General features: G+C 37.1%; 3 protein-coding genes across 11 annotated transcripts in view; 2 read left to right on the forward strand and 1 right to left on the reverse strand.

Moving 5' to 3' along the window:
* Positions 1 to 5,104: 5,104 nt before the first annotated feature.
* Positions 5,105 to 8,805, reverse strand: LOC128863881 (3-ketoacyl-CoA thiolase, mitochondrial). Its single transcript, XM_054103284.1, has 6 exons — positions 8,664 to 8,805; positions 7,915 to 8,081; positions 5,884 to 6,456; positions 5,623 to 5,823; positions 5,410 to 5,564; positions 5,105 to 5,342 (listed from the first exon to the last, which is right to left on the reverse strand). Exons 1-6 carry the CDS (start codon positions 8,680 to 8,682, stop codon positions 5,261 to 5,263), a joined length of 1,197 nt encoding a protein of 398 aa, XP_053959259.1. The 5' UTR covers positions 8,683 to 8,805; the 3' UTR covers positions 5,105 to 5,260.
* A 7,003-nt stretch (positions 8,806 to 15,808) lies between these two features.
* LOC128863713 (SWI/SNF-related matrix-associated actin-dependent regulator of chromatin subfamily A containing DEAD/H box 1 homolog) lies at positions 15,809 to 20,152 on the forward strand. Its single transcript, XM_054103010.1, has 8 exons — positions 15,809 to 16,121; positions 16,253 to 16,416; positions 16,471 to 17,072; positions 17,219 to 17,551; positions 17,612 to 17,879; positions 18,726 to 18,872; positions 18,944 to 19,243; positions 19,298 to 20,152. The coding sequence occupies exons 1-8, from the start codon at positions 15,983 to 15,985 to the stop codon at positions 19,919 to 19,921; spliced, it is 2,577 nt and encodes an 858-aa protein (XP_053958985.1). The 5' UTR covers positions 15,809 to 15,982; the 3' UTR covers positions 19,922 to 20,152.
* Positions 20,153 to 33,066: 12,914 nt separating this feature from the next.
* LOC128865411 (uncharacterized) overlaps positions 33,067 to 72,089 on the forward strand; it is a 40,978-nt gene continuing 1,955 nt past the window's right edge. Inside the window, exons 1-10 of one of the 9 annotated variants that reach the window (XM_054105763.1) lie at positions 33,067 to 33,364; positions 33,801 to 34,782; positions 40,253 to 40,386; positions 59,284 to 59,351; positions 59,467 to 59,810; positions 62,964 to 63,066; positions 66,013 to 66,151; positions 66,245 to 66,560; positions 66,667 to 67,179; positions 70,550 to 70,762. In XM_054105763.1, coding sequence (XP_053961738.1) covers positions 59,649 to 59,810; positions 62,964 to 63,066; positions 66,013 to 66,151; positions 66,245 to 66,560; positions 66,667 to 67,179; positions 70,550 to 70,762 — 1,446 coding nt within the window. In that variant the 5' untranslated portion in view covers positions 33,067 to 33,364; positions 33,801 to 34,782; positions 40,253 to 40,386; positions 59,284 to 59,351; positions 59,467 to 59,648. Of the gene's footprint in view, positions 33,365 to 33,407; positions 34,783 to 40,197; positions 40,387 to 59,283; positions 59,352 to 59,466; positions 59,811 to 62,963; positions 63,067 to 66,012; positions 66,152 to 66,213; positions 66,561 to 66,666; positions 67,180 to 70,549; positions 70,763 to 72,089 lie in introns of those variants that run through there. The other 8 variants (XM_054105765.1, XM_054105762.1, XM_054105769.1 and 5 more) reach the window with 8 other exon arrangements.

The following is a 72,089-nucleotide window of genomic DNA, read 5'->3' on the forward strand; positions in this document are numbered from 1 at the left end:
TGATATCACCGATCTTGGTGGCCAATCCACTAGTCCGCAACGAGAGATAAATTGCTTACCGAAACGACGACGCAGTAAATCCATTGTTTCACGAGCTGTAGGTCACGGGTATTACGGGCTGTCAAGTAGCGCCGTCTTGTTGGAACCAAATGTTGTGGAGATCACAGGCTTCAATTTCTATCAAAAAGTCATCACGGCATCAAAAAGTGATTTATCATAGCGCGATAGCGTTCGCCATTAGGCCACACCAAATGTTTGTTTTCAAAAGATGTAATAGCTTCTTGAATGGCTTCGATTTGTTCTTCACCTCAAATACGGCAATTTTATTTACTGACGTAGCCAGTAACTGCAAAACTGGGCTACATCGCTGAACCCTAAAAGTTGGCCTGAGCGCGCGATGAACACTTTTTACAGAGCGTCGATTTTCGTACGATTTTACGATTTGTAAACGTTGTTGAGGCGTTAATCTTTCAATGATCAAAACTGAAAAAAAAAATATGTATGTATTAAGCTTGTCATTAGTAACGCGTGATCTGTCAAAAAAACCCTATTGGAAAAAGTGCCTCCACCCTTTATTAAATGAAATTATAATTTCCTTGTTTTTTGTTTATTATTTAAACTTAGAATGAACTATGTAATTGAATAATACAAAACTGTAAGATTACTTACTTATGAATAGACAAGACATCAATATGACGGAAGGACCGTTTAATATCAGTTTGCATCAATCCTATAAAACTAATTTCCTATTAAAATTTTACAAAGGGTTTTCCAATAAGAGGCGTTATTTTGATATGAAAAATACTATTTTTTAATATAGATGATCGGATTTTATTTTATTATAAAGAGGAAGGTATGCCGTTACTAGTGGAAAATAACATCAGGCAAATGACCACCACGACCATGCTCACAGGACAATATCCTGTTCATGAAATTTTCCATAACCGAATTCCAAAGTGGCTGCCCTATGTTCTCGATAGCCTTACGAATTCCATCTTTGAGGTCTTGAATCGACCCTGGGCTGTTGGTGTAGACCTTCTATTTCACGTGGCCCCAAAGAAAAAAGTCACAAGGTGTTAAATCATAAGATCTCGATGGCCAATTGTGATCACATCTTCGAGAGATAACACGGTCCGGAAACTTTTCCCGTAAAAGGTCAATGGTTTCGTTGCTTGTGTGGCACGTAGCGCCGTCTTGTTGAAAATAAACGTTGTCCCGATCAATACCATCCAATTCCGAACATACAAAATCGTTAATCATCTCTCAATAGCGCAATCCATTCACCTGTAACACCTGTTATTGGAAAACCCTTTAGTATACCCGCCCGTGCAAAATACTCTGGGATTTGCGTCCTCTGCTTTAGTTCAGCATAGCATACCCGCTATAATATTTTTGTGGTGATTTGGATGTGCCGCATGACTTAACGCAACGGGTGAATTTACCTGTAAAATATTCGGACATAGCTCAAAAGTTATGAATTATCGGACTATATTGCTCCGAAATACAATTGGGTGAAGAGACTCCAAACAACCATAGAAGAAGAGGGGTGGAAAAGAGGTATGGAACCTAGCCTCAATACGCTTAATATAAATATTTACAGACAGCTCGAATATGATGGATGGAGTAGGTGCAGGGATTAATTACGCAAAGCTGGACATCAGGCGGTCAATTAAGCTCTCTGACAATTGCAGTATTTTTCTTTGCGGTAGAAAAGGCTGCAGAAATAGCACTAGCAAGGACATCGAGCAACTCCGACATAAATATATACGTTGACAGTCAAGCGACAATAAAGGCAATAAACTCATTTGAAATTTCATCTAAAAACGTTCTTAGGGCCAGGGAAGCCATAGAGAGACTAGTCGCAGACAGACGGCCACATATCTATTGGGTACCCGGACACATGGGCATTGCATGGAACGAAATTGTACATTAGATTGCCAAAAGCGCAGTATATAATGAAAACACATATAGACAGGAGTTGAAATAATCTAACTACTTGTAACACCGCGGAGTGCACAGAATGCAGATAAATACGCCAGTTTCGCACTAGCCCTGTCTAGAAAGGAAAGCAGAGCTATTGTGGGTATGCTGCCAGGCCACAATTTGTTAGCCACGCATACAAGATGGGAATTGCAAACAATGGCAGTTGCAGATTTTGCAATAAACTAGAAGAGACGGAAACTCTTGAACACCAGCTATGTTCTTGCCCTGCATTAGCTAGAACCCGAATGAAATGTTTAGAAGCTCTACATTATGAGAGGTTAAAATGTCTCTCGGGCTTACAGCTTCAGAGCTTACTTAGATTCGCAAAAGGCGCGGACTTATTACAAGAAGCCTACTACAAGGAAACTTAAGGGTCAAGCTCCATCTGGTACCACTAAGGACCAATAGGTCTATGTGACGGCTTTCAGCCAGCCAGGTCAACCTAACCTAACGGTATATATTTAGTTCCAGTTCCATCTAACGCAATAAAGAGTTCGGCTCCTTTTTATGAATTCACGCAAAAACTCAATTTTCTTTCTTTCACAACAGATCTCCGACGACCAGCACAATAGCTTTCTTCCACAACTTCCAGACCTTCTTTAAATCGTTTAAACCACTCAAAGGTTAGGCTCGAGATAAACTCTGTTGTTTTTAAAACAATATTTTATGTAGAAATCTCTCTTCAAAAATAATTTTTCGATGGGTAACTCAAAAGTACTGTCGCATAACACACAAGAATAGAGCTTTTATTGAACCAAATGTCATGACACTACATCCATGACAAATGGAGGACCATATGCCCAAAAGATCGAAAAGATAGCGCCACTGGTTAGTAAGATATGTCGCCGTGAAATTTGGCAACAGACTATGCATATACTAATACTTTTATTATTACTGCTTATAAGCCTGAGTGGTTTTGAGTGATGTATACATCCTTTATTGGGAATTTGCCCAAGCTTCTCTTCCATTTAATGGTGTATGTTTGGATGTCCTTCAAATGAAGAAAATACATTGGGAGCTTTGTATAATACAGGGTGGCTGATGAAAGCCGCTATCAAAAAAAAAAATTGAATAACTTTTTTTCTTTTTAAGTTATCTGTTCCATTTTTGTTTTAATTTGCAGATTCATCTTTAAAATTTATTAAAATGGATAACTGGGACACGCAAACAAGAATTTGGATAGTCCGCCGCTATCACGCACTGGAGTCCGTAGTTTTGGTACAGAGAGAGTACAGGCGGATGTTTGGCGGCGATCCCCCGAGCAGATGGACCATAATGAGACTGGTGAATAATTTTGCTGAGCAAGGAACAGTCGCAAGAAGGCCTTATCATCGAAACCCACCAGTTCGGACGGAGGAAACGATCGCTGCTGTAGCTGCAGCTATACAAAGCAATCCAAGGGTTTCAACAAAAAGCTTATCTGCTCAACTTGGTGTCAGCCGACAGTCTTTGCAAACAATAATGCACAAAGATTTAGACTTATTTCCCTACAAAATTCAAATGGTTAACAAACTGAATGCAGCAGACTTGCCGATTCGCTTGGAATTTTTCCAGAAGATCCTGCAAATGGTGGAAGAAGACCAAAACATGTTAAACTGCCTTTTCATGTCTGATGAGGCCCATTTCGATTTAAACGGCAATGTGAACAAACAAAATTGTCGAATATGGAGTACTTCTAACCCACAGATACTCCACGAGACGGAATTGCATCCTCTTCGCGTGACAGTGTGGTGTGCGGTTTCTTCACGCTGTATTGTCGGGCCTTATTTTTTTGAAGAAAATGGTCACACCGTTACGGTTACTGGAGACCGTTATTTGAAAATGCTGAAAGAATTTTTCTATCCAGAACTACGCCGAAAGAGAATTCCTTTCAACTCTGTGTGGTTTCAACAAGATGGGGCAACGTCTCACATAGCCCAGACTGTTATGACAGAGTTGCGACGAAAATTTCCCAATAAACTGCTTTCAAGAAACTCCGAATTTCGTTGGCCCCCCAGGTCGCCTGACCTTACTGCACCTGACTTTTTCTTGTGGGGTTTATGTAAACAAGAAGTTTATAAAACAAAGCCAACAAATTTGGATGAACTAAAACAATCCATTCGGGCAACAATTGCGGCTATTCCTGTCGCAACTCTCAAAGCAGCAATGAACAACTTTTTACTAAGATGCCGCACTTGTGTCAACGAGCATGGGGGGCATTTAAATTCAATTATTTTTAAAACTAGTTAAGCTACATTTAATAAAATTTAATGACCTTCAACTTGAAAAAAAAAAAAAATGAATTCCATACACTAAAAAAAAAGTTATTTGAGTTTCTTAATGTAGCAAAATTCATCAGCCACCCTGTAGTAGCCATCTTTTTTACGAGATATGTAACTGCGGTTAAACCAAAAAAAACGCACATCGACTACTGTCTCTAATCTAATAACAAATCAATATTTATTGAAGCAAATTACGAACCGAAAAATCCTAGCGGTAAGCACAGTTTTTAATTAATAGAAAAATGTGTATTGATACGTGGCTTGTTTTCACAATTCTGAAATTGAGTTGCTCAATATCAACGGACGGCTCTGCTTTGTTCACATTTCTTTAATATGTATTTACAGTCGATAAAGCAGATTGCAAAAAGCCGATGAAAACTGCATATCAGAACTTGGAAGCATTTCAAGCGCAGATGCATGTGCGAGTAAACTAAAACACGGCTAATATCTGTTGAGCGAGGCGTACCTTGAGAGATTGAAAAGCTTTTAAACGCCATCGGTACCTGTCGCAATAATATCGCCCATGGCACCACCATTGTCGTTAATAGCGCCTTAGGAACAAGTTATTAATTCTTTTTATATTGAAGATTTTGCTTAACATGTGAAAACGAACATCAAAATATCGGTACAAGGTGGCACAAAATTAATCATCCAATTTTATTTTTTTTAATAATTTTTATACAAAAAAAAAAAGATTTTGAGTGATGGAAATATTCTTCTTGACTTTTGCTTTGATTAATTTTGCGCCACCTTTTATATGTATGTATGTTTATGTAAAGCTCTAAACGTACTCTAAATCTAATCCAAGGACACTGCTTTCTTCTGTGGAATAAATGCACGAATAAATAAACGAGTATTAATTTTTTTTTAATAATTCTAATTTAATTTTGATTTCAATATTACGGTTTATAAAAAATAATGCTTAGAGCTACATACATAATTTACTCCAATAAAGGAATAGTAAAAAGGGAAAGAGCTAAATGCAATATTAAAGTCTAATTTTCACAGCTTTATTTTTAAACAGACTCTAACAATAGGGCAATGCCTTGACCACCACCAATACACGCTGAACCAATTGCGTACTTCAATTTCTTTTGCCTGTAAGGAAATTATATTTTAGATATCAAATTCAGAAAATAGTTACCTACAAATTTTAAATACTCACTGCATCTGGTGCGCCAAATGGCCAGTAATTCGTGAGCCACTGGCTCCCAAAGGATGGCCTAAGGCAATAGCGCCTCCATTAACGTTCAACTTCGACATATCCAAACCCAGCGCGTCAGCACAGGCAAGTGTTTGCGCGGCAAACGCTTCGTTAATCTGTTGCAAAAGTAATTCGTTTAATACAATAGAAATAATTCACGTATCCAATGGGTACCTCAATCAAGTCAATGTCCTCCAATTTTTTGCCACTAACTTTCAACACATTTTGAATGGCTGGCACTGGGCCGAATCCCATAATTTCTGGTTTCACTCCAACGAATGAATAGGCGACCAGACGTGCTAATGGTTTGAGATTATACTCCTTGACAGCTTCCTCAGAAGCAACAATAACAGCACCGGCGCCATCACAAATACCCTGTGGATGCAGTTTGTTAGAAAGTATCAGTGAATGTAAACTTAATTGCTACGCGCTTACCGAAGCTGTACCAGCAGTGACAGTGCCATTTTTCTTAAAGAGTGATGGCAGCTTAGCTAATCCCTCGAATGTTGTTTGTGGTCTGGGATGTTCATCAACTACGAAATCAACTTCCTTACCCTTCACCTTCAACTTAATGGGCGCGATTTCCGCATTGAAGGCACCCTCCTTTTGTGCCTTTGCCCAATTTTGTTGTGAACGGAGTGAAAATTCATCGACACGTTCTTTAGAGATTTTGTATTGCTCTGCCAGATTTTCGGCCGTTAAAGCCATGGGTAACTTGCAGTATGTATCAGTAAGTCCTGCCCACAGAGCATCCTCCAAATTGTAGTTGCTGCCCAATGCTGTGCCGAAACGGATATTGCGCGCAATAAATGGCGCCTGGGACATATTTTCCACACCACCTGTGAGTGCAACTTTGGCACTACCAAGGATTATATCTTGTGCGCCATTCACAATAGACTGGAAGCCAGAGCCACAAAGGCGGTTGATGCCAAGGGCAGGTGTTTCAATTGGTATACCACATTGAAGACCAACGTGACGTGGTAGGTAGATGCCATCTGTAGAGGAGGACTGCATAAAATATATTGATTAGTAATAATTTCATTGGTTTAGCTAAAACAGTATTATTTCCTTATTTAAAATAAACAATTTTCCTTAAAACATGATATTTTAATTTGAAATGTTGTTATGTGGCATGCAATAACAAGTTCCTGGTCGTTCATGTTAAATTTTTTCTTATTCAAACACAAATCCTAGCCATATAAATTTTAAATGAATAGGCAAGAAAAATTAAGCTGTTGCTACGTCGTGAAGCGCCGTAGGCGAAGTGTTTATTCATACTATAACTTAACCGTGTAATGCGCATATTCGTATTCTAGCATAATTCAGTAGAGTGCTTTGCATAGAGAATCCCCTTATTATTTCTTATCAACAGAGCTTATTATATACATACAAGGTGAAGTCCAAAATAAACAAAACTGGCGACATAAAAATGTTTTGATGGCGCCATTTTTTTAAAGACTTAGTGCGTTGGAATTTACATCCCTAGCTGACTTATAGTGAAAGCTTGGTGACATTTTATTCAGTGGAAGCGAAGTTATTGCGATTAAAGTGTCAGTATGTTTGTTTCATCGGTACAAAAATGAGTTTCGAACAAGGTATTAGCTCTTTTTAAAATCGGAAAAACGTTTACCGAAACATTTGAATTGATGAAAGAGTTTAATGGCGGTGATTGACTATCTCGTGCCAGAGTTCATGTGTTTACTCGTTTCAGAGATGGTTGTGAGGACCTTAAAATCAGTAATCACCGAAAACTCCATCGAAATTGTTCGTAAATTTATCAAAAATGAACTGAAATCATCCTTGAAATTCATGGAATCGGAGTTGACTATCTCCAAAACATCGATTTATCGCATTTTAACTGATCATTTGTGCTTAAGAAAGGTCTGTGCACGTTTCATTCCGCACAAGTTAACTGAGGACCAAAATTGCTAAGAATTCAACATTCGAAAGACCTCATTAAAGAGCCGAGAAAAGACAGAACTTCCTTTACAACATTGTAACTGGTGATGAAACGTGGTATTTCCAACATCAAAGTGCCGAATGGAGGGCCCCAGACGAGCTACCACCCAAAAAATCGCGTTTGAAGAAGTCACTCATTTATTTTTACGATTCCAAGGGAATCGTCCACAAGGAGTTCGTGCCAACGGGCCAAACCGTCAATGCAATTTTCTATCTTGGCGTTTTGAAGCGTTTGTTGCATCGCGTTCTTCGAATTCGCCCTGAATACCGCGAAGGAGGAAGCTGGCGCTTATTGCATGATTGCGGCGCAAAATTAATCAACTTATTTTGTTTTTGAATATCTTTTTTAATAAATAAAAATTTGCACAAGTGTCCAATGTGATTAATTTTGCGCTACTTTTTATAACCATATTAAATGCAATTACCTACTCTTTAGGTCTCGATATAATCTCACAAATTAGAAGCCAATCGATTCGAAAACGCTGTAATTATTTTAATACTACCTACCGCAATGACATTTCCAATGACCACAGTGTCAACTTGTTCACCGCGCAATCCGGCAGATTCTAGTGCAGCTTTGGCTGCGACCGTCTGCAATTGTGTCTGACTAATGTTCTTCAAAGCACCTCCGAAAGTGCCGAAAGCTGTACGCTTAGCAGCAACTATGTAAATTCCTACAACAGATTAGAAAGTTTTTGTATTAATTTCAATAATTTTTTAAAATACTTTTTTTTTATTAGATATATTATATTTCCTTTATTATATTATTGATTTCAGTAGCTAAAAATAATCATGGGTACAGGATGTTCAAAGTTCAAATCTCGCACAGATAAACAGATTTGTTTTTATGCTATCTTTGCAAGGTTCGCGCTATACATACACATATATGTGTACAAACATCCACATAAAAAATGTTTACGTCACATATGTATGTATGTATATGCACACACACACACACACTTGCTTAAGCCCGTTGACTTACGGGAGAGCTGACTTGTGAATTCTTGAGTCCAAAGTTCAAGCGTTAATTTTATGAAAACAAATGTACCGGCCCCTTTAGTATACGTGCATACGTGTATATACATATATATGTTTATGAATATGCGTGTCTGCACTTGTACATGTTTTTGATTTTAATTGCCACCACCCCCTTCGATGAATAGCACTCTACAAACACTTATCTACTTGATGTGTGTTTGATTTCGAATTAGGGCTAATTCAGCTACGTATGCACATAAATACGATCGTTTTAGTACCTTTAGTAACTGCAGACATTTTTGTAGTTAATTATTATTTAAATTCAAGAATATATAAGTATTATTATTAATAAACTTTTCGCTACTCTCAACTGGCACCACCACTCGTGCTAACACTTTCGAATCTTCTGATTTTGTCATAACAAGAGTAACACCAAGTTGGTCGCCATCGTTCGGCTATAGCAACGAATTAAATTTATAATGCAACAAACGCTAAAAGTGAAGGAAGATAATAAACAATGAAATACTGAAACATACACGGTGATCGGCGGGCGTTTGCCCACTAGGAAATCTCTAAGGGAAATCTGTAGATCTGCTCCTTCGAGTGCATTTCTGCCATGAAAAAGCTCCTCATAAAAAATATCTGCCGTTTGGAGCCGGCTTAAAACTGTAAGTCCTTCCATTAGTGGAACATCGTGGACGCACGAAACAAATAGAAGGAGGAGCTCGGCCAAACACCCAAAAAGAGTGCAAGAGCCAATTATATAAGTTTAATGATTTATTTAATATCAGTCAATATTCTCGTTCAAGTTCTCGGTTGAAATAATCGCATTGGCGTCACACTGACGTGATAAACGGTTCACTAGACAGGGTTAGTTTACTGGGGCGGCAGGCCTTTGTCGGGAAACAACCGAGTGATTCCGGTAACGTATAACCGGTTGCCATGGAACGTCGTACTGACGACTCTCTCATTTGTTGTGTTTCTGTGAAAAAAAGTCGAATAGTCGATCGGTAGTCAACTGATATGATCCATTCCATTTAAATACGAATACTCGGCTGGGTCATGTCGTCCGAATGTATACAATTGTTCCAGCTCAGAAAGTATTCGATGCGGTACCTGTTGTTGGTAGTAGAGGAAGATAAAGGCCTCCTCTGGTTTGGAAAGATCAGATGGAGAAGGAAATGGCTTTACTTGGTGTGTCCAACTGGAGAAAGAAACGACTGGTGCGCTTGGTTAAACTCGGCTAAAATCGCTTCTGCGTTTTTCGCGCCAATTAGGAAGAAAAAGAAGTGCATGATTGAGATGATAATACATAGTTTTTTACGGTAAAATTGATAGCGCAAACTAGTACGGTAGTAGATAAATTTGAGATTTGCACTTCGACCTCATGGCCATTTGTGCCCTCTACTCATCACCGTAATTCAACAAAACCCCGTTCCCTGATTAAACTTAAGACAGAGCTGCATTGGGCTGAGCGTATTTACCTTTCTTCTGGCTGTAATTTGGCGAGATGTTTCAACCTTCTCCGCACTATAGCCAATGAGTTTGTTTTATTTCAAAAATCAACAGCCAGTTCAAATTACATTTTACCAAAATATGCGATGGTTTGGTTCCCTTCTAACATTCGTATAAGAAATTATTTAAAAATTCAACTGCCAAATAAGTTTCGGGCATCAGTTTTAACCACTTTAATTCAGTTGGCGGCTATTGACGTAAAGAGACTGATGACTCATCGCAGGCACTAAATGGTTCAAGGGAAGCTCGACAGATCTCTCTCTTTGGTATAAATATATTATTCCGGTAGCTTCAACAGCTGCTACTTTAATCTAACGTATTTCAATTTTTGTTAGCCAACTCTTTACACTTTATATTGGGGATACAAGTGCAATTTCAGATGATGAAACATATGGCTTTGTGTGCATCGAAGTACAACGCAGCTATTTCAACTAGGCTTAAGATGGTTCAGTGTGTAGAAGTCCATGCATTTGAGGAAAGTTTTTGATTGGCACACGGGTGAAAGGCGGGTTATAAACAGATTCAAAAAGTATCTGAAGGTTATCACCCCAAACATAATAGGCTCATTCAATTGCCACAACGGCCTTAGGGACTACATTTGGAATATCACGCACCTTTATAGGCATAGAGAAGGTGCCTCTATCCGCATACATTCTGAAGGTCCTCGCAGCATATAGTATATGTATGTATGTATATGATTTGGAAAACCGTTGTAAATTAGATGCGATGAACGGGGTATCTCTACAAGAAATATGGAGCATGTAACAATTATTACAGACCAAGAAGCGGCGCTCAAATTTGGAGTAGAATTCATCACCCGCATCATAACCATCGAAAGTTGAAATAAAATAAAACCGAATTTGATGTATTTTTGCGCAAAGCAAAAGGTAAAGAATGTATGTACATATACAGGGTGGGCCAAATAAGACCTACTAATGTTAAAAATAAATAACTTTTGCAATAATCATTTATTTTGGTTAATTGTTTTTATACATTGAATATATTTTATGGAAATTATGTATGAAATATTACATCAAACAAATATCCACCATTTCTCTCGATACAAAGATTGGCTCTTTTTAACGCGTTTTCCATAACACCACATAATGTTTCTGGTTGAAGGCTCAGTATTTCGTCTCGCATATTTCGCTTCAGCTGTCTAATAGTCTCTGGTTTATTAAGGTACACTTTGTCTTTTAAATATCCTCATAAAAAGAAGTCGGGCTCAGCCAAATCTTGTGAACGAGGTGGCCAAGAGAAATCTGAATTTTTGGAAATCAGACGTTCGCCAAAAATTTCACGCAGGAGGTCTATAGTTTGCCTAGCAGTATGCGCAGTTGCTCCATCTTGTTGAAACCACAAATTAGGATACTGCTCCGCCATTGGCCGCAAAAAGTTTTCAATCAATGTTCTGTAAGAAGCTTCTGAAATCGATTCTGGCGTTTCATCCTCATTTTCGAAGAAATATGGACCGATAACTCTAGTGGCCATAACACCGCACCAAACAAAATATTTAGATGGGTGCAACTGATGTTGGTGTTGCCCTTGGATTTTCAGAGCCCCACAACCTACAGTTTTGTTTGTTTACATAACCATTTAACCTTATTTAAAAAATCAATTTGTGTGGCTAATTGTGTAAAACGAATAGCATCTTGTAGTCGTTGTTGGTGGTTCCATAATAAAATTTCAACAATTCAATTATAACCTACAAAAATAGAAAAATAAATATGTCAAAAAATAAATAAGTTATTTGTGCTTAACATTGGTAGGTCTTATTTGGCCCACCCTGTACTTTTACACAACCTTTAAAGGCTGATTTTTCAAAGACCCGCTAACATTGTTTTTAACCGTCGGCCATGCCGAATTGGCTTGTGCATGACTACATTCTAGAGTTCGGGTTCGAAGCTCATTCTGGGCATGAAGCAAATAATAGAAAAGGCTTTTTCTTAGAGCAGTTGCGTCTCGGCAGGTATGGGCAAATATTTGATTGTATTTCTGTCATGAAAACGCTTGTCATAAAAAACCATTTTCCGTTCGGAGACGGCATGAAGCGGTAGGTTTCTCTATTTGTAGAACAACTTCAAGTTGCGCACCTCAAATTGGATGCCTTGAAATAACAATTTCATCAAGGTCTGGTTAGCTGACGTCTCGATCATTGTGAGAAAAATTCACAAAAATTGATTGTGAATACACGAATAATCCCATTCAGCTGAGTTGTGTTTACAAAAACACGGTAATTTTTTGGAAATCGTGAGACTGGAAATCGGCGTAATATAATTTTTGAAGAGCTAATTAATTTAATTAAATGAAAAATTTGCCGTAATAGTTTTTGTCTAATGGCGTAGCATTAGAATTTTCGACAAAAAACCTGTTCATAAAATGTATCTCTAAAATAAAAGCGTTTTTAGTTTACTTCATATAACTTCTTGCTTATGTATACATAACTTGTCAGTGCTGCCAATTACAAAAGACTGTGGTGCCCAACTACCGATGAAAAACAAAACGCGCGTTGGATAGCTCCAATACTTAATAACAAAAGTTATGACTATGTTAAGACTTAAAAATTATGAAACTTATTTAAATAACGAAAATAAAAGTTTCCTCTCTTTTAAAAACCGCATCCAAGATTTACTGCGTTATATTTACTAAAAACAATTACAAACTTGACATTAATCAATTTTTGTTTTATTTTCATTTACGCGTTTCACTTACTACCACTTAATATATTATACTAAAAAAAACCCAAAAACATGTACATCAAAACCTAACGACGGCGTTGTCTTTATAGAAAGCAACAAACATGGAGAGCAACTGTCAAATATTATATGTGATAAAAGTCGATTAAACAACTCACAGAATAGTACAGTCGCTAAACTCGGTACTAGCGGTACCGATACGAAAATTGACGCTAAGGGGGCGTCCATAAATTACGTGAGGTGGTTTTTTCAATTTTCTGACCCTCCCTCTCCCCCTGGTGAGATGTCGTGAGATTTTATTCAACCCCCTCCCCCACCCCCCAATCTCACGTGAGATTTTTCAAAATGTGGGTTTCTTATGTAAACGCGTTGGATTGTTATTGTAAAAAGAAAAAAAATTTTCTTCGTGCTTTTATTTACGACTAGTTAAGACTAGTAATCAATATTGCTGAGAGTTATAAGTGTAATAAAAATTTAACAATAGAAGACTTAAATCGTAAATACTGCGATTAAAAGAAGAATATCTACTCTAATTCAGTCCATGGAGAATCATGCGCGGTTTCAAGAGAGACTATTGGGACCAACATGTCCATATGATTTTCAGTAAAATCATGTGCTCCTTCAACTTCGTTCTAATCTAGCCACTCTAAGCCGTTGACGCTTGCGCACAGTAACTCATTAGCTCGTCTTGTGACAATCCGTGAGGGTCGCACTTTGCGGAACATACGCGCTTGCTTAGCTGGTGCAATGTGAGCTGCTCTGCTGTGCTCTGCAGCTCTTGTGATAGATGCGAAGTAAATACCGCATGTACTGCAGCATATTTTCTCTAAATCATCACGTATACTTGGGCAATAGAGATCAATAGGCGTGCTGATGAAGGCATTCAGCGGTTGAATCGGTACGCGTATTAGAAATGGAGCAAATGATTTTCCGTCATGTTCTTTAAAGTCCGGAATTGTTAAACGTCAACCTGAGTGATAGGGCGTTCGGCTCATAGTAGCGCGAAAACAACCGACGGGCTACACTGTACCGCAAATTCAGATTAAATTGAGCTATTTGGTATAAAACAAATATGGTGGTTTGACAGTAGTAATGTATAACGTCGAAGTATGAATGAAATTATTTTCTTTCGAACGAATTAGTGAATGATCTTAATCATACTACGATTACGCTTGAGATTAAATCTTAAGCATGTACAATTTTTTTGTTTCAATCAGAAAAAAAATTGCGTGATATTTGCCGAGACCCCCCCTCTCTCCAACGTAAGATTAGATGAGATTTGACTCGACCCCCTCCCCCCCTTAAACATCTCACGTAATTTATGGACGCCCCTAATTTGTTGCAGAATTGCGCTACACTCCTATTGCATGTATCAAGACAAATTCATGCAAGAAGTTGTTACTAGAGCAGTTGATTTGTTTTTTCTCTTTCCGATTTGGTAGTTCGAATGACACAGTCAGGGATATGTATCTCTTTTTGTTAAATTACAAAACCAAAATTTAGTTTTTGCAAAACAACTATTAGTGCCCATTTACACAGGGAAACATTTTGTTCGGGGAGAAGGACAGCCGCGGAAGAGAAAGGGAATTTGTCACCCTTACTGGCGATACGTGTTGTGCTGTTTATTCGTATTTCCAATCTTAAAGCAATTTTTGATAGTTGCTTCATTCGTTTTCTTCTTTTGTGGGAGAAAGTTCTGAGTTCTGTGTTGGTTTTAAATCAAACGGAAGAAATCAACGATAACAAACATCAGAGCGCTTGGGTAATGCATAATTATTTTTGCTAGTAAAATAGGTTTAATTTAAAAAAGTTATGCGACATGTTTATGTTGAATTCTAATGTTTCCCCCTATTTCTAAATACTCAAGTTAATTTTAAGTTAATTATTTATATATGAAGTATTTTTAATTTCATTTTTTTTATTTAAGTACAAAAATGTATATATATATATTATATATGTTAAGAAAAATAAAACAACAAATTATTTATTTTTTAACGAGTTTGCATTCTTCGTTGAAATATTTAAGGAACTGTTGACGAACATGTACATGTTAGCGGGTTGTAGAATATATCCGAAACAGAAGATGCTAAATAGTAAACGTCAAAATGTAGCTGAAAACAATTTTGAATTTACAGTGTCTCCCTTCCAGATGTCTCCGTGTGTAAATCGGCACTTGGCGTGTAAAAGTTCGCATTGGTTTTACCTAAAAAACCGCTCTACGTATTTCGAATTTTCGTACGTAGCTATTCAAAATCAGTCATGCAATTTTCGTATAATTCACGAGAACGAACCTGCGATGGATTTAGTGGCAAGGTTGAAAAAGAAAAACAATTAAAAATTGCAAAAGCCGTGAAGCACTCTAGTATCCTGGCGTTTTAAGAATTTTAAAATCTTAATTCGCCCTCTCACTCCAAGTTGGCGCTTAACGAAATACTACTAGTTTACTTCAAACTTTTACAGTATTATTTTATTTTTGAAACCTCTGTCAATCTTAGTCAGCCTAAACTTAACTTAATTAAAAATTTAACTTGACTTAAGAAGTTGGTCAAGATTACCTAACACGTCAATGTTTCGTTGTTATATATTCTATTACGTGTGTTTGACAATTTGTATCCTTAAATGCCATATAAAATAATATCTCGTCGAAAAGAATTTCTGTACAATTGCATTTACTATTAAGAATTATAAAATCCGCAACATGGCAAGGCGATTCACTCCGTGCTCTCAACTTACGTTAGCCCGAAACTTAAAAATCTAAGGGCACTTAATATTTTGCCCAGGCTATTATATGAAAAGCAGTATGTATTTAGTATTTACAACTTAACTTAAGAAGTTTAAAAAGTTGCAGATTTTAGACACATCTATCACGAAAAATAGTGTACTTTTTATGAAATTCGACTATGTGCGACACAAGCGTAAGTATTAGCTTAATAATAATAAAAGTAAAGCAGTAGAGCATAAATAAAATTTGCATTGCACTTTGTTTTTGCTTTTGTTCGCTAGAATGTCAAAATATATAAATAAGGATTGACAGTTCCTCTGAACAACGAAATTTGACAATTTAGCGACCAAATAATAGAAAAAAATCCAGATTACAACCCTACTTGTTTAATGTGCCTTGATATACCTCTTTTATTTTACCAAGTTCCCGCCGTTAATATGTTATGCCAATATGCAACCGTGCAGCTGGTGAAACCAATTCCGCGGTTGCAAAAAAGAAGAAGCACTTATAAGAGCTATAGCGGCAGCGATTGAGTTCTGCTGGAAAGTGGTGTGCTTGGAAAGATTACTTGAAGAGTTGTGAAAATAAAACTAAGAAGTATAATTACCATCAGTTGCGAAAGTTTTAAATGTTAATTGTTAAAAGTATTAGTATAATATAAACTATGGCAACAGTTGGCGAGTTAAAGACTGGGGATCTAACCGAGGCTGGAGTAAAGCCGCCGCCAGCAAAGACCACGAGTCTCGCCAGTGACTTGCGACAGTTTCGTCTAAACAAAGCAGTTCCTGCAGCCAATAAGACAGGTGAGAGCAGCTGTTTCCCTATAGTTCTTAAGTGAGGCATGTTTGGGGAAATCCGCAGCTGCAGCGAGAATTCCAACCAATTTATAATGGTTTCAAATTGTAATGAGTTTTCGCATGCGTTGCGTTTACAGAACGAGTGCCAGGTAAAAAACGTATACAGGTAATGGCGGATAGCGATAGCGATGGTGCTGCCGACAGTCATACCCCCAAAAAAGTGAAATTGGAATTATCTGTTAAAGAAAAGGAGGACCGGTATTTGGCTGCTGTTAAAATAGCACCTAATTACGATGCAATGGTAAGTATTTTGTTAAATAAACCGGAAAGTCAAAATATACTTCTAATTGCTTAGGATATACAAGATGCACTGGTGCGTAACGACTGGAACGTTTCCGAAGCATTGCGCTACCTAAAGGAGCATTTCAAGCCAAAACCTAATTCCTACGCTAACAAAACTTCCTCAGTGAATAATGCCCGCGGAAATGTTAAACCTTCTCAAAATGGCAGCTCTTCTCGTTCAAAAGCACAAGCACAAAACTATTCAGATTGTGAGGACTCGGACGATGAAGTACGTGCATCCACCGACCAAGTGTATGACAGTGAAGAGAGTGATACCGAAACATCAAACGAAATGACAGGACAGCGGAAGAAAGTGTTTGATTTTATGAATAAAGCAACGTTGATGGAATTACAAACGGTAAAGATGCTGTCCGAAAGAAAGGCAAACTTAATTATGGAATTGCGTCCTTTCAAAGATTGGAAAGATTTACTAAAAAAGTTGGAATCCAATAAATCACTCTCGGCAGATTTGTTAAATTTGGCACAAGAATTGATTAATAAACAAAACAATGTGGCTAATATATTAGAGAAATGCAACAAAATGGTAAAACGTTTGGAGGCGGCAATTGAAACTGGCGCAGGCATAGTAGAACAGCCAAAACTACTTAACAAAGAGTACGTAAAAAGTACTTTTTCATATGCATGCATATACATGCATACATACATTATGTATGTATGTACATGCATAAATATAAGTGAAACCATTTTCTTTGAGGGGAGATATATCTTACAGTTTATTTTCCTCTTTCATTTCCAAATAGAATGAAATTAGCTGACTACCAAATGATTGGTCTCAATTGGTTGACGGTGATGCATAATCAGAAAATGAACGGCATCCTCGCAGATGAGATGGGACTAGGAAAAACTATACAAGTTATTGCATTTTTGGCGTATCTGAAGGAGAACAATTTGTCCAAAGGCGCGCATTTAATTGTTGTTCCATCCTCCACGCTGGACAATTGGGAAGCAGAAATAAGCAAGTGGTGTCCAATCTTAAAAGTAGAAAAATATCATGGTAATCAAGATGAACGAAGGCGCATGCGTGTACGCTATGCCAAAGATGGCTTTACAGGCTTCGATGTGTTACTGACAACGTATGTTAAATCTTTTTGGTTCTGTATTTAAGCAAATCTAGCTTACAATTTCAATTTCAGTTACCACATAGTCAGTTCAACGCCAGAGGAATGCAAAATGTTTCGCGTATGTAAGCTACACTATGTTATTTTCGATGAGGCGCACATGTTGAAAAATATGACCACCCAACGCTATGCTAATTTGATAAAAATAAACGCTGAAATGCGCATTTTACTTACTGGTACGCCGTTACAAAATAATCTACTCGAATTAATGTCACTACTTTGCTTTGTGATGCCGTCATTCTTCGCCAAAAGCATTGAGGACATAAAGAGCCTTTTCGCCAAGGTATGTTTTTGAAACCAAAATATCAAAAGGTTGTTTTATAAAAGACTTTATATATTCTAAGTACTCGTGCGTAACATTTCTCTATGACCGTTGTTGTTGTTGTTGTAGCATCATAAACATTCCCCATATATGGACGGGGAATGCTGCTGGAGTGACAGTTCTTGGCCGCATATAAATCCGTGTCGTTCCGGTAACGTAGAACCGACTGCCATGGGAACGTTCTCTATGGCTGTCATGTAGACGAATGGCGACTGCCATTCAGTAGGGCCCAGGTTTGGACACCCTTCTGGTGCATGAAACATTAAATAATTTAAAATGGCTCTTCTAATAACGATCGCTTCTTGGCAGGCAAAGGCAAACCTGAGGGTGTATTTTTGTCATGAAAAAGCCCCTGATGAAAACAATCTGCCGTACGGAGGCGGGATGACACTATAGTTCCTCCGTTTATGTAACAACATCGAGGCACAGGCAATATATGTTTTTTTTTAGCAACTAAGGCGTATGCGATGGATTTGCAATTTTTCTATCCGCCAATCTCTGTCGCTTTAGCAGCTTTTTACAGGGAGTCTTGTGCTTTTATAAATTTATGTATGTTATACATATAGCACACTTGCATACTGTATGTAGGCGAATGGGTTCGTCCGTAACTACCATTCGGAGAACGGAGGTTCGAATCTCCGTGAAACACCAAAATGAAGAAAATGTGTTTTCTAATCGTGGTCGCTCCTCGGCACCCTTTTTAGGTGTTTGGCCGAGTGCCAATTATGGTTTTTTTTTGTCTTATACTGTATGTAGTTTGCTCCGTTTACTTAATTTTTGATTCTTTCTATCCTTTTCCAATTGCAGAAAGGCAAGCCTGAGAGTGCTAATAAAGATGTGTCGCAGTTCCAGGAAACTCAAGTGGAACGCGCCAAACGTATTATGAAGCCATTTGTCCTGAGGCGTCTCAAAAAAGACGTACTTAATAATTTGCCCAAAAAAGAGTCTTTCACTGTAAGTATATCTGAATTATTGGATATAAGAGAAAGTAATCAATACAAGAAAATTGTGTTAATTTATTTTAGATCAAAGTTCCGATGAGTGAAACGCAAAAACAATACTATCACGAGCTGGTTGATTACTATTCAAATAGGAAGGGTGAGATTTGTAGCGGTGATCGTGCAGGTGTAACCATTATGATGGAAATGCGAAAAGCTGCCAATCATCCGCTTTTAATGCGGCACTATTTCAGTGATGAAACGTTGCAAAAACTTTCAGAGCGTTTAGCCTGTGCGCCGACTTTTAAGAAATCAAATCCACAGTATATATTCGAAGAGCTGGCGATAATGTCAGACTTGCAAGTAATGCAATTATGTAGAAAACATGTAAGTAATACGAATTAATTACTTTATTCAATAATTCAATTTAACAACTTCTAGGATTTATATGATATTACCATACCACCAAGTTTAATATGCGACTCTGGAAAATTCCAACATCTCGATACGCTATTGCCCAAATTAAAAGAGGAGGGTCATCGCGTTTTGATATTCAGCCAGTTTACGATGATGTTGGATATTGTGGAGTATTATTTGAAGATAAAAAAACATGGTTATTTCCGTCTGGACGGTTCAACTGCAGTTGACGAACGACAAGATATGATAAATGATTTTAATGCAGACTCAGGCGTTTTTATATTTTTATTGTCAACGAAAGCTGGAGGTGTTGGCATAAATCTGACAGCGGCCGACACGTGCATCATACATGATATTGATTTTAATCCCTACAACGATAAGCAGGCTGAAGATCGTTGTCATCGTATGGGGCAAACACGTGAAGTTACAATATATCGTTTGATCTCTGAAAGCACTATCGAAGAGGGTATGCAGTTGGTAGCAGAAGAAAAGCTGAAATTAGAAAAAGAAATCACTTCAAATGAGAAAGGTGAAGTGCAAGAGCAAAAATGTGTTGTACGGCTACTCACCATGGCTCTGGGTCTAGATAAAGATGAGGAGGAACGTTTAAATAATTCTATGAACAGCTCATTGAGTACTTCCATGTAATATGATGGGGGGAAAATTTAATTCCATACAAAGCAAAAAGCAAAAGTGAATGTGAGGTTTTGTGAACATTTATTGGTGTAATTTTAAAATTTTAAATGTTCGGATTGTACATGAATATGTTGCGCGCAACTACGAATCACATTCCCAAAAAATTCCGGATATACGAAAAAGTGTTATGAATTTATATTGTATGGTAATGCGTAAGATTAAATTTTCCAAAACAAAAATATATATTTCCTTAGACCAACTTATCTGCAATGTGGCTACAATGTGTTGTGAGTATTAATGATTATTGTCAGTAGCAAATACTTTATACTTCATAGTAACCCCAAAATTGCAGTTAAATGTTTTAGGTGACATTTTTAAATCACATATTTATTCAAAACGATTTTTTTTGCTTGTCAGATTAAAAATTACGTCGAAAATATAAAGAATATCAGACTTTCGCTGCAGCAACTTTTTGACGAGCAATTTGTGCTAGGAAGAGGGAAATAAATAAAATGAAATTATGACTTCATAACATAAAAGCTTAACTTATTAAAAGCAGTAGAGACCACATAAATTAAAAAAAAAAGAAATAAAAATAGAACGGAAATATTCGACTCTAAAAATTTTTTAATTGTTATTATTTCTTGGGTGATTTTGTTGTTGTTGTTGCAATAAAACAAACATTCCCACAAAAGCTTGGGAATGCAGCTTTAGTGACAGCCTGCGGACAAATGTTAGATTGGGGAAGGCTAGGTTGGATTGTTGTTACTGTAGCAGCATAAACATTCCCCATACATATACGGGATCGCTTCTGAAGTGACAGTCCTTGGCCGGATATAAATCCAGGTCGTTCCTGTTACGTAGAACCGATTGTCATGGCAGCGACAGGTTAGGTTAGCCAGGTTGCTTGTCTAAGACAAGACACTCGGTTGCCCTAAGGCCTATTGTGATACCTCAAGAATGATAGAAGCATTATTCTTTCCATCATGGTGATACCTGCATTTGATTTCTCTCCCCTAACTAAGTTGCTGTCGATCGTAAAATAGTTTTAAACCATTTGCGCAAAAATTGTTAATGCAAAAATAATAGACTTCCTTCTCCCTAAAATATTTCTCTCGTAACGGGCATCTCTCTTAAGCGGGTTCCATCCATAAGCGGACACTTTACAGTACCGCAAAAATTCTTAGGGGTTTTGAAAATTTTTCTTTTTTGAGCTGGCAACCCTCCCATAATAGGACGCCAACACTTTTTTCCCTCCAAAATTTCAATACTAAAGTGGCAACTCTCCCTGATCAACTTTTCTGAAGATAAACTAGAAAATGAGGTGACGACCATTGAACTTCTTATAAAGTGGCTTATTTAGTAACGAGAAACTAAACGCTTATTTTTTACTAGCTTTAACCCGCGGCCCCGCTCGCGTAGGAGTACTTTTGAGGGATTTAGGATATGTATATAAAAGAATTACAAACAATAATTTCATAGAAAATATTTTTTTATTAATAACCATAATATTACAATACCCGCATCCGTTGCTATGCCTCGTTGAATAAAATCAAAACAACCAATCATAAAAATATGAAGCAAAACTATTTTTATTAATTTTCTCTCTCAAACCGTTTTTGAACTTTGCATTTGGGTCATAGTTGAACAGCTTATGCGGATTATGTAGTCTAGAGTGTGCTATAAATAGTGGGAAATAGGAAAAACTTAGATTTTTTAGATTAAATTTAAGCAATAATTCGATTATTAGTGACGAATGAGGGTGGTAGCGCGGCCTGGGGGCTGTGGGAAGGGAGTTCCATTATAAAAACATGCCTATAACCTTCATTGGGTGAAAATATGAATGTATAAAAATGTTTATGTCATTTGGTGTTGTCGTTTCGTAGTGATGCGCGGACAACGTACAGGCACTCACCTTTATAGTATAGATATCAGGTATTCAGTGACCACATTGTGTTTGTTTTGTCAAATTTTTATACATATAACTGTTCTGGTTTTGGAAATAAAACAGATTAATCATTAAAGATCAGTCACAAATAATTTTAACTTTTTTTTTATAATTTACTCATAAGCGGAGGAGATCCATTAGCGGACAAATTTTTCAGTCCCTTAGATGTTCGCTTGAGAGAGTGTATATCTAATATTTTAAGATTTATGGGGGGTTGGACAAGTCTAAGCACTCAGTTAGGAGACCATTGTACTACACCCGGATAGATTTCAGTATAAAGAATAGAGAGAGAGGAAAGATAAAATGTGGGTGGTAAGACGGAAAAATTAGTTTAAGGTCACTCTTCCACAAATCTCTTCATATGATGATCACAGGCGTTGTGCCCTGTGATTACACACACCAGAGCTCTCAGGTCCTTTCTGCGGAGTTTTAGGAGAAATGTTGCTATTTTCCTGTTTGATTATTTCACAAAACACTTGTTTACTCTGCACGAGTTCAACCCAGACCTACGCCATCTATGGACAGACCTCATAAAGTCGTCAATCCATAGTTGAATAGATGCAGAATTGACGCCTTGAAAGGGTTCAGGGCCTAATGGCATACTTGCAGAGCCTTCATTAGCCAGTTTATCATAACAATGCCCAGGCACCCAAATAAAACTAACTTTGTTGTGTTTTGCAACACTGTTCAGTTTTGTCTTACATTCATCGACTAACTTCGAAGAGCAGCATGAGTTAGAAAGGGATTTCACTGCAGCTTGACTGTCACTACAAATTCCAATACTGTTGTCCGCCTTTTTTTCTCAATTAGCCAGTACGTCACATTCAAGATGGCATAGACTTCTGTAAGGAATGCTGTGGCTATCTGTCCTGTGGCTATCTGTCCTGTGGCATAGCAGTACTTAGTGTCTTCGTCTAAGTACCATCCAGATCCGCTACCATCACTGGTTTCGGATCAGTCGGTGTAGAAGGTGTGCTGATATCCCCTTAATAGGTTCTCTGGACTTAACCATTGATCTCTATCTGGGATCAAACCATCATACTTCCTACCGAACCTAACGAAAGGCACCCGATTGTCCACTGGCATCGAGAACAGTGTGCACCGCTCCGACAACTGGTGGTATATCTGACCACTGTTACTGGCCCAGGCTTTCTTCATTTCCCCAGAATCCGTTCATTGCTTTCGAATTTGGAGATCTAGAGGTTGCAAGTTCAGAATGGCATTGAGGGCATAACCAGATGTCGTACTCATAGCACCTGTAATACCCAAGCACACACTTCTCTGTAGTCTGTTTAGGGATTTAACCATCGCAGCCTTTCCACCATACTACAGAGGCGTATGTAATAAGGGTTCTAATCAGGGTGATGTACAACCAGTGTACTATAGCCGGTCTTATAAGCCATGTCTTCCCAAAGGTTTTCTTACACTGGCAGAAGGCTTTTAATGTTCGAGGATCTAATCCAGGATTACTCCTAAGTATTTAACCTCAGAAAACAGTTGCAGTGGTACCTCTTTCAATGTGGGAGGTAACAGGCCTTCCATATTTCGTTTCCTAGTGAAAAGCACTAAGGTACTTTTTATAGGATTCACCGAAAGACCATGTAATTCGCACCAATGCTCAATCTTATTTAGAGCTAGCTGCATTTTATTGCATATAGCTTCAAGTGATGGTCCTGAGATTAATACGCACACATCGTCCGCGTTGGCTTGATTGTGTCCAATTTCCTGCAGATCATTAAGAAGAGGCCACAACAAAGCACCAAAGTAGGGGAGAGAGTACACTGCCTTGTGGGCAACCCTTCTTAACCTCATCCTTGAGACCTTCATCCATGGTAAACAGTCTTTTGAATAGCATAGAGTGAATCCATCTGACAATAATTTCTTCTACTCCATAACTTCTGCCCCCAAACAAACCAAAAGTGTACTCTCTTGCTTCCAGCCCTCTTTCGAGAGATAGAGTACACTGTAAACGAATTCCGGTCATTCCAATATCCTAGAATCCACCGCCACGAGAACAATAGAATTGTTGGTACAACTTTTACTTAACGTAGACTGGAATTAAATGAAAGGCACGGCGTAACTATTTCTACACCCAAGGCGTATTCAATATTACAACACTAAGAAAAAATATGTAAATAAAAAGTTGGTTAATACAAAACCTTGTTAAATTTATGTATCCCCCTTGTGGTCGCTTTGAAGTTATCAACATTTTGTAACCTCCGTGGCATCGACTGTACAATTTTTTTTTTGGATACCCGTCAGGTATTTTCTTCTGATAATTTAACCTCAAAGTGCCAAAAATCCTGACGTGCTGGAGCATTTTCAAGGTCATATTCGTTTCCAGTACAAAAAAACCTTCAAGAAACACACACAGCTGTTTTAGAAACTGTACCTCGCAGGACTGTGTAATCCTATCGCTGTTTTTTGGGATTCTATGCTGAGTAGTTTTTTTTTTTTGCTTTCTTATTTTTTAGCCGAAATGGTCGCAAATATGCTCAATTGAGTTAATGTCTAGGGATCATGGGCATGGTGTTTTACATTAGCGTCTTCGCTTATGCTGATGTGCATTGTCTTGCTGAAGGAACATCACACATTTATGGTCATTTTCACGACTACCACTCTCATTTTAAACTTGTGGAGCTTGCGATAAAAAGCCATCTGCCTCCAAGCATAAAATTGTAGATCTCCCAAAACGCAAGCCCCAACTTAGTAGAGAAGCTCGCCCAAAGGCCCACCAAAGGATGTACGCGCCAAGTGTACAAGAAAAGTGTTTTCTTTTCAAACTCAAATATCAAAATAAATAAGCTTAATAAAGCGTCATACGTTTACTTTTCCGTTCGTAAAATCATAAGCACTAACATACCTAAAATATGGTTATTCCTCTAGAGTTAAAGTGAGTTTTTCATTCCTGAAAAACGCCCAAATGCTCTACCCCATAGTCGAGGCCCCACTATATTTCACGGTAGTTCGTAAAATTTGTTCATACTCCATATTTTCTTATATTTTCTATAAACTAAATTCATCAGTGAAAAAAATAAAAATCATTATTTTATGCATTTTTGTGCAAAATTTTGGTGTTTAATTCCATTTATTTATTGTGCTGTAATTTTTTTAATAATCTGATTTGCCCAAATGACAGGATTTTTGATTTAGTTGTAGTAGAATTAATAAAACTTGGGGTTGCTTCGTTTTTGCTGAGGTAAATTCCGGTCGTCCCGGTAACGTAAAACTGACTGTAAAGAGAACGTTTTCTTTTAGTTGGTGTAGCAGCATACAAATGCCATCACTGTCGCTGTCGATATCATGACGGGTAGGACCAAAGATATAAAAGAGCCGGCACTACGTTCCGAGATGGATCAGGTTTTCCCCGAATAAGGGTTGGCACCCCAGTAAATTAACTCTATTTAGTGCGATGAATTTGCACAACTCCAATTCGGCCATTTTAGCTTTAAGATTTTCTTTAAACGGATCCACTAGCTGAGGTTGCGAAGACAGTTTTTCGCCTGATATTTTAAGAAGACGAATACCGTACCTCTTCTTGAATCCTTGGAGCCATCCACACTAGCGAAGAAGTTTGCTACATTTTCTTTAAATAATGCATGCAGTGTTTTTGCCTTTTCTTTCAACATTAGAGCACTCGCACGTCGCATTCGGATAAACCAACGATAAAGAGCTCCCTCCATTTTGGACAACTCTGAAGAACGCAGTGTTTTTCTATTTCCAGGTCCACAATACGTGTTGTTTACGCATTTTAAAAGTACTTGCTTTTTCGCTTTAATATTACAAATTGTTGATTTAGCAATATTATATTTCTTTGCTAAATTGGTCACAGATGAGCCTTTTTTTAAAAAGCCGAGAATTTTAACCTTTTTTTAATGTCAAGCACACGGTTTTTTTAGAACTCATTTCCACCAGAAAACATAAGACGAAACACTCTTTGCAAAACCAAAACCGCGACTGAAATATTTTACTCCTTAGATACATGCAATTACGAATAAAATGCCTATTTTATAATTAGTAGATTCCCCAATTTCAGAATTACTTGAGATCATTTTGAGGAAAAGTTGCGAGTTTTTTCTTGTAAGAATTTGCAATTGAAGAGAGCAAAATTACATTTCATTTTGAGGAGAAGTTGCAAGTTTTTACTTGCAAGAACTTGCAATTGAAAAAATAGCTAATCGTAAAGTAAAAATAAACACGAATTCAAATTTGGTTATTAACTAATTTGGCAATATATTATATATACATACATGCATAGATGGAAGCAAAGTAAATATTAAAAAAGCTGTGATTGCCACAACAATGCAATTGCTAAAGGAATGTTCATCTGACAGCGACGATGAAATGAAACAAATTATTGTATACAAAATAAAATCGGGTGATGCTAAGCTCGTTATTTTTGTATTTTATTTACTTTATTACATACAGTGCACTCGCGATAACTCGAACTAATTAAAACAGGCGCTGTTCGATTTATCGAATTTGTTCGACTTATCAATTGAGTGTGCTATGTTAAAAAAACAGTCATCGATATCGATTTTTCGATCGATTGTTGAAAATGGAAGCCAGTAGAAAATTTCTGTAGTATAGTTTCGTTATACGAATTACATTTTGGTCCATTGGCTGGATCAATGGTGTCACATTCGGCGGCATAAACATAGTTAAAATTAAACCATCCTCGGACTTTAATTCGATTTCGTTGGGATGTGATGGGGCATTATCAATTAGAAGAAGAGCCTTCTCAGGTAGTCCCCATCTTTCAAATTTTTTCTTACCTAAATATTAAAGTCATTTAACTTGGTTAAAAAAATTGTTTTAATGAATCTGGATTTTACCTGCGGCACGAACGAATTATGAAACCAGTCTTTGAAAATCGCCGAAGTCATCCAGGCTGACTTGGAATTTTTGTACTCCACCGGACAGTTAAAATTTTTGAAAACACGAGGATTTCTTGCTTTGTCAATAACGAGAAGTTTAAGCTTATGGTTGCCGGTAGCGTTAGTGCAAGCCATAAATTGCCTTATCTTTCTTTTTTATAAGACTTATGGTGGACTTGGCTACCCCATATTCCTTCGCTAGAGAAGTAACACTACGTCCACGTTTAATTTTGTTAAGGACTTCAGCCCTCTCTTTTAATGTTAAACACTTCAACCTTTTACGATCCATTACTCACGTGCACTGATATACTACAAATGACAAATTTAAAGCAATTTGGTCAATGCAAGATGTTGTTCCCAGAAAACTAACGGGATATTAACGCCGAAATATTCATATGGACAATACACTAGTATACATATAATTTATATACATATACTATTACATATGTATCTATGTACAAAATGTACATGTTTGAAAAGAATGTGTGTACAAATAAATTTGTTTTTTTGTTCGAGTTATAGCGCTTTTTTATTGTTCGAGTTACAAAGAAGTCAATAGGGGAAAAAATGTGTTCGAGTTAGCACGTCGTTCGACTTAGCGGCTATTCGAGTTACCGCGAGTGCACTGTATTATTATTCTATTTTTTTAATTTGATACAACTGAAAATTTGTTTAATTTTTGTCATCTTTCGCGCCAAAAATTTAAGGGGTTACATACCTCCAGCAGTGCCAAAAATGCGCTAAAGAAAAACTGTTTTTAGAAAGGATAACAATTTATATGAATATAAATAATTTTATACATTGTTTATTAGTACTTAAACTTTATAAAAAAAAATTATTTTAATTTTTCTGTACGAAAATTAGTATATAAAAAATCACGTGACCCAAAGTACAATGAAAAAAAGTTGCTCCACGGTCTTCACCATTTCTCCTTGAAATGTTGATGGATCTGTAAAAAGTAAAAAACTTCTTGTAAAATAAAGTTGTAGTATGTCGAGCCAGATTTTTGAATTTCGAAAAATTTTGCAATTTACGGCATTTTAAAAAAAGTATGCGTTTTACGTCATAAATGTCATACTTTAATTAAATTTTTTAATAAAAATATCAAATCTATAGAGAAAACACTTTCGAATATTTAAAGAAAAACCGCATCAAAAAATATTAAAAGCTCTATGAGTTATCATGCAGACCGTTTTGAAGTTAATGGGCTGTAGAAGCTGTAATATTGAGAAATATCGAAAAAAATCGATTATTTGAAAATTCTGGACGTACTATATGTAACCCCTTAATCAGCTGTGCGTAAAACTTGCAAATTGTTACTGGTTTTGTGTTCATGTACTTTTTTATATATATTTCTTTCTCTTTAAGAGGGATTTCTCGGAAATTAAGTTACTTTCAAGTTACTGAATAATTTTTACATGAACAAACGCTTTCAGAGCCGCTGAAATATAACAATTGGAGAAGCTATCATTGCTATCTGGTTACCCTAAACAGTATGCGCCTGGAATTTCGAGGAAAAAGTGAAACTATCTTAATCGTTTACATTTATTTATAGTTATATTTAACATTGATTAGTCTTATTTGGACCACCCTCTTGAAGCCAATAATAATTTTGCAATTCAATAAAAGTCTAGTCTAGTCAAGTTCAACAGAAATGCATCATACATCTATATTTTACGTTTATTTCACCACAAAGCCGAACGAACCACAGAGAACCGAACGAAAATTCACAAACACTGAGAGAAATCTTTCCAAAAACTCTACTGTCTTTGTCACCGCTCATGGCTAACCAACTAAATTATCTATGTATAGTACACACATACATATATATACATATTGCATATGTGTTTAGGATAAACACAAAAAGCGGAGTGGCGGAAGAAGAACCACAAAAGTCACAGCTGTTGTGAAGAGTGGCAATGTTTCGGGAAATGAAAATGAAGACGCTACGATAGTGATAAGCGTACGTATATACCATATATACATACATACATACGAAAAAATACTGCGTGATTATCGTGCAATGAATGGACCACCAAACTTTAGCACGCGAGAACTACAAACCTGGGCTCCCATAGCTTATTTGGCAAACTGAGTCAAGGCCTTCATTTAACTGCTAACTGCGACGCATAATAACAGACAGACATACATATTTAATGTTATGGTACACATATTTTGAATAGTGGCGGCATGTCATCTCATTTAGTTACAGACGTGTTTGGATGCAGTGATCTAATTATTGCAAGGTTTGTTCACAGCATCCAGGTCCAATAACAAGGTTGACATTTTCTGTGGAATAAATTTTTAGATAAATAGAAATATATGTACATATGTATGTTTATTGAAAGAATTCACTAATAGTTAAAACAAGGGCCGAAAAATCGCGAGCCTAACACATAGACGTCACTAGTTTTGTTGCATTCAACTCTTTTTTAATTAGTACTGACCTTAAAAAAACAGTTATTAAATTTTCATGATATTCAATTTATTAGTTCGTGAGTTATTTTGGTAAGAGTGACGCTACTTTTGCTATTTTCAAAACAGTGGACCAAAAAGAATTTCGTGTTTTAATTCTTCACTGCTTCTTGATGGGAAAAAATACCGTTCAAGCGAAGAAATGGCTTGAAAAGTGTTACGGGGACTTCGTTCCATCAGAAACAAAAAAAAAAAACGATGGTTTGCTGACTTCAAACGTGGTCGAAGAGACCAATGATGCACAACGCAGTGGACGCTCAATGAGACGGTAACACCCCGCAATCCACAATCCACAAAATCGTTTTGAATGATCAAAAAGTGAAGTTGCGTGAGATAGTTGACATCATAGAGATATTAAAAGAGCGCGTTTGCTTTATATTGCAAGAGCATTTGACTATGAGAAAGTTCTGTACAAGGTGGGTGCTGCGTTTGCTCACTTTTAAGACAACTACATGAATTGAACTTCGAATTGCTCCCACATCCACCGTATTCGCCAGATTTGACTCCCAGCGGCTACTGGCTGTTCGCAGATCTAAAAACCTCGGCAAGAGGTTATTGCTGAAACTGAGGCCTATTTTGAGGCAAAAGATAAATCGTTATACAAAAGAGGTATTGAAATATTAGAGTGGCGCTGGAATGATTGAGTTGTTATTGATGGGAATTACGTTGATGAATAAAGCTAATTTGGAACAAAAAAAAACCTGTGTTCTTTGTTAAGCCCGGTACTTTTCAGATGTTTATTTTATTTCTTTTAGATGTTTATTTCTGGCGTCCAGATATTTAATTTTGGATCGTCATTTCACTTAGCGCTCGTAATGTTAGTATGCCAGCATTATCAGTGATGTTGGCCTCAGCCCACGCGGAAGCTTTATCGAAACTTTCCATAGTTTCGGTATCTTTTAGACGATTTCTGATCTGTATTTCACCTTGATTGTCTTCATTAAATTTTGCATTTTTCTAATAACGGTCGCCCCCCAACAGGCAATGGCAAACCTCTGAGTGTATTTCTGCTATGAAAAAGCTCCACATAAAAACCATTTCCCGTTCGAAGTCGACTTAAAACCCTTCATTTGTGGAACAACATCAATGTTGGGCAATGTTGGCTTTCAGCTTAATTTGAGTCCATGTAAGAGATTCATCGATTTCTGAGTTTCTCAGTAAGCCTATGCCGCTTAGATTCTTTAGGTCGTCCCTGTGACGTCATCCTTGTGCACTCCAGTCAATGGCTATTCTATTTATGCCGTCGCTGGTTTTCGTAGTGTATGGCCAATTCACTTCCATTTCCATTGTCACATTTCATTGTCTATTGGTTGTTGTCTGCTTCGATCAAGGAGTTGTTCGTTTGAGATCCAAGCCAGACAGGAGGAATGGTTCTAAGGCAACGGTACACAAATATTTACAACTTTCGAGTCGCAGGTATGGACACCAACCACGTTTCCCAACGATACAGAAGAATGGATTTAACATTCGAATAAAAAATTTGAAGTTTGGTGTACATCGTCAGCGGTTTGAAAAACCAAATCCTTTTGGGGCATGCAAAGGCTGATTTGAATTATTTGGTTCTGGTTACAATATCATCTAAAAACTATAATAATAATAATAATATCGTGCGCATGAATCGACGGACGGGCAAACATGGCTAAATCGACTTCTCTCATCATTCTGTGCAGCAAAATATGGTGGTTGGGAAATTCCTTTGCTGAACTATGGCGTCGGAAGATATCAAAACAGAAGCTGACAAATTAAGTTTTCGTTTTAGTGATCAAAGTTGCTTCGAAAAATTAGAAATATCGTTAAAAGTATAAATTCGAGCTAAATATTAATGTTCAAGCATACGAGATAAAACGTTTGGAGTGAACTTTTCCTGAAGCATTTTAACCAATTATTGACTTTCATAGTGGGAATTTTTCACAATTTATTTGAAAAATACGTAAAAAGTCTGTTGAAAAATGAGAAGGCTCTACAAATTTAATACTTGGTAAATTTTGCTATGGATATTTCCTCACAAAAACTTTATGCGTCTATTAAAAATACCTAAACAATTAAAAAAGAAATATCAACATAGAATTGGAAAATGCCGTGCGATTTGGCGGAAAACACCTTTCTTTATAAATTCAATAGGGTTGGATAAAGTTGTAAAATCAAGCAATAAAAAATACATAGATATACATATTTACTTAAAGAGCGTACTCGAAGTCTAACCAATTAAAAAGTCCATACATTTAATTTGGAAAATTACTTTTATTCAATTCAAAGTAAAAAATGTGTGAAAATACAAAATTAAGAATCAATCGATTGGAGTGCGACCATCTGCGGTTACAGCAGCCCAAACCATTACCTGTGGCGGGTGCTGCCTCCTGATGGCTAATCGATGACTCAAATTCTCATATGGACGGCCGGTCAAATAATCCACATAGTTTTTGGAGTTTACGAATTGCTCCATTTGAAAAATTTTCTCATCAGAAAACACAATGTTCAGAAATTGACCGCTTTCGGTCAAGCGAAGCAACTCCTTCGCTCTCTCACGTCTGACTTATTGCTGCTTTGATGTGAGATCATGCGCCTTTTGGATCTTGTAAGGCTTGACTTTGAGATTATTTTTCAGTACGCGGCGGATGCTACGGTCAGATATTTGCAGCTCTTTCTCCATTTGATTGGCACTTCTTCACTTTTTGAACCATTTCACGTGACGTTGCAGTCTTTTAATGACCACCTCCATGACGTTTCGCGATGCTACCAGTATCATTGTAACGAGTAAAGGTGCGTCAAAAAAAACGATTTAATTTAAGGGGCTCGAGCTCAGGAACAATCGCTGGTTGTGATTTTCCAGCCAAATATAATGCAATTACACTATTACGGTTGAAATCCATTACTGATCTTCTTTTTTCGCGTTTACTCTCGGCAAAATGCTTCCGCGCACTTGTAAACAATAGTTTGGACTGTCATTTAGCCATTAGCTAACAGATAGCTGATACAGCTGCACGAGTGGTCTGCAGTTGCTTACTCTTCGAGTGCCGGACCCTGTAGTTGCCTCATAAAAAGTAAAAGTGCCACAATGGTTGAAGCTAGAAAATGCACTACTTAGCTTTCTACTAATAAATTTTTTATAACGGTCATTTATATACATATGTATTCGCTTGTAATTCCCCTAAATTGTAAAAGAATCGAATCCAATTAATGAATATGGATACCCTTGGTCTTGGCCAACAACACTTAGCGAATAAGTAATTGCGCTCTCAGACAAAAAAGTTTCAATACCACTGGCTTTTATCACAGTGAGAAGATTCATTCGTATGCATAGACAGTGGTATTACAATGGCATATGTATGAATATATACTTGTATTTGTATGTAAACGCATCGATAAGCAGTTGATTTATCAGTTGGCGCGCGCCAAGAACGTAAAGTGCCTATGGTCAAAACAGAGCTTGGCTGCGTCAAAATCTTAAACAGTTTATGTATGTATTTGTAATATTTTTTTAATATTATATATGGATGTATGCATGCATGTTTATACATATGTATACATGTGGGCTTTTGACTCATTCGAATATAGCAAATCATTTAATAGTATGTATGGGTATGTATGGAGCAATAGTTGTTGGTGTCTTCCATTCATGGCTCACCAAGGCGGTGACGGTAGTGGAACGCTTATGTCATTGTTAGCAGCAGCGAACCACGATCGCATGCGTTCGCTCGATCTGTTTACTCTCATGAGAACTATTATACAGGCATACATACCTTCATACATACATTCATACATTCATAAATACATTCCCCAAGCTTGAGCAAGGGGATTGTGATAGAGCTTGTGCGAGAAGCGGAAACTCTCAGTTGGCAGCAACTACTGTGTAGAGCGAAAATTCTACAGTCAGTCTTTCTCTGATCGCGCCGATGATTTAATTTAAGCTACAAGTTAACGCACTGTTTGTTCTGAAATTCCCACGCGAAGTGAATTTTCTCTTGGATTTTCTAATGCAGTTGAAAGTTATACAAATGATTGCTAATTAAAAATTACATAGGAATATTATAAACGAGTTGGGGGAAAAAATAAACACCAAAAATATTTACAAAAGCGAGTTAACGAAATCATCTACTTATAAATATTAAATAACCAAAACGAATCAATAAATATATGTAAATGTAAAGAATAACGGTTAGTGAAAAAAGTTTGGAAAATACGAAGTTATAAAGTTAGATATGATTGAATATGCAAATCAGTCAACGCCAATATCAAAAAAATAATATATATATGCAGTTTCTAAACTTATTTCTTTAAATACATGCATATGTATGCACATATGTCGATACATTTAAGCAACGCAACGAATAGCAGTGATTCATGCTTGTGCTCGAAATAGTCGATTAGCGAAGAAAAGAAGATACACTGAAGAAATTCGCTTGCGTACATATACCACAACAAAAACAATTAATATACCCACCCATACATATGTATGTATGTATGTATATGCACAAGAGCGCATTTGTATAAAAAAAATTTTAACGACGTCGAGTACGCCTTTATGAATAATATGTACATACATATGTACATTTGTACACATATACTTACATACATATATGAATAATCGTAGCATGTGTCTTCTAGCATAACGCAATCACATTTGCGCTTGGATATCAACGACCCACAAGAATAAAAAATTTCATACATACTCGCAAGCACACCGAGATACATGCATACATACATATCTATTAAATGAAAAGTGTGAAAATCATCATTCACCCAGTGTGATTAGCGTGCAAGAAAAACAAAAGACAAGCAAAAGTTAAACGAAAATAATAATATTTAGCAGGAAAACGAATCTACAGAACGGATTAGCGATACATAGAAATTCACAACCAACGAACGGAAGAAATATCCGTAGAGTATTCGAAAACGATCTGGCGTAGACAAAAAGCAACGAATAACGACGTATACAAAGAGCGGTGCAGCGCAGGAAGAAGGCGGCACCACATCCATACATGCAAACAACTACCAATAGATACAAGACGACGGCCGCACGATATAACTAAATGGGAATTTAGTAGATAGAATCGAGAAACGAGAATCGAGAACCGCAAACTGAAAACTGAACGAAGCAAGAATCTATTTTTGTTTTTTCGTACTACTCAAAGTTGCACATACAAAAATTTCAAAGCACTAATTAAAAGCAAAAACACAAGACAACAAAAAAATAAAAAAAAAAACAAAAAAAACAAAATCAAAACATAAAAAGTAAGAAAAAACCATAAAAATAATAATAAGAAAAAAAAATTCTCGAAAGTGTGTGCGCAGTATTAGAGGAAGTAGAAAACGTTTAAGCAACAAATAATTAAAATATATTCATATATAGAATCAGCGGCATACGCCTTGAGCAGTGAAAACGGCTAAAACGAAATTTTTTAAATAAAAGAAACTACAAATATTCAAACACAAAAAGTCCTAAAACACCAAGTGACACTAACACAAATAAAAATATTGTGATGAAACATATTTCAACGGAATTTCAGAACTATTGCGCTAATTAAATTTTATCCGTACTTCTTCCGGTGCGATTACGATCAAAACGAACGAAAGTAAGTAAGAAAAATAGCACAGCGTCTGACAGCTTAATTGATTCCAAGTTTAGCTGGATACAACTTTTGCGGTGCCAGTTACCCAATCATATCAAGAAAATATTTAAAAAAGACAAACCTTCGATTATTTTTTAAATTAATTGAATAGGAGATTTTACTACCCAAACAAGAACACAGCATTATTTATGTGTCGGGTGTTTTTTAAGAGCTCGGGAGCTTAAAAAATATATATATAGTTGGTGTCAGAAAAAAGGAACCTCCATTATTCATGAAGTATAAAAGATATATATAAAAGATATATATTTTTTTACATGAAAGTATATACAAAACTATGAGTGCCAATTACTCAATAAACCGTGTAGTATTCATCGTTGTCGAGTATAGCCTAGCATCTTCTTCATGATTTGAACCAGCTTTTCTACGTAGCTCGCCGATAAACAAGACTATATTTTGCGAACTTGGCGCACGAGTTGCTTTAAATCATGGACTGGTCTTCCGGCAAGAGGCGTTTTCATAGTTCCCCACAGATTTTCAATGGGGTTGGCGTCTGGGGACTGGGAACGCCAGTCCAATACTGTGACGCCATTTTCTTGTTTTGATGTTTCTCAATGTGTTTTTCTGAGAGCAGTGGCTTTGATGATGTGGGACGGTAGGATACGTTCGCCTCCTTCAGTCGATGTTCGATGGTGTTGATACTCACATCTATTCCCTCTTTAACAAGAACTGATCATGCTTGGCGTAGTCGAAAAGAAGGGTCCCGCTTAAAAAGTTGGACGATCACTTTATCCTGCTTTTTTGTCGTCACTCGCTTCAAGCCCCTCTCGGAAAAGTCATCAACAATTTTGATAATTTCGGCCCTTTCGAGTGCGTGCATAAAAGTTCCGCCTCAAAACGCTTCGCGTACTTCTCACTCATTTTTGTTTGGTTGCGTTTACGGGAAAGTTTCCAACGACACTAACCTGAGCTAGCACTGGCGTCGTAGCCCTTGAGTGGGACTATTATGGAGTAAAAAGCTGAACGAAATATATCTTGAAGTTACAAGAAAAAAACGGTTCTTTTCTTCTGACACAGACTGTATATAATTGGCGCTTACACCCATTTTGGGTGTTTGACCGAACTCCTCCTCCTATTTGTGGCGTGCATCTTGATGTTGACAAAAGTGTTTAAAATGGTAATGGGTAAGACTCCGTCAGAAAATATGAGATTTGCAAGTGGTCTTTCGATTTCTTTGAAACTTTGGGAAATATTAGTTCTAGGTAAGATACATTCGAGCCTAAAAGGATTTTGAAAAATTTTCAAAATTGAGTCATCTACGCCATGTTGAAAATCGGGACCGTGTTTTTTTAAAAATCAATATTTCTTGAAAATCAGAAAATCTAAAAAACTGGCCAAATCAACTAAAAATTGATTCAAAAAAATTTTTTGACTTTTTTTTGGTCAAAATTTCGAAATTTTTTTTTTTAACATAATACTAATTTAAACTACTTATTTGTTTCTATATTGTCTGTAAATTGCATTGAAATCCATCCAACGGTTCAAGAAATATTGATTTTTGAAAAAAACACGGTCCCGATTTTCAACATGGCGTAGATGACTCAATTTTGAAAATTTTTCAAAATCCTTTTAGGCTCGAATGTATCTTACCTAGAACTAATATTTCCCAATGTTTCAAAGAAATCGAAAGACCACTTGCAAATCTCATATTTTCTGACCCTAATACAAAACAGAAATACTTGTACTGTTGGAATTAATTTTATTTTATTATAGTTTGGTAGATAATTTCGTAGCATTTGTTTTTTGAATATGACTGCAGAATGGACTACTATGAAAGTCCAATTTTTGACTAAATCTGGCCGTAGTGGCTTGAATATTGCAATAAATCAATTGTCGAATACGCTGTATGGTAAGTTGCCCCCACTTGTTGGAACCAAATGTCGTTGATGTTTAACTGATTAATTTTTGGAAACAAAAATTCAGTCAGCTTGGCTCGATAGCTCTCGCCATTCATCGTAACGGCAGATCCTTTCCTCTTCGAGAGAAATAAGGATCTTGATCTCGCCAATGCTCTATAAACTTCACGAACAGATTTAGATAAAGAAATCAAAAACCAAAGAATCAAAACTTTATTTAAGATATTTCGGATTGAACGATTTGGATCAAATATACATCGTTTTGTTGTATAATTTGTTGCCAGCTTTATGTTGGTAGTTCATAATGCCTCTTGCATAGATCTCTTGGTCCTTATTGCGAAAAACTCTAGTAGTCGATTTACAAAATCTTCTCTTGATACCAATTAGTGATAAGTAATTTTTTCAATGAGAGATAAAGATGGTAATCGCTGGTGCCAGGTCCGGACTTTATGGTTGATGAAACTTCCTAACCAAGGTTACGGAGTTTTTCGGCGGGCCACTACAAAGGTATGTGGCCTTACGTCGTCCTGATGGAACACAACACCTTTTCTGTTGGTCAATTCTGGCCGCTTCTGGTTAATCACTATCCTGGTGTTAATTGGTGTGGCACTCAAACATCGAGCTTTTTTTTGACTCCAGCTTTGCATAAATGGTTTAAAATTATTCTATGGTCGATCTTTAGCTCTTGCGTGATGCTACGACTACAAACATGCAGGAAATCGTCTATTATTTCTATAATTTTTTCCTCTTTGTTGACTTCCATTGTTAACCTCCTGTAACTGACGACAGAATGGAACAGACAAAAACAGTAAGTAAATTTTCTTAGTGTGAAATGTCACTTTGACAACGAGCATAATCTTTAAATTTTTTGTTCTATACTTGACGAGATATCGATCACTATAGCCACCTACTGAGAAAATAATGGCTTTATTTTTTCCAAAACTAATATTAAAAATTTCATGGCACAAATGTAATTGGAAGTTTGTTATTGCCTGACCAGTAGCAGTCACTATTAGAAAAAACTTAAATACAAGTTGGCGAACAGTTAAGCATCCAATTTTGATTTTGAATAACTTTTTATATATAAAAACAAAAATGATTTCGAGCGTTGAAAATCTTTATTTTGATCTTTACGCGCTCCATTGCTTGTCTGTTTGTATAGGGTTATTCAATAGGTGCGCTTAAACTTTTTTCTGATAGGGAGGGCGAACGACGCGAACGACCCCGTTTTGGGGTTATGTGAAGTCATTGGTCTACAGTAACAAGCCGGCGACAATTTGTGAGCTCAGAGCCAATATTGAACGCGAAATTGCTGGAATTTCGGCCGATTTATGCAAAAGAGTGGTCGAAAATTGGGTTCAACGATTGGACTTCGTAAAACGTGCACGCGGTGGTCATGCAAAAGAAACCGAATGTCGTACTTAAATGTATACGTTCAAACTCGATAATAAAAAAAAAATAAGTTAAAAAAGTCGAACCGCTTGTGTTTTATTCAAAAAAGTTCAAAAGTTGAAGCGCTCTTAATGAAAACCCCTATATATTCCAGCTGTTAGTTTACCAGTGTCAAGTATGATTGACGTGCGACTCCATTTGCAAAAAAATAGATATTTTCCTATAGGTATGATTAATTTTGTGCCACCTTGTGTTTACTTTATACTTAATTAGATGTTTAATGCCCACTGTAAGCATTGCATCGAGGCAATGAAGGACTGCACTCAGAAGATGTTGGATCAATTAAGCTGAGCGCAACTGTTAAAGATAATTCAACATAAAAAATAGACAAAAGATCGGAGTAAGAGAATATAAAAAAAAAATTATAATAAATAAATCATATTGAAAAATGTGAAACTTAAAATACCAGTCAAATGAAGAATAAAAAATTAAAATAACAGAATAAAATATAATATTTCAATAAAATAATAAAAGTACACATAACTCGCAACAGTAAAGCAAATAATAACAGCAGATAAAATGCAAAAGTCCCAGCAAGTGCCACCCAAGGCGAATTCATTAAAGGTGGTGGCACTAGACCAACAACAATGTTTTGTACGTTTGATTGCCAAAACGAAGTAGAAAACAAAGAATGACACGACGAAAAAAAAAAAAATAAGTCAGCTGATTTACCGATGCCACCTTTAATACATTCACCTTGGTGCCGCCTTAAGACTAGTAACAAAAAATGCGAGGTGGACTATTTATATTACGGGTCTTGCCAACCGTAAGTGTTGTTGAGTGGTTGCTGACATTTTCGCTGAAAAATTTGATATATTTGACAATAGCCTTATATTGTATAAAACGCTTTGTCAATTTTGAGTGCGATTTGTATGGCTTACAGTTACTTCAAACTTGTCAGTCAACAAATAATTGAGCGAATCTGGTAAAAAATTTCGTGCTTTAATTTTTTGTTTTTGCAATAATAATAAACGCCTATTGTGTTTCGAACTTAGTTTTCTATTTTTATTGTTCAGATTTGAATTTTTTGATGTTGTATATTTTTTGCCTGAGGATTTTTGCTTATGGACATATTGCATGAAGGCTGAACCAAACCGGTTGCACTTGAAAGTAAGAGACTGTTAACATCATACAGAAAATACTATATTACATGGGCAATTAGTAGTGGAAAGTATATATTGCCCTAAAATCCCACATAATTTGACAATAATTCAAAAGACGCTCATGTCTCCTGATGCATAGACTTCCGCGTATTTTATGTCCTTTTTATTACTCGGCTCACAAAAAAAATAATGACCCTTGTATATGTAACTACAATTCATTTAAATACAATTAGGAAAATTGAAAGAGATAAACTTAAAATAGAAAAACAAAAATGCAAAAAATACAACAACGCACGAGCTACTCATTTCACATGTGGTCGGCTAATAAGAGAACGCCTCTGTGACCGAAAGTCAATAGCGATTACTCAGCGAGTACCAGTTAAAGCACCACTTTTATCATATTTATTCTGAAAAGCAAACTGAAAGCGTTGCCCAGTCGTAACTATAATATTTTTTAGTGTAATGAAAAATTATCTCTCAGGCCGCTCACCGCTTGCCTACCATTATGAAAAAGAGTAAATGCATCACCGCATTGTTTTCGCAGAGATAATTCCTAAATATTTTAATTCCAACCGCAAGAACGCGCAAATGCGCAAGCCGCCCACTTTGCATTCTCCATAGGCTGACTCAACCACTCCATGATGTACAAACCACTTCAGTAACAATAACGATTTACTAAGCATCGATGGCGCTGTGTACGTTAAGGCTATTTATTACACATAAAATACGACAAGTGTAACATTACAAAAATAAATATGCAAGAAAAAATATAAATGAGTGACACTTTTAATTAGTGTCTTCTTGTTTTTGTTGTTATAATTACTGTTGTTGCTGTTATGTGGCATAGTCGCGCTATGTTATAACTATTTACAAATTAAAAGAGATTAAAAAAACGAGTTAAGAATTATCAACGCGCTAAAATAAAGAATTTCATATACATACAAACATAGTTTTACTTGAAATAACAAATCGTATATTTATATGCAAAACCACGTCTTTCTGTAGTCAAAACGATCTGCGAATTATTAATCACATAATTAAAAAGCAGCAAAAATTCTGAACATACTACTACATATACACCAACGATCGACAAAATCGGAGTAAGGAAGAATTTGGTAGACGGTCAATTTGTTATAAAAGTAAGTACCAGCCACAAAACATGGCAATGCGAGTATACATTTAAGTTTATCTATGTATGTAATACGAGGGCGTCTATTCCCATATATTATGTTCTCTTATACGGATCTATCAAGAGTGACGCGTGGATTTCAGTAGTGAATAATTCCTAGGCGTTGCATGTTTTATGTTCTCTTTGTCAAGTAGACAGATGTATAATTTTACACTATTGAAACTTATTTTGAAAATGGTCGATCTCTAAGAACGATATATCGCAAAATTCGTGATTTTTTTTGGTGAAAATAAACGTCCGAAGGAATCGGCAATTCAAAGGTTGGCGAAAGTTTTTTAGTTTTGTCGACTATAGAAAAAGGACTGGCAGACCAAAAACTGGACGTTCTGTTGAGAGTATTGCTGCTGTAGCGCAAAATGTTGCTGAACAACATTCTACATCGATATCTCGACGTCCTCACCAATTCTTCTTCTTCTTAATTGGCGCGATAACCACTTACGCGTTTTGGCCGTTTGGACACACCAAGTGAAGTCCTTCTCCACCTGAGGAGGACTTCCTCTTCATCTACTACCACCAGCTGGTATCGCATCGAATACTTTCAGAGTCGGAGTGTTTGTATCCATTCGGACGACATGACCCAGCCAACGTAGCCGCTGGATCTTTATTCGCTGCGCTATGTCTATGTCGTCGTAAAGCTCATACAGCTCATCGTTCCATCGCCTGCGATATTCGCCGTTGCCAACGTGCAACGGTCCAAGAATCTTGCGCAGAATCTTTCTCTCAAACACTCCAAGCGTCGCTTCATCGGATGTTGTCATCGTTCAAGCTTCTACGCCATACGTTAGGATGGGCATGATGAGAGCCTTGTAGAGTGTTAGTTTTGTTCGTCGAGAGAGGACTTTACTGCTCAGTTGCCTACTTAGTGCAAAGTAGCACTTGTTGGCAAGAGAGATTCTACGCTGGATTTCAAGGCTGACATTGTTATCGGTGTTAATGCTCCTAAGTATACGAAGTCTTTTACAACCTCGAAATCATAGCTGTCAACAGTGACGTAGGTACCGATACGCATGTGCGCCGACTATTTGTTTGAGGACAGGAGGTACTGCTTTTGTCCTTGTTCACCACCAGACCCATTCGCTTTGCCTCTTTATCCAGTTTGGAGAAGGCAGAACTAACAGCGCGGTTGTTAAGGCCGATGATGTCGATATCATCGTCCCAAACCCAGCGCACAACCAGCTATTCTGGAATGTTTCACCTTCTCACGTTAGCTCACTCCCGAACGGGTGTTCGGAAGCTACCCAGAGGATACTTGGGCTAATCCCGGGAGTTGTGAGCTGCTTGAACCATATGCAGAAGAATCGTCCTGGCCACTCCCAAGTGAATGGCGATCAGTAACTTTCCCCACTTGCGTCAACTTGTTCATAAATCGACTATTTGGCCGATTTTAACTCTAGACGTGCTTATGGCGGACATAAAAATGATGTAATTTTTCGCATATAATTGTTAACAACTATATTTTGAATAAAAATAGGCAATCCAAATTTTTACATGTTTTGTTTTAAAACAACATCTAGGCGTGTCTTTTGAAAGAGCCTTTACTTGATTTTTGACTACATTTAAACCATTTTTGAAGCGTTTCTTCTTCCATACCACTTGAGAAATCCCCTAACATAGCTTTTGAATTCCTTGACAACTTCTGCTAATTAAAATTATTGTCCACGTGGCTTAAATTATTTTAATGACCTACAAATATTAAAACGAAAACTAACTGTCGTCCATGGAGTTTTTTATTTTATTTTTTTAATTCGTCAGATAAGACCCATTAATTCTTTGGGATTTATTATTCGAAAAGAAACTTATTATTAAACAAAATTGTCCAAACTTATAAAAACAAATGCTTAAATGAATTCCCTGAATGAGTCGAAATATTCTTAGTAACAAAGAAACTGAACCTCCCATTTTTCCTATTAAAACCCAAATATTTCGACCGTCAAACCCCAATGGATGTACTAAAAATTATTAGTTAACACTGAACTCCTTAAATCTATAAATCGAATATTCGAATCATCTCCTAAAAAATGGCGCAAAATTGAATCAACCTATAGGAAGACAAGCAATGAAGCGCGTGAAGTCAAAATAAAAATTTCCATCACTCAAAACCATTTTTTATTAATTTATTTAATTTAATTAGTAAAAAGGTTATTTAAAAAAAATATTTCATGATTAATTTTGCGCCCCCTTGTATATTAATTACCTCTCTAATAAAATAATTATTTAAAATAAATATTTCCACAAGCATTCGCGTATTTGTACATATAAAGAATTAACAAATCTATAATATGACTGAATTCAGCGTGACAAACTACTGAAACTGAAAATTCAATACGCATTTAGTATCCAAGTTAGCTGCTACATCAAAATTCCATGTACCAGAACCCTTTTTCGGGCTTAGGAAAGGGATTGTACATAAAGGAATTCATCAATGATTGGAAAGACAGAGAATTTCCACACTGAATGGAAAGTGCAGAACAGAGACAGGCAAGGCATTTTATCTTTTCTTGCAAAATAGCGGCGAGTAGCCTCCGAAGCCTGCAAAGAGAGGACTAACGAACTTTCACTGGATTCTACACGGGACAGGTGCATGTCGCGTTTGAGAGTTGGGCGGTGAAACACTAGGGCACAACTTCTCTCGCAGAATGAAAGCTTACTAATCTAGGTGGTGCGACCCTAATTTCATGGGTGATTTGAAAATGCTCAGATTCATTAGAAGCCGTCTTTATTGTATACCTGTAGGCTCACTTAATGGCCCCTATGGTCTAATAAAACTAAGCTAACCCAGCTCTATAGAACATGGTTCCGCTGTTTATCTAAACTTAAATAAAAATTAAAAATTTGTAATTTATTCTGACTAACTCTCCACTGTGGATGCTATAGCTTTCACAAAAACAATTACTATCTAAGAATTATTTGAAAAATATAATTTAAAAATTTGTCTAGAACTATTCTCAATAAACAGGATGCTTACGGACAATATGGACCGAACCGGTCTATGCGTGACTACAAGTCCACCATTTCAACCTATATGGTAAATACTTACAAACAAAGACCTTGTGCATGAGTCTAATGAGTAACTTCATAACTAATCTTAAACCACCTCTTGATATTTAGTGCAGACAACTTATTATCTATGGTTACATTTGTATCAGTCCATTTGGGTCACTCAACGCAGACCTCTTGGCAACTGAAACGCTTTCTCAACTCTATCCCAATTTTCTCATGTAATCTAGATGATGCATATGGTAGATTACAAAGTTTGGCCATCCGAAGCAAACATGTAATAGTAATTTCAGCTGCGACGTCATAGAGGATTTGGTAGCAGAATTGTGTTCGCATACGTATTCTTACGTTCTTCCAGTCAGTCGTTGTTCAGACGGCAACAAAGTAGCAGGAGCGTAAGCTGTATTGATTTTTTCGTCTGTATATCATCAACACAGTTTTATCATAAACAAACTGCCGTCACATCTCCTGTTACGTCAACAAATCAGTTAATGTCTTCAGATTCGCTGAGAACCGGTTAACGGTATGAAGTTGGCCAAGCCTTGTAAATTATCTCCACCGTAACTCCGATGTTCTTCAATTCATTCACGATACTGCAACCGAAAATCTAATCAAATCTAGCCAGAATTATTAAAGTTCGTGGTTCGGATCAATAATTAATAGTAAATATGTATAAGTAGATGTATTAAATATACAAATATACACATATTGGAGGAGGAGCACTACCACTGGGACTACCTTTAGAGAAGTCTATATTTATTCTAATACCCAAGCGGCTATTCGATTTCTTTGGGTGGAGTTGTCACTAATTCCAAATTCATAACGAGATAGCGGAATACTTGGACGTCCATTTGATATGGGTGTCAGGGCATAGTGACATACAAGCGAATTGTAAGGCAGACAAATTAGCGAGAGAAGGTACTACCACTCGGCTCCATCTTCGCATGGAGATGGGCAGGTATACCCATCTCAACCTAAAACCTGCGTGGTCAAGTAACATTGCCACTTCAGTCAACTCGAGATGGGTTGATAATCTGACATGTAAGGCTACAAAACAAATTTAGCCAAAATGGGACGTCAAGGGCTCAAAAGCTCTACATAATCGGTCGAAGGAAAACGTACATTATTTGCTTTGAACAACAGGGCACTGTCTTCTAGGTCGACACGCTCAAAGATTGAACATACACCTCTTATCGACTATTGCAGAAGCTGCAAGAATGAGAAGGGGGAAGAGTCTGTCAGGTTTAGATACTCTGGCGAATCGTTATTGAATGATATTGATGATCTCAGGTATATGAGTGTCACCTGATACATGGGTTTGCAATTAAAACAAAATAGTTTAACGAGGAGTAGCAGGAAAGCTGCTACTGTACGGTGGGCCATATAGCGTTTGCTTTTTGAACCACCTATTTTTTTGAGAATGGTAACACAAATGACATGTGAAATGTGTTCGTAATTTATGTAAAGGTTTGACATTTACGAAATGGGACGCTATACGCTTGAACAAAATTGGAAAATATTGAAAACCTATTTCCAAAGTGGTAAGCCTTCTTCTTCTTCCGCGGTTACAGTAAATGGCGAGCGTTACCGTGACATGCTCAACGAGTTTTTGTTTCCAAAAATTGAAGAGGATGACATGGACGACATTTGGTTTCAACAGGCCGGTGCAACTTTTCACACCGCCAAAGTTACACTCGAACTTTTGGCTACCGATTTTGAATTCCGATATCAATTGGCCGCCTCGGAGCTGTGATTTAAGCGCGTTGGACTATTTTTTGTGGGGAGCCGTTAAGGACAAATGCTATGCGAACCAGCCAGAGATGATTGATGCTTTAAAACACGAAATCGAATTGCCATTCATGATATTGGAGCCCAAACAATCGAAAATGTGCTTAAAAATTGGGTTGACCGAATAGCCTACTGTAAAGCCAGTTGTGGCAGTCATTTGAACGATATTATTTTTCATTCATAAATGACAATGTTCAATCTTTAAAATAAAAAAAAAGTTTGAAAAATATTGATTAGTTGTTTTTTATAGCCGATTCAAAAAGCAAATTTTACATGGCCCACCCTATAGTATCACAATTGATCGTCAGCGCTCTAAGTGAGTTGGTTTAAAGACCGACTTCCACTTCTACCTACCTATCTACTTAGTGTTAGAAGATGGCATTTCGCTACCAAAATTGGAAGTAAGTTTATCGATGCGCTCTTTTCTTGAAAATTTATAATAGTTGTGCACGTAAATATTCTAAACTTTGCTTTAAATCTCGCTCAAATGGAAATAGTTCTGAGTAAGAGTTCGGTTAAAAAAAGCAAGCTTTCCTATGGAAATATCAGCTGGAAGGCTGCTATTTGGCTAATAAAATTAATAGGAAACCTCATATAACTAAATAGTTGCATATGGAAAAATATTTCTACTACATTTTATGCATTCATCATGGATTTTTGTCTATAAACGCACATTTCCGTATGTAGTTAAATGTTAATTAAGTTCGTCATTGCCGCATAATTGATCAAATTCTTTCTACTCGCTTAAGTACCTCCAGGTTTTTTTTCATTACAGTTGCCATGCATATTAATAAGCGGAAGTATGCGTGCCTTATTTAGGTTCTATTTTTTAAGAATACCGCATATTTCGAACTTAGCCGCGGTACTATTACAATCTAAAACACATATGGAGCTACAGGGCGTATGAGTGATTTGGAAAGTAAATTTGAAAGAATAAATTAAGTCTTGCAAATAATTAATGGTCTATTTATAAGTTCGTGCGGTTTTACAACAGATGGCGTAACTTGATTATTATTCCATCGATCCACATTTCCAAACATTCATTGGAGAGCTACTGTCGTAAGGCACAAACGTCAGTATAAGTTTTTTATTTGAAGCGTAAACAACAATATTTTTACCACACTTGAAAATGTCGAATTTCGTGCCAAATAATGTGTTTTTGCGGGGAATTCTTCTTCATTATTTTAATATGAAGAAAAAAGCAGCCGAAAGTCATCGTATCTTGGTGGAAGTTTATGGTGAGCATGCTCTATCTGAGCGAACGTGCCAGAAGTGGTTTGCACGCTTTAAAAGTGGTGATTTTGGCTTGGAAGACGAAGAACGCGAGGGTGCGCCGCCAAAGTTCATGGATACCGAATTGGAGGAATTGCTCGATCAAGATCCGGCTCAAACGCAAGAAGAGGTTGCAAAAACTTTGGGAGTTGATCAATCAACCATTTCCAAACGTTTAAAAGCCATGGGAATGATCCGAAAGGTAGGCCATTGGGTGCCGTATGAATTGAAGCCAAGAGACGTTGAACGCCGTTTTATGGCATGCGAACAACTGCTTCAACGGCACAAAAGAAAGGGTTTTTTGCATCGAATTGTGACTGGCGATGAAAAGTGGGTCCATTACGACAATCCAAAACGTCGGGCAACGTATGGATACCCTGGCCATGCTTCAACATCGACGTCGGCGCAGAATATTCATGGCCTGAAGGTTATGCTGTGTATCTGGTGGGACCAGCTGGGTGTTGTGTATTATGAGCTACTGAAACCGAATGAAACGATTACGGGGGATGTCTACCGACGACAATTGATGCGTTTGAGCCGAGCACTGCGAGAAAAACGGCCGCAATACGCCGATAGACACGACAAAGTTATTTTGCAACATGACAATGCTCGGCCACATGTTGCACAAGTGGTCAAAACATACTTAGAAACGCTCAAATGGGATGTCCTACCCCACCCGCTGTATAGTCCAGACCTTGCGCCATCCGATTACTATCTCTTCCGATCGATGCAACATGGCCTGGCTGACCAGCACTTCCGTAATTACGATGAAGTCAAAAAATGGATCGATTCGTGGATTGCGGCAAAACCGACCGAATTTTTCACAAAGGGAATCCGTGAATTGCCAGAAAGATGGGAAAAAGTAGTAGTAAGCGATGGACAATATTTTGAATATTAAATTTGTAACCATTTTACGTCAATAAAGTTTCAAATTTCGAAAAAAACCGCACGAACTTATTCATAGTCCATTATTAATTTATTTATAATAATAAACATATTTTGAATTCTAACTTTACTATGAAATAACTGAGTAGAATCCATAATTTGCATGTTTGGCTACGATAATTCCCGAAACATTGCCGAATTCTGCACGGCACACAGTTTAGGTAGCTGGAACAAAGTAATGGCGACACTTGATAGCAAACATCTTTTTAGCCTAGAGAGCGAAAAGTAAAAGTCGTTTATAAAAAAAATTTACATTATTTACTTACCATTTCTCACAAAGAACAGGGCATTTCAAAAGAAATGACAGAATCTACGCGATATCAACTAATCAACCAGCCTAATTGTGAACCGTTCAAACAAGTATTGTTTTTTCAACTCGAATCAATTCTATACGCGTCACGGGTTTTGCATGCGAATGTGTTTATCATTTATTTTGTTTTGGTTTTTGTTCATTAAAAAAGAAATTTGGAAATGTACATGTTTTAAATTTATCGTATAGTAAAAAAATCTCTATACCAGTTCGCTAGATCTTGAAATTAGAAGGCAAGTTTTAGAAAATTTCATGCCGTTTCTGGATATATCTGGATATACATATGTTTCAATTTCCTTATTGTATTATTTCCTCTCATATAAAGTGGCATTTCCCACATATTTCTGTACTGTGTCTTTACAATGTATTGATTATGAATACATATTTGTACTGAAAGGTAAATAAATCTTATTTTTATAAGAAGAAAATATTATATGTATTTCTCAGCCATGACAAGTAAATAGGAAACAAGACCAAAGTTAAGGGGTTATATACCTTGTGAGCCCGAAAAAATGGACGATTGTCATAATTTTTTTTAAATATGTATGTTTTAGAACAATTTTTTATTCAAATGAGGCATATATCATACTGAAGGGTAACTCTCGAAGAATACATTTTGGTGTTTTTATTTTAAAAAATGTTATTATTTATTGTTGATATCGCCCCTCTCCCGAAACGCCGTTTTTTAGAAGAGGCTTGCGGTGATCACGGTAGCGCATGAGTAGCTCAACTGAAATCAAAAAAATTAAATGATTATTGTAGAAAAATGTTTTTTAGTGAATCTGAACGGTTTATTTACCCAAAAACAATTTGTTCCGATATGAAAACCGCTTTGCATCAAACTATGCAAATATTTATAAAAAATGAACCGTTCAGATTCACGAGTTTGTAACTTTATGCACTTTGTAAGTTTATGCAAATCGGTCAAATAGTTTTTGATAAATAATGATCACCGCGACGGTAATTTTCAAAAAACACGATTTCGAGATAATCGCGTCTAAAGTTTTGCGTGCACTTCATTTAAGGATAATTTGCGCGCTTCCACGGTCTGTAACTTTCGTTTTAGTGCTTCGATCTTTAAGATTTTCTGAATTTTTATTTTTAAGATGATGACCTTTTAGAATATGCCATAAACAAATTTTCGATTTTTTAGTCCAACATAAGTTATATAACCCCGTAAGAAGGAAATTTATTTTCTGCAACAAAAAATTGATAATTTTTATCAGCAAATGAAAATACTCCTACATCGCGTTTTCCTACAACGCGGAACCAATCCATCGTGTTATACAGGTTGCGCTTTCTTTTATGTCGGTATGAAAACAATGAATAACTTGAAAAAAAAAAACTAATTTGTATTAGTGAGGCATTTTTATTTGGTTTGGTTATTAACAATTTATTAAAACTATTTTTTGAATACAATATCTATCAAGTGGTCACCTTTATTAGCAATCACAAACTTTTTTCTGCGTTTGTCATCACCTTGTCAAGCATTTCGGGGTTTATAGCGTCGATTTCGGGCCGAATGTTTGCCTTAAGCTGGTCAAGTCTGCGGCTGGTTGGGATGCCGCCTCTTTTTGACACTAGACGTCGCAGGAAATTTCGTAGCAGAAATTCAATTGTTGCATTCGCAGTGTGACATGGCGCACTGTCTTGTTGAAACCAGTAACCGTCTAAACCTTTCTCACGCATTCGCGGGCAGACATAATGCGCTAACATCCATCGATGTCGGTTTCCATCGACCGTTTCGTTTTTTTCGTTAAAATATGGCCCAATGATAGTTTTGGCGCAAATGCCAGCCCAAACAGTTTCTTTCAGGTCATGCAATGTCGTTTCATGGATCTGGTGTGGCAATTTTGTTTATTCACACTACCAGAGAGGTTAAAATGTGCCTCGTCAGTCATTAAAATTTGCTTCCAAAAATTGGGTTCGTTGTCAACAATTCGAGCGACAGTTTGGCCGTATACCAAGCGTGGTGAATGGTCTGTCGGCAATATTCTTTGTGTCAATGTCACTTTATATGGAAACAAATTTAAATCATCCTTTAAAATATGCCGCATGAACAATGAAATGATATCTCTGTTAGAAATGAAGCAAAGTCTCATAAATCCGTCATAAATATTATTGACACTTTTTTATATAATATATTAAAATTATATTTCCGTCTCTGACATTACAAACTATAGCTCTCATTAAAAAAAATTTTACTCACCGAATTTTTTCCTGGATCGAATTTGTTTTCGTTATAAATACAGTCTGTCTAATGGAAGCGTGATCGACATAACTTGGAAACTATTTGACCAATTCGATTTTACCAAACTGCATTGTATGGACTTATTATATTTATTGGGCATATTCAATAAAATATATAGTCACCAGTGTATAATGGTTATAATTATAATCCATAACTGTATTATCGGCAGAACACAGGACAGATGTATGCAACTATTCGTCCAAAAGGAAGATTCATCCGTGAATACTACGTTTGTCTATTTCCATCTGAATTTGCCTTAGCCCATGCAAGCCCCTGGACAATGTGTTATAATGAGATCAGTGGTTTTTTCAATGTGCTCCGGAATATGAGGTTTTCTACACGAAAACATCCTCGACTGGTGTCTTTGGATACATTAATATTACTTAAATGATTCAGTTATGTAATTATCCTTCTAATTATTATCTTTGAATTTTGCGGTTTGATGTTGTTCTACAAATGGAGGGGCGTACAGTTTTAAGCCGACTCCGAATGGCAGATATTTTTTTATGAGGAGCTTTTGCATGGCAGAAATACATTCGGAAGTTTGCCAATGCCTGCCCATGAGCGACTGCAATTATCTATAACCTGTGCTCGTTTGGACTATTTCATGAACATTTTTTGGGGATATCTTTTTGACCCTTATCTTAAAGTTGAATAGTCACTGGATATACAAATACATTGTATATATATGTATGTACAACAGCAGGTATTTATAAATGTGCCTTCAACAGTCTTCGTACATTTTCCCATCCTACTTTTTAACTAGTAGTTTTTAACACAAAGTAAGCCGCTAAGGTTTAAAGAGTAATTTAAAGTAGCTGCCAAGGTAGCATAAAGCTCACTGTTATTAGTATTAGGCACTCTGCCGTAATGTTCTGAAACCATTTACGAGTTTCTGAGTTATCGCAAAACCTACTAACAAAATTTCTATGCTATTAATAGCACATCTATGTGTACGTATTCGATTAGTAAATAAAAAAGAAAAAAATGCAATTTTAGATTGACTCACAACAAAACCAGCTCAGCTTAGAAGCGAATGCCGGCTCTTAACCTACAAATGTCTGTACTCATAGGTACACTGGTAAGCTCTTGAGCGCTAAACTTGCAAATAGGTGGTCGATTTTTAAGTGTCGTAGGTAGATAAAAGCTATTTATTAGATTTTGCTGATCTCACGCTCAATAACTAGGAACGAAAAATGAAAAAGAAAACATCATCTGACAAACTTGCGCGCCCACAGCGTACTCAAAAATGTAAGCGTGTGGATATACTTAAGTAAAACAGATGTGCATACTTACATATAATATATGTGTATGTAGGTATGTATAAGTATGTATATATTCGTACTTAATTGCAATTATACCCAAAACACTTTCTCAAACTACAGTAGTCGCTTGCTAACTCAAACAGAAGTTGTACCCGTGTGTGTGTGGCTTGTTCAAAATCTAAGCAACTTTTTCGCTTGAGTCACAAATGTGCCAACTTGGTAAGACGTATGCAGGTGAAACAACAGCTAAAAAAGAGGAACTTGCCATATTTCTAAAACCGTAAGGAATTGATGATGATGATGAAAAAACGTGGACCTACAAATGTTTTTTCATCATCAACATCAATTCTTTCTATCCCTAATGGAAAATATATGTAGGGTCTCAACCTTCAGCACCAAAAATCAGCAACGTAGAAAATCAATATGTCTTTCATCCCTACAAGTAAAACTGGCACGGGATTAAGTTTTGTATAGAAGACTCACAAAAGAAACTGGAACACTAATATTCAAAAAATTAATATTTATATAAAGAACTAGCTGTACCCGGCGCGCGTTGCTACGCCAACAACTAAAATAAATTTAAGAAAAATAACTTTAAAGAAAAATCAGTACACAAATATTCAATTCATTCTAAACCATTTTATTGATTTTGTTTATTTCGAAAAAATCGGTTGAACGGGGCAAAGATGCTACTCTGCAGCGCCACCTGGTGGCGAGTGGCAGCAATGAGCATATTCTATTTTATATTATATTTTTATAATAATCGGTCCAGTAGTTTTTGAGTTCATCGAGGACATACAGACAGACATTCATTTTTATATATAAAGAAGATTATTCACAGCTTTTTAAGAAATCATTTGCGTTGAATATACTTCGTTTTTAACAATTCAGTATGCTTAATTGTTCTTTTAATATCATATGTTAAATTTAATTTGGTTTGTGGAAAAAGAAGCCCATTATTTTCTCGGTGTGTAATGATCGATATCTCGTAAAGTATCGATGAAACAATTTAAAGCTTGTGCTCATTGTCAAGGTGACATTTCACTCTAAAAAAATTCGTTTGCTGTTTTTTGTTCCCATTCAGTTGTGAGTTACAGGGTTTTAACAATGAAAGTCAACAAAGAGAAAATTCGGTATATTTTACAGTTTTTCTTTGAATTGGCTTGCATTCGATGCAGCCGATGAAATTGTGAATGATGTTATGGTGCTATACTGTATCAGTTAATTACGTGCAACTTTGATTTCGTCCAATCCGTTCAGGCATTTTTGCTGTTAAAAAAAATGTCGTCATTTCGAAAATATTGAAATTGTCGATAAAATCACAAAAATAATCGAAGTTGATCGGCATGTTAGTGGTCGTAACATAGCCCAGGAGCTAAAGATCGTCCATAAAAGAGCTCTAAACCATATGCAACTTATCCTACTTATCCTTGAAGAAATCGTAAGAGCAGCAAACGAAAGTGGGAATAATGAAACCACCTGCAGAATCGCCCGACAATTGTGGCCGACTCTCAATGCTAAACGCACAGAATCTCTGCTAAGCCAAAATAAGCATAGTCTTAGCACACTGATTTCAGTGATAATGGGGCACTGCCTAATGGTAGTCACGCCCAAAGGATGGGTGTGCAAAAACATGATTTCTGTAGAAGTTGTCTAGATGAGATGGAGGAAGAAGAGACAATCTCGCACCTACTGTACCACTGTCCTGCTCTATCCAGACATATGTAGCTCCCCACGCGGTATCACAAGGGGCTATGAGCCTGAGTGTGAAAATTGTACGACAAATCACGGAAATTTTGGAAAAACCTAATTCCACAGTATTTAATATTTTGAGGAAATATAGTGAAAATCATACTTTTCATAGAAGAAATCTTACTGGAAGAGTTCCCAAAATTTATTCAAATATGGCCAATCTGCAATTAACATTGCCAAATCACTCAAAAAAGCCACTTCTTTCAAGTCCCGGGACACGTGAGTATCGTGGGTAACAAGACTTCTGACTCCTTAGCTAGGATGGGCTCTGAGTCCAATTTCTTTGGCCCGGAACCCGTTCTGCCACTCCCTTCTGCGGCCATCAAAGCCACGGTTAGCAAACGGGTTACTTCAACACACAAGCAGCCTGAGAGAAGCTGCAAATAAACAAAGCTGATGTTACTTGTCATATCCAACCAACTGTCATAGAAAGGACTGTAGACAACTGGTTGGACTGATGATGGGCCACTTTCTCTGGGAAAGCACATGGAAAAGGTAGGCATCTCAGACAGAACACTCTGCCCAGTATGTGGAGGGGATGGAGAGACGACGGACCACTTTCCGTGCGTCTATCCGGCCTTTGCTTGAGTCAGACTTGAGATCTTTGGCACTGATATGTTAAGAAGCGACCACCTTGGTTCCTTGGCATCACAAGATCTACTCAGATCTCTTCGGAGGTCGAGTAGATTTAAAGAAAATAAAAAAGCGAACAAGAGTGCAATACAATGGATTTAATGTTGTCTGAGTGCTGTACTTGCTAGCTGTCCCAACAATGACTAAAATTAGTTATCTAGAAATATTGAAGGAATAAGTTACAGGTACCAGCAACGTTCACCTACATGCACGACAACGACCCAAAGCATACTGCGCTGATTGTAAGGGAATGGTTGCTTTACAATGTAAAAAAAGTATTGCTCCATCCTCCTCAGAGCCCAGATCTCATTCACATTCGACGCATTGAAGAGGATCCCGCAAACGGCGGATTAGTGATAAAAATTCCATAAAATCAGGAATTAAATAGATATGGGCAAATACAGGATGCGCCACTCGAAGTGCAACCAATTAAAAAGACCATAAATTTAGTTTGGAAAATTACTTTTATTCAATTCAAAGTATGAAATGTGTGAAAAGAACACAAAATTAAGAACCAATTTACTTTTGCTCAATATGACCACCTTTTGCCTTGATTATGGCCGTCAGACGGTTCAGAAACGAATCGCAAGCTGTTCGAATGTGCCTTGCAGATATTGCAAAAAAAAAAAATAATCCATCGGATTCACGTCTGATGAATTTGAGAGCTATTGTGAGGACGTTATGAAGTTCGGAACGTTGGTTTTTAGCCATTCTTGGGTCACTCGAGCATTGTGAGACAGTGCAAAATCCTGTTGAAAAGTCCATGGTCTGCCACCGAAATGTTTGTCTACCCACGGCTTCAAAGCAACCTCCAGAACACTTTCCCGATAATATTTTGCATTTATCTTGTCGCCAGACTCGATGAAAGTGATTGGAAAGCGCCCATCTGCGGTTACAGCGCCCCAAACCATTACCTGTGGCGGGTGCTGCCTCCTGGTGGCCAATCGATTTCTCAAATTCTCGTATGAACGGTCGGTCAAATAAACCCTATCATCAGAAAACACAATATTCGAAAATTGACCGCTTTCGGTCAAGCGAAGCAACTCCTTCGCTCTCTTACGTCTGCCTTGTTGCTGCTTTGGTGTGAGATAATGCGCCTTTTGGATCTTGTAAGGCTTGATTTTGAGATCATTTTTCAGTTTATTTTTGGTTCACTGTACGAGGACAAATTATTTGTGCGAATAGCGAAATAAATATATTTATATGTACATAACCAGTTCGATGGGTTTCAGATCGTGAGTTACGCTTGTATGTTCATACATGTGCATCTATATGTGTTTGTACTTGTCCATACAAATATTTCATTATTCTTTGGACAGCTAGGAAAAGTGCACAAAGAAGAACTTACACAAATCCACAAAGCGTTCATGCACTGGCAGACCAAGAACCAATTACTGTCGATGATGACTCACTCTCAGCCAAAAGCCTCTAATCAATGCATAATTTAAACATTTATTTATTTTTATTTTTTGTCGACCTTGCAATATATTTGCAAGTATGTACATACATAAATAAATTTGAGCGTAATACCGGTATGACTTCAGTGGTGACGAAACTTTTACTTTAGAAGTGAATTTCGATAAAATTATTTTTTAATAATATTGATTTTCTAGGAATATTAAAACAGGAAATAACACTGAAATGTAAAATCTTTGCTAACATACAACATCTGAACATATGTACATATACATATACATAATATATAAGCATACATACATAGGTATGTGCTTGTATATGGCATTGTAGCCATTCAAATACGAAGAGCTAGAAAATCACGTTTTTACTTTTTTGCTGCTTAATGTTAATGAAAAAACGGATGGTTCTTCTCCTTACCTTACGTAAGACAGCCAGTCTCTAGAGATGATGTTCAATTTTTTTTATCCTTTTCACTTCGCTCAGGATCATAGGAGCTCGACAAGACTCTTCCATCGTACACAGTTCTGGCTGGTTGCTTTTGCGCCATTCCATGTGATATCGGCATCTGTTATCTCGCGCAGACCTTCTCCAAGTAACCTTAGGCCAACCGCGACCTTCGGCCAGAATATTCTACAGATGATGTGGAGGCATTTTTTAACAAAAGATTGTAGCCTCTGTGTGATGGTCTTAGAGACCAGCCATGTTTCACTTTCGTACAACAATACTGACTTCACACGTGAGTTGAATATTCGCAGTTAAGAGCGCCTGAAGTTCAATTTTAACCTTTGAAAATAAAGTTGAAATTGAATTCTGCAGATAAAAACTTTTGATCAGCCAAGTACTCGTGATAAATTTGGTATCACCAGTTTCTATGAATTTTCTACCAACCTCCTCAGCTGTATTTACATAGAATCTTCATCAAAATGTTCCCGGAATATATTCAGAAAATTTAAAATATAAGTTTATTCCTCTTATCACCTTCAAAATACTCCCCATAAACTGCAACGCCCTTATGCCAGCGTTTGATCCAGCTCTAGAAACATTTCTGGAACTCTATTTTCGGTACAACCTTCAGACTCGTATTCGATTTTTTCAATACTTCCTTTCGGCTGTTAAAATACGTTCCTCATAGTGGTTTTGTGACTCGATCAAACAAAAAATCACAGGGAGCCATATCAGGTGAAAGTTTTGGGAGAAATGTTCATCACAGATGTGGCAACCTAACAAAAAAACAGACCTCAAATCAGTTGGCCTAGAGCTTCCCCTGACGATTTTTCCGGAAACTTTTTGAACAAAGTGGTTTAAAATTGTAAGCTGTATATTAAGGGATCTTTCTTTGGACTGAGCTTAGAGCTTCTGGATACGTCTCCAGCGACCATCTTTGAATTAAAAACAAAGTCTCCTACAATAGACCTGCTCTTCTAACTTAGCGGATAATCAATTTATTCTTTCTTTTACAATAGAAATAAAAAAAATCTAATTTTTGAGTTGCGCTGCCAGTTCATATTTCTTTACTTTGTAAATCTTAGATACATACGTAGGTCGTGCCACGTTCCACAGTGTAACGTTGCCATATAAGTTGTGGCCAAAATAAGTAAACGTGGTCCGATTTCGCTAAAACTTAGTAAATTCTTTACTTTCTCTTAGAAAGAAGAAATATGAAATTGAGGATTGAAGTACTGTCATGCCTACCCCTCTTCTGGGCGGGAATATGAATTGTTATCCGATTTTGACAAAATCGGCTTACACATTGGTGTTACCTAGAAAAAAATTAATCTGAGCATATAGATTGGCTCACTGCCGCGCCCACATCCCCAGGGTTCATTTGCAAATTAAACTCATTCGTAATGAAGGTGATACTACAAAAATGATCATGAAAAATGAAAGGGGCAAATATGTGAAACAAAATTGTTTGGCTTGCAATTTACATTCTCTTTCTTGCAAACAATTTTTGTGTTTCGCTATCGAAATTTCATAATTGTGGTTTCTTGATTATTTTCTCATATATTTTTCTTTTAAGTAACGATAATTTGAAACTGTCGAACAAGGGAGTACAAAAGGAATATAGCCTTTAGAAAATAAAAGTTACCAACTGTCACAACCAAGGCGAATCTATTCAAGGTGAAATGAGTATCTACTATAGAACATCTGATTTTACTTTTTTTATTTTCCTTAGCTTCGAAATTGTCAAAATGTGATGTTTATTTACATTTTAATTTGAGAATTGTGTACGGTTTTGTTAATATTTTTCAATCCAATCATCAACATTACTGTGAAAATAAATTATTCATCCGGCTTAGAAATAATCAGTCGAAGCGAATTCAATGAAGGTAGTGTGACTAGGTCAACAACAACATTTTGTATATTAGAATGTCACGTCAAAGTAGAAAATAAAGAAGTGATTTATTTGTGACGTCAAAATAGAAAACAATTTTTTTTTATATTAAAATATGCATAATAAGTTATAAATTTTAAATTTAATTTAAATTCATTATAAAATTTCAAATTACAAACTTATAAATAAGTAATACACTTCGTAATTCAAATTTGCACTGACATCCGAATGTACACGTCGAAAGAAAAAAACAAATCAGCTAGTCTACAGCTATTACCTTGCATAGATTCGCCTTGATCACGTCACGTAATAAAACAAGGAAATAAGAACAGCTTGTAAATAATAATTATTATAATCAATAAGAAGATATTGTTGATTTTATATCCGTTACTTTGACGATTCTAAAATATAAGAAATTATTAAACAAATGTAAATATGTTTTGGAATTAATAAATTTCAGGTATTTAGAAAAATTCTCATAATTTTTTCTTTTAAATTCAAGCATCAACTAACTTTTTTCTATTTTGACCGCACTTGCAACTGTGTGTGTCCGGCCCATAAGATGACTGTATAAGAACCTCCCAACTAAACTTTTTAAACCTTTATGGAGTAACTGGAAGCTGGTAGAACAAAATTCCTTTCCTATTGGCCAACGATGACAGCTTCTGGTGATTGCTTTCCTTCGGCGGTTCAACAGGTCCGACAGCACCAAACACACAACAAACTCTTTCTTTCAAATTACTTAGAGCAAAAAATTTGTATTATAAAACTATACACAAGGTGGCTCAAAATTAATCACCCAATTTTGTTTTTGAATAACTTGTTTACTAAATAAAGAAAGGGAGTTTGAGTGATGGAAACCTTTACTTTCACCTTTACGCGCTCTATTGCTTGTCTGTTTGTATACTGCAGCTGTCTAGTTCTTAAGTTTCAAATATGATTGATGTACGACGCCACTTGCCAAAATTACAAATCTTCCCATAGGGTGATTAATTTTGCGCCACCTTGAATAACACCCATGGTGAAGTGATTTTTAATGGTGTGGCCAATATCTGACCATTAGTTGGCTATCAGCGGATTTGTTAGAATCAGTCGCGGTCGGGGTAATGAATCTGTTTGTTTACGAAAAAAACTAAGAATGTGTTAGTTATGTACGAAAAAAATTAACACAAAGTCCCTTCGTTGCCATCTGAACAACGTCTAATTGGACGAGTGTGTGAATTTGTGTGAAATGATCGTGCAGAATTCGGCTGGCGAATCACTCCCGTGACGTAGCAGCTGAATTCCCCCCACAATTCGGATTTTCAACATAGTTGTTGCCCAAACCTAGTAATCTATCATCATTGAATAACACCCCTAATAAATTATTTCCAGCAGAGTAGGAATGTAGGCATCAAACTTCAAAAAAATTTAATTATATTATCATTTTTATTATTTAAAACTATTAGTATATTATATATATATATATATAATTGGCGCATACACCCTTTTTGGGTGTTTGGCCGAGCTCCTCCTCCTATTTGTGGTGTGCGTCTTGATGTTGTTCCACAAATGGATGGACCAACAGTTTCAAGCCGACTCCGAACGGCAGATATTTTATTAAGAGCTTTTTCATGGCAGAAATACACTCGGAGGTTTGCCTTTGCCTGCCGAGGGGCGACCGCTATTAGAAAAATGTTTTTCTTAATTTTGGTGTTTCACCGAGATTCGAACCAACGTTCTCTCTGTGAATTCCGAATGGTAATCACGCACCAACCCATTCGGCTACGGCGGCCGCCGTGGATTTATTTATTATAATTACTTTTAAAACTTTTTTTTTATTTAAATCAATTTTCAAATTCCCAAAAAAATTATTAACCCAGTTACTTTCTCTTATTTTGCAGACGACTCAAGGAAAATTCTTCATGTACTTGCACCGCATAAGGGCATTAGGCATTCAATAATATACTATGTATATAACAACATATATAATCAAATTGTATTTAGGATTGTAATGCAAATTACTTTGTGATATTTAAAAACAAAAAACACTCATTTTAATTGAATTGAATATTCATGATTACTAGTTGTATTTTGAAAATTGTGTTGAGAAAACCAAAGATTTTTATAGTTTCAAAGGAACTGTAATCAAAAATTGCGTATAGTATATTGCAAAAACAAAAATAGAAAATAGTGTTGTGAACTATTATAAAATTGATAAACTTTGAAACTAATTAAAACAGTTACTTATTGCAAAAACAAAATTGAAATGGCCGAAAAAGTGGATCAATCACAAGCGACACAACAGCTCAACAATCAACAAAATGATGCTCGTAAAATACGAAAATCTCCAGAATTTCAGCCAATGGCAAATATAACACCAGGCGCCATACTCAGAGAACGCAGCTTTGTGCGCACCTCTAATCAACAGGTGGGTATTTGGCGTTATGCAATTAAAAAGAAACAACATACGTACATGTGTTTATGAGAGGTGTGTGTGAACATAATTACATATGTATATACGAGTATGTGAATTGCATTCGATTTTGTCAAGTGAGAAAAATGTATTTGTTTATCTGCGAATGCATGTGGGAAGCACGCTTCCCACTTGGTCGCATACCTTTGTTATTGGATCTCACCTATAGACTTTCTTGTCACATCCTTATACTACATACAGAGTACCCCAAAAAAGTATGCGCATTTTACGTGATTTTAAAAACAGATTTATTATCTAAATATAAGATGAATGACGGATTATATAATGTATAATAGGCCGTTGATGTCCGTTCAGGCATTTTTTATGTTAAAAAAAATCGATAACTTCGATAATGTCGATAAAATCATAGAATTAAATGTGAAAGTTGACCGGCATGTTAGTAATCGTAGCATCGCCGAGGAGCTAAAGATCGGCCATAAAATAGTTTTAAGCCATTTGCGCAACTATTTCACGCAAGAATTATGGATTTCTTTTTCCCTAAATAAATATAATGATAATAATTCGGCACACTGAAATAACACTCATAGAAATTTTAAATATCACATATACAAGGTGAAGCTAAAAATAAACAAGACTGGTGTCATAAAAATGTTTTTGATGGCGCCATTTTTTTAATGAGTTAGTGCGTTGGAAGTTACATCCCTAGTTGACTTCCAGTGAAAGCTTGGTGACATTCGGTTCAGTGGAAACGAAGTTATTGCGTCTAAAGTGTTAGTATGACCCGATTTACACGAGGAGACATCTGGAAGGGAGACACTGGAAATTCTCTTTTCATGTCTCATTCGCGGCCACACGGGCAAAATTGTTTTCGGCAACATTTTGACATTGAATACTTTAGCAACGTCTGGTTCTGGTTAAATATATGAATGAAAAACGCAAACTGGTTAAATAATAAATAATTTGTAGTTTTTTTTATTGAAATATATTTATAAATTCTTATACTTGAATAAAAAAAATTTAATTAAAAATACTTCATATGTAAATAATTAACTTAAAATTAACTTGAGTATCTAGAAATGCTGGGAAAAAGTAGAAATCAACATAAACATGTCCCATAACTATTTTAATTTATACCTACTTTACTATCAAAAATAATCGTGCATTTCCCAAGCAGCGTTCGGATGTTTGTCATCGTTGTTATCTTCCGTTTGATTGAAAACCAACACATAACTTAGAACTTTCTTCCACAAAAGAAGAAAACGAATGAAGCAACTGTCAAAAATTGCTTTAAGATTGGAAATGCGAATAAGAAGCACAAAGCGTGTCGCCAGTACAGGAGACAAATTCCCTTCTCTCTTCCGCGGCCGTCCTTCACCCCCGAACAAAATGTTTCCCTTCCAGATGTCTCCTCGTGTAAATGGGCACTATGCTTGAATCATCTGTACTAAAATGAGTTTCGAATAAAGAGCTAATATTAAATTTTGCTTTAAAATCGGTAAAACATTTACCGAAACCTTTGAATTGATGAAAACAGTTTATGGCGATGACTGTCTATCTCGTGCCAGAGTTCATGAGTGGTTTACCAGAGATGGTTGTAATGTTCGATTTTTTTTGTATCAAATTTTGTGTGAAAAACGAAATTAAGTGCGCGGATGCATTCCGAATATTGACTGTGTTTTACGGAGAAGCTACTTTGGACCAATCACCGTTAGAGAAGTTGCTAAGGACCTAGACATATCGATTGCCTCGTGCCATTCGATTTTTTTCAATGATTTGGGCACGAGACGGGTCGCCGCCAAATTCGTACTAAAACTGCTCAATTTCGACGACCAAAAGCAGCATTGCATGAACATTGCTAATGAGATATTGGACTCTGTCCGCGATGACTCAAATTTGGTCCAGAGGTCATGGTGTGGAAACCAAAGCTCAAACATCTCAATGGAAACTGCCGCACGAACCAAGACCGAGAAAAGCGCGCCAAGTTCGGTCGAATGTAAAAGTTGTGCTTACCGTTCTCTTGAGGCAGGGACGTTGTGCATCATGAGTTCTTGCGACAGGGCAAAACGGTCAATAAGGAATATTACCTGCAATTTATTCACAATCTGCACAATTTGTGTAAAGCAATCCGCCAGAAACGCCCACATTTGTGGAAGAACAAAAATAGCTTCTGCATCACGATAACACCCCTGCTCACACATCGTTGCTTGTGCGCGACTTTTTGGCCAAAAACAACACACTAGTGATGCCAAAGCCATCGTATTCCCCAGATCTGGCCCCTGTGACTTTTTCTTGTTCCCGAAACTGAAGAGGCCCATGAAAGGACGACGCTACGCTACGATTGACGAGATACATACGGAATCGAGGGAGGAGCTGAACAGAATAAAAAAATTATTTTTTGAAATGCTTCGAAGATTGTGCATAATATCTCATGGGGACTACTTTGAAGGGGACAAAAACACAAAATGAAAAAACACAAAATTCGCGATACTTTTTGAACACACCTCGTAAGTTAACTGAGAAATAAAAACTCAAGTCGATGTTCATTTGTTTTTACGATTCCAAGGAAATTGTCCACAAGGAATTCGTGCCAACGGACCACATTTTGAAACGTTCATTGCATCGCTTTCGTCGAATTCGCCCTGAAACCGCGAAAGAGGAAGCTGGCGCTTATTGCATGATAATGCACCATCTCATCGATCCACTCTTGTGACTGATTTTTTGACTAGAAATGGCATTTTAACCATCAATCATTCACCGTATTCGCCTGATATGGTTCACCGTGACTTCTACCTATTCGGAAAATTGTATTTGGCCATAAAAGGAAAAACATTTTGCGTCCGTAGAGGCCATCCAAAAGGCTTGTACCGACATCCTGAAGGAGCGTTGAAAAGCTTTTAGATCGCGCAAAACAGTGTATCGAAGGCAGAGGGGGCTATTTTGAATAAATAAACTTGAAGTTATCTGAACCAAGCTCCTGTTGTTTCTATTTTAGCTCAGTCTTGTTTATTTTGGACTTTACCTTGTATGTATATATTTATTTATTTAGAACTGCAGTTATTAAATTTTCTGAAAACTGTCATAGTTAAAATATTATTAAAGCTCTAATATTATACTTTTATTTAAGTCTAACTTATTTTTACTATCCAGAATATCAACAAAAGGCGCAGTCTCGCTTTCAATGTACAAACTGCTGCGAATCAGCACGGACAAATACGTGGAAAACCCGCTATAGACATTTATAGACCACCGAGTAAGTAAAAAAATGTTTCTGTTCTTAACCAGTTTATACTAAAAAAATAATAATTAATCTTTTATTAAATAAATTACACTACGATTGTAGAATGCAAATTTGCTATTTGTACTCTTGTGGCCAGGTGTAGTTTTCGTGTAACGTAGTTCAGTTCGAATTCCACCCAAATCTAAAAAGTAGGGCCCGGATCTCTATACATTTTTTATGATAGAAAAAAAAAGATTAATTATTTATACAAAACAAGGTTTTGTTTAAAATTCATATTTAATTGCACATTCGTCTTATGTAACAATAGTTCACTTATAGTACAGACAATTTTGTGCATAAACTACGCGATCTAATGTAACACTAAAATTATGTTTCCATAATTTAAAAATAAAAGTATTTTTACAGAGTGAATGTATCCAATTCAAATTAATTGTAAAATTCGTTTAAGAATACTATAAAATTAGACCAAGGATGATAGATTACTAGATTTGGTTTTCAGCGAAGACTGTGTTGATTTTTCTTGTATATTACCAGCATAATCTCAGTTTTTTCGTATAAAAACTGCTGTCATAAACCCGAGCACGTCAGCTGATTATTTCAAATTCGCTGAGAACCGGTTAACGGTCTGATATTGGCCACACCTTCCAAATTTTTGTCACCATGATAACTACTTCTGACTTGTTTCGAAATGTAGAGTCCATTATTCCGAAGGCTACGTTGAGGGACGTGAAAATTAATGAATTCTAGAAGAAAGTGGCAATCAATTATCTCATTAATAACACCAAAGACAAATGAGAAAGAGAGAATAGTTCTCCTGCAGTTTATATATATATAATTGGCGCGTACACCCTTTTTGGCTGTTTGGCCGAGCTCCTCCTCCTACTTTGTAGTGTGCGTCTTGATGTTGTTCCACAAAATGGAGGGACCTACACTTTCAAGCCGACTCCGAACGGCAGATATTTTTATGAGGAGCTTTTTCATGGCGAAATTACACTCGGAGATTTACACTGCCTGCCGAAGGGTGAACGCTGTTAGAAAACACTTTTTCTATGAATTTGTGCTTCACGCACGGAGATTCGAAAATAACGCACTTCCGAATGATACTCACGCGTAGCATATCTTTTAGTAGCATAGTATTTTCGGCAAAATTGGCACATTTTTACTTACAGTGGATCAAAAACATGCCTTCTGAGGCTCACAAAAAAAAGACAGTAGCCATCAACATTCCAGCCAGTAGTGAAACTTTGGACTTCTACTTCAAATTAGGTTTATAGCCTAGGGCCTAAATTTCGACAGTAGCAACCCGCTTCATAAATCTATTCGTTTGCTCCCTACGCAAGCTAAAAATCGCATAACGCTCGACAAGCCATTACTTCTGAAGCAGTGTGACCATTCTCGACGCACATCTGGCATTGGTGTCAGATATTTCAATCTTGGAGATGTTTAGAACAGCCGTAGATGAAGTTTTAAAGGTTTCTGCGGTTTATTTCTTTCTCAAGCGCACATATCGAGGAACAAGTTTTCTGCCTTTTCAGCCTCTGCGTTGATTGTCTTCAGATCACTCTTCATCTTTTAGGGTGTTTGACCGTTATTTGTCTTGTTCATCTTGATGTTTTCCACAAATAAAGGGACCTACAGATTTATGCCGCAGTTGTTAATCTTTTTTTTATTTTGACAGAAATAGAAAAAAACTATTAGAAATAAAAACTGGTAGTCACGCACCAACCTATTCGGCTACGGCGGTCAGCTTCTGTATATTAACTACTTATAAATTATTATTTTTCCTGGGCAAGAAACTGGGATAGATGAACTTTATCACGGCGCGTTTAACTTTTTAATCTGCGATATCTGAAGCGATAATAAAGCGATTTGACTGAAACTTTGAATTAATTCCTCTCCTTACTATATGCCCTCTATTCCTCCCCCAGCGGGTGAGGGGCTAAGAATTTGCCCGAGATAAGGAATGCCTGTCGAAAAAGGCGCCTAAAATCCAAACATGGGTTACCAGTTCCGACCTGTATGGAAGCTCAACTAGTAGAAGTCTTCGAGTACGACGTCTAGCCGTACACTTAAGCTCGGTACCACAGAGACTAGGAGCCCTCGGAGTTCGCTCTGACTCGTTCTTGGGAGCGACCATGGGGATTTCCGTGATGCCTGTAGTTTAGTTACTAAATGCGGGTAGATCCTTTTTGGTTCAATGTAGAGTTGCATCGCAACCGGGTGCCGGGACCCAAAGAGCGGCAGAAGTTTAGATGGACGTTGAACCCTACCAAGGCGTCTAGTTTGTCCATGCCACATTACTAATCGTTGGGTATCTGGGGTGTCCCAAATCGAAATTTTTGTACCATACCTTATAAAACCTTAACTTTCTGACCACACCTTACGACTCGACCTTAAGCTAGAACTACATGACAAGCCTTCCAGGTGCTATGCCTTTCAGCACTTCATTAAGCTGGCAAATCTTGTAGGTGAACGCTTGGTAGAGAGCTCTACCTTTAGTGAGCAATATCTTAACAGAACTTTCACCATTCATATTCGCGTAAAATTTTAAAATACCTTTACGTGCACATTTCGCGCCACGCTTCGATTTTTTCTTAAATTTAATCGCTTTCTTATTGCGCCATGTGATCTCATTTATACAGCTTCGCCTAACTCTGCGCCAATTTTAATTGAGCAATTTGTACAATTATTGCATATTAATATTCCTTATTCAGCTTCAAATGCTTTAGCAGTCGAGCTGCCTGTGCACACATTTTCGAAATTAGAATTGGAAAATTTTTTAATCGGAGCTCTTTTTTCTTTCTGTGTTTTTCTCAAACTTTGTGCCATTCATTTACTACACATCTCACATCTGCGAAAACACTTTCTTCCCAACGAATTCGATCCTTGTTCAATCACTTGTACGGTCGGTGTTTGTGGGAAATTTTCATCTACTTACACTCTCGCCCGTCTGTTCAGATGTTCGCAACGATGGCGCCACTTCGCCGGCGGTCTTGAACAAGTTAAACATTCATGCCCAGGAATTCTCGATGGGTGGCACGAACGCAACACGCACTACACCTCCACGAGGAGATACATTTAGGGCCGGAGATACTCGGTAATTGCTGCCTGTCACAAGGCTTTGCTAATAGAGTTTTGCTTTTGATTTTTCATTCACAGAACTTAACTTCAACCTACAACATTCTTCTAGTTCGTCGGCGGTCATCTACCCAGCGACATCATCACCTCAGGGTTTGATCCCGCAATCAAAATCATCGGTGGCACTGCATCAGCAAATGCAATATATGGCCGCCACAAATGCAATGGCTAATCGTCGACAGGCTGGATTATCGCTCGGCAGCATGCCCATGTCAAATAATTCAATGGGCAACAAAATGCATCACGTCGGCGGTCATCGACCCATTCTGGTTACACATTCTCACCCGATGGCCATGAACCGTTTCTCGGGCGGTGTATCGCAACAGATTCCACTGATTAATTCCCCATCCAGTGGCAATATAGTGCATGTATGTATGCCTGAAAACTACATTATTTCACAGTTTATATACTTTTCCAATTCAAAACAATTTTCATAGTTTTGTATTACAAATTTATAAATGTATGCGTTTCCAGCAAACCGCCAATACGAATCGGGTGAAATTCGCCAATGAGCCACAGAAGCATCACAGCCATAAAAATGGACAACATCACCTTATGCATGACTATCAACAGCAGCAACAACAATTAAATGCCATGTCACAGTATGCCGCAGCGAATGGCATAAGTACAGATTCATATATAAATGTTAGCCCCCTGCAACGTTCCAAATCATTGTCTTCTGCTGACGCGTTAACACGTGGCATAGCTGGTCTGGGTTTGGCTTTAGGGAATGAGGTCACCGACATCGGGCAATTCACGCCCGAGATACAGGCACTTATCGATACAGCTTTGGAGGATCCGAACAAGTTGAACTCACGTGCGCTTATGGAACTGACGTCACACTTCATTAAACGAGCTGTTGAGGGCCGGCGCTATGCGTTGCCCATTTCTCGACTATGCCTTAATATTATAGCTAAAGAGCAGAAAGAAACCTTCTTGGAAGCGTTATTGAATACATGTCGACAGTGGTACCAGGAGCGTGAAAAGGTAACTAAGTTTATTTCTTTATTTGCATTTATTGTAGCTACAGGAACTGATCTTGCTACGCCAAAGTATACTTAAGCGCTTATGGCTTTGAAAAGTCATTTGCCATTATTTCTGTCCTTTAGAACCGCTTACGCGATTTTGGCCGAGCTTAACAAAGCGCGCCAGTCGTTTCTTTCTCGTGCTAATCGGTGCCAGTTGGACACACCAAGTGAAGCCAAGTCCTTCTCCACCTGATCTTTCCTCTTCCTCTGCTACCACCAGCTGGTACCGCATCGAATACTTTCAGAGCAGAAGCGTTTGTATCCATTCGGACGACATGACCCAGCCAATGTATCCGCTGGATCTTTATTCGCTGCGCTATGTCTATGTCGTCGTAAAGCTCATACGGCTCATTGTTCCATCGTCTGCGATATTTGCCGTTGCCAACGTGCAAAGGTCCAAAAATCTTGCGCAGAATCTTTCTCTTAAACACTCCAAGCGTCGCTTCATCGGATGTTGTCATCGTCCACGCTTATGCGTCATATGTTAGGAAGGGCATGATAAGAGTCTTGTAGAGTGTTAGTTTTGTTCGTCGAGAGAGGACTTTACTACTCATTTGCCCACTTAGTGCAAAGTAGCACTTGTTGGCAAGAGAGATTCTACCTTGGATTTCCAGGCTGACATTGTTATCGGTGTTAATGCTGGTTCCTAAAGAAACGAAGTCTTTTACAACCTCGAAATCATAACTGTCAACAATCAATTGGCACGTGGATGCCAGTTTCCGAGAGCGCCGACTGTTTGTTTGATGACAGGAGGTACTTCGTTTTGTCCTCGTTCACCACCAGACCCATTCGCTTTGCCTCTTTTTCCAGTTTGGAGAAGGCAGAACTAACAGCGTGGTTGTTAAGGCCGATGATGTCAATATCATCGGCATATGCCAACAATTGTACGCCCTTATAAAATATTGTGCCTGAGCGATTAAGTTCTGCGGCTCGTACGATGATCATCATCCTCCAACTGGAATGTTTATTTTATAGGTAGAAACTACCAGAAAAAATGTTTTTCTACCCAAAAATCGAATTTTTTAAACGAATGTTTGTTGAACACAACAGGGAAGGTTTGTAGTTTAATTTACACTTACTTGGAACAAATATAGTAAGTAAAATATAATAAAAAGATATATGTAGGAATCTTAAGGATATTCAAGCAATACGAGACGTGGCTACTAAATAAAAAAACTGATTCTGCTATAGAGTGAAGAAGTGCGATACGTCAAACGCCAACGACTGTCAGCTGTTTAGTGTAATAAAGTCACTTCTCATATATTCATATATATTTTATTGCTTGGTTAGTTGGTGAAAGTGGTGATTCATCCAGAATCCAACTAGCGCTCCCGCACCATTTTCTTGCCACATTCTCGCTACCAAGTTGAATAATGGTTATTTATAGCATGACTATATCCAATCTGTGCGGTTTACGTACCTTATTAAGTTGTTGACGTTTAAGCCAGACAGTTGTTCAAGACTCTCTTGCTAAGGGTTGACATTCTCTGCTTCCATAAGGGAAGGGTGCCCATTTTGGCTGCTTGCCAAAAGCCAGTTATGACTGGCGTGAGTCTCCGGCGCCCCTTCAATGTTGATGTTTCTTTGTGGTTGTAGGCGGTTCATAACGTTCTGCTAACTTTGCATGTTGTCTGGTCTCTCCATCTGCATTCCGAGATTTGTAGATACTTTAAAGATATTGCATTCTCGATTGCACCCAGTGGTGTGAATAAAGATTCAGCAAGAATATTACCCATGTGGAAGATCCCCATCTTGCTAGTTCATCCGCTTTTTCATTTCCTTCAATGATCCGGTGTCCCGGGACCCAGATTAAGGTAACTTTATGGCTTACACTCAAGGTAGTAAGGTTATTCCTACTTTGTTTCACCACTTTACGGATTGTTCTATCTGAGTCCTGGCTTGGCTATCCGAAAGAATAACGATATTGCACTTAAAGGAGAAGTCTGCAGTGAGTAGCCTACAAGCTTCCCCTACTACTATTACTTCCGCCTGGAAGACACTGCAAGTATTGCGAATCTGTACAATTTTTTCTTTTCTAAGCCACCTCCAACACCACACTCCATTTCTTGAACCATCTGTGTAGACTGTAGTATCGAAGTTATTTAGTGAGAATCCCTTACTCCATTCCTCCCGAGATAGAAAGAGAGTGGCAAAATTTCTATTGAATGTCATCGTTGGGACGATGTAATCAGTCCTCTCCCAGGTGAACTTAGTTTGTCACACTAATAGACTGGCATGACCATACGTTTTTTCACTCCAGCGCCACCTTACATATATATCTCGATAGGTATTTACCGAACCCTTTCTCCAGTTTGCTGTCTAGATCTTGATGTTATTCCGCGAATGGAGGAATCTACGGTTTAATGCCAACTCCGAACGGCAGATGGTTTTCATAGCGACCGCTCTCAGAAAAAACTTTTTCAATCGTTTGATTCTTCATGTCCACTATGGCTTTCGTACCCAGACACACCGAATGATAGTCAAGCACAAACCTACTCAGCTACAGCGGCTGAAAGCTTTATTTCCTACACAGAGACCATAGTTTCGTATTTTGTTCATATTTACCTTTAAAAAAGTCGGGGGAAAGAAGTGATTTTTGTCGCAAATGTACTATGGAAGGGAATTTTAAATGTGACGGGAGTCATTTTAAAAGTCCGTGCAAAAATAAAAACTACTTGATTGTTTGAAGTTAGCCTTTTTTATTTTTCGACATAGTCTCCTTTTACATTGTTCTCGTTTGTTGATCTCTTCCGTATAATAGGATTTGTCTTAGCTTGAAAAATAGCCATTCGTTTCTGCAATCACCTCCTCGTTTAGATAAATTTTTTTTCTCGTCAGCCATCCCTTCAAATTAGGAAACAAATGGTATTCCGGGGGATCCGAGGGAGCCAAGTCTGGAGAACAGAGGGATGTAAAACGAGTTGAAACCCTATTTCCATTAATATTGCGAACATAACTGCTGAGGCGTGAGCTGATGCGTTGCCGAAAAGGAAAATCCCTCGATTTCCTCGATTCAAACGAATTCCAAACACATAGAAATAGACCGATCTGGCTGAAACTTGGTGCATGCTTTTTCATGCGTCAGTAGTGCCATCTATCTGACTTTGCACGGACTTTTCAAACGACCATCGTTGACTTGTATAAGAATTAATTACAAATAAAGAATAATTAACTGAATATTTCACTGAAGATAGTAAGAAGGTAGAATATTGTCGCAGAATTTTCTATTCCATATCATTTGAAGACTTATAAAAATTTAACAACTACCTTCATTTTAAAAATCTAACAAATATGTATATACTTACATTTATTTACGTTCTCTACTGTAGTTACTGTACTCCATACAAGGCATGAAATCACCTTCCCGTTTGCGCTTTACCGCCTTCATGGCCTTTCTTACCGAAATGTTCTGCCAGTTGAAACGTCGCCAGTTGCAACTGCGCACTCAATGTGAAGGGGCACCACCGCCATTGGTTCTGCTGACGTTGCTCTCCAAATGCTGCGAAGACTGTGTTATGCCACCTGTACGCTCGCTATCTGAGGTAAGTGAGTCAAGACTTTTAACTTACATATTTATTTATTAGTCAAGTACACAACCTGAACTTATTTAAAATGTGTGAGCTTAATTCTAAAAGCTTAAAAATATCATAAAAAATAGAGGTGTTTTTGGAAAAAACTTTTTCACGGGGAAATATTAGGCTGTAAAAAGATGAAAGTAGGAGGAGAAGAACAAGGAAGCATTAGAAGAACCTATATATCTACTTGCATATGTATGTGTACGTGCATATTAACAAATTAGTGAGCAAAATAATGTAGGAGTTCATTTTTAAAGCGCAATGTACTTCCGATGCTTTTGATCTTTTTTGGCAGAGCGCTTCAAAGACGAACAGCAAAAACGAAGAACTGACGTCAGATACAAGGCAACTGTATTTCATACTAAGCACGTTGAGATATCGGGCCGATCTAGTGAATTGAATTAGTGCGACAAGATATTTGGGCTCACGAAGGTTAATGACATTGTGAAGCAGCATTAGACATTTTACTTTTAACATCTTAACAGTTCGAGATCGAGAACTTATAATGGTTCTTTTCTAGAGATATAAAAACTGTTTTCAAATAAAGAACAAACAAAAATGTCAATGAAATTTCCAATAAGTATTTTGAATTATTGTACTACCATTCGGTCCGAATCTCCGTGAAACACCAAAATGAAAAAAGTGATTTCTCATAGCGGTCGCCCCTCGGTAGCCAATAGGAAACCTCCGAGTGTATTTCTGCCATGAAAAACGCCACATAAAAAATATCTGCTGTTCGGAGTCGGAACTCTGAATAGCCTCTTCAATGCTCATTACTCGAACAGTACTAAGTTGTTCAATAAGTTTTGCGGTTCGATAAGAGAGGGCATTGCTACTGGCCTACATTTTTGTTTGTCATGTTGGTACACTCTTCATATGAACGTATGTGAAGTCTCATTTCCATCTGTCAATTCATTCTTTCTTTACAAGCCATTGGAAAAAATCAATAACCTATTAAAATCCAAAAGCAAAAACAAAATACATGTAAATCTAGTTTTTACTACAGCTATCACCGCCGTAGCGGTCTGGGTTGGTGCGTGACTACCATTCAAAACATTTTTCTAATAGCGGTCGCCCCTCGGCAGGTAATGGCAAACCTCCGAGTGTATATCTGCCATGAAAAAGCTCCTCATAAAAATATCTATCGTTCGGAGTCGGCTTGAAACTGTAGGTCTCTCCATTTGTGGAAAGACATCAAGACCAAGACATCACCTTGAATAGATTCGTTTTGATCCACACTTATTCGAAAATGTATTAATAAATTATTATAAATTTATATGTAGGGTAAGCACTA

Source organism: Anastrepha ludens, chromosome 5 (genome assembly GCF_028408465.1).
Source record: "Anastrepha ludens isolate Willacy chromosome 5, idAnaLude1.1, whole genome shotgun sequence".
Taxonomy (NCBI): Eukaryota; Metazoa; Arthropoda; class Insecta; order Diptera; family Tephritidae; genus Anastrepha; species Anastrepha ludens.

What these genes read in the sequence shown, in the direction of transcription:
- LOC128863881 (XM_054103284.1), bottom strand. An exon ending in TCACTGCTGGTACAGCTTCG is followed by an intron (nt 5,824 to 5,883) that starts GTAAGCGCGTAG and finishes CTGCATCCACAG; the next exon opens with GGTATTTGTGATGGCGCCGG. An exon ending in AGGACATTGACTTGATTGAG is followed by an intron (nt 5,565 to 5,622) that starts GTACCCATTGGA and finishes CTTTTGCAACAG; the next exon opens with ATTAACGAAGCGTTTGCCGC.
- LOC128863713 (XM_054103010.1), top strand. Translation starts at nt 15,983, where the DNA reads ATGGCAACAGTTGGCGAGTTAAAGACTGGGGATCTAACCGAGGCTGGA. An exon ending in TTCGATGTGTTACTGACAAC is followed by an intron (nt 17,552 to 17,611) that starts GTATGTTAAATC and finishes TTTCAATTTCAG; the next exon opens with TTACCACATAGTCAGTTCAA. An exon ending in TGCAATTATGTAGAAAACAT is followed by an intron (nt 19,244 to 19,297) that starts GTAAGTAATACG and finishes AACAACTTCTAG; the next exon opens with GATTTATATGATATTACCAT.